This window comes from Phyllobates terribilis, unplaced genomic scaffold (genome assembly GCF_046119375.1).
Source record: "Phyllobates terribilis strain yellow unplaced genomic scaffold, ASM4611937v1 Scaffold_1__5_contigs__length_1240528914, whole genome shotgun sequence".
In the NCBI taxonomy this organism is placed as follows: Eukaryota; Metazoa; Chordata; class Amphibia; order Anura; family Dendrobatidae; genus Phyllobates; species Phyllobates terribilis.
This window is the reverse complement of record NW_027362761.1, coordinates 1,209,198,000-1,209,258,947: the sequence shown is the minus strand read 5'-3', so window position 1 is coordinate 1,209,258,947 and position 60,948 is coordinate 1,209,198,000. Positions and strand designations below refer to the sequence as shown.

Here is a 60,948-nt window from a genome sequence, read left to right as displayed (position 1 = left end):
GCCTAATAAGACAAGCCCTCAGCTGACCCAGAAATGGAGCACCCATTAGATGCGCAAATTCTGGTGCTTAGCCTCGCTCTTCCCAATTGCCCTGGTGCGTTGGCAATGGGATTGTGGGGTTGATGTCAGCTGTGTAATGTCCACTGATATCAAGCCCAGAGGGGTCCGCCGTAATCCAAATGGAGGTCCCAGTCTTCTTTATCCAGCGTATGGAGCTCTGGTCAGGGAATACAGCTCCATAGACTGGAGCAGCAGCTGCTGCCGGGCCTCACGCTGTACTCTGCAAGACCCCGTTGTACTCCGTGAGACCCCGTCGCTGTGACCTGAGGTGACCTCACTAAGGTAAGATGCTTTAGTTCGACGTTACTAACTTCTGTGAAGCACCTGGGGGTTCAAGGTGCTCACCACCCATCTAGATAAATTCCCTGAGGGGTCTAGTTCCTAAACTGTTGTCACTTGTGGGGGGTTTCCACTGTTTAGGCACATCAGGGGCTCTCCAAACGCCACATGACACCCGCAGACCATTCCACCGTCTGGGCTCCAAAACATCACTCCTTCCACTCCGAACCCTGCCGTGCGCCCAAACAATAGTTTCCCACCACATATGGGGTATCTGCGCGCTCAGGAGAAATTGCACAACGAAATTGCACAACAAATTTTGGGGTCCATTTTCTCCTGTTATCCTTGTGAAAATAAAAAAATTGGGACTAAAAGATAATATTTGTGGGAAAAATTTAACTTTTTATTTTCACACTTCTTTTTATAGTAAATAATTTTTATTGAAGAAATGTCTTTTTTTTTTTTACAACAAAAATATACATTTTAATACAAATAGTCCCTTTTCCATTGAACCACTGAGTCAGCATGCAGTGCTAACCACTGAGCCAGCATGCTGCCCATGTTACAGGTTCCATAGGAATCTGACAGTCATACAGTACAGACCAAAAGTTTGGACACACCTTCTCATTTAAAGATTTTTCTGTATTTTCATGACTTTGAAAATTGTACATTCACACTGAAGGCATCAAAACTATGAATTACCACATGTGGAATTATATACTTAACAAAAAAGTGTGAAACAACTGAAAATATGTCTTATATTCTAGGTTCTTCACAGTAGCCACCTTTTGCTTTGATGACTGCTTTGCACACTCTTGGCATTCTCTTGATGAGCTTCAAGAGAATAAAGCTAATCTATTAAATAATTTTTTTTCGACAACTTTCACAAAGGAAATCGAACTAACAGGAGAAATGAGAAGTGACAAGCTTAATCCTCCACTAAGTATGACAAATCTAACCCAAGCTGGGGTACAGAAACGCCTCAGTAACATTAAAATAAACAAATCACCAGGACCTGATGGCATACACCCACGGGTACTAAGGGAACTAAGTAATGTGATAGACAGACCGTTCTATCTTATATTTAAGGACTCTGTTGAGACTGGGTCTGTACCACTTGATTGGCGACAGGCGAATGTAGTGCCAATATTCAAAAAGGGAGCGAAAAGTGACGCCGGAAACTATCGGCCGGTGAGTCTGACGTCCGTTGTGGGCAAAATTTTTGAAAGCTTCATTAAAGAGGCAATTACAGAGCATCTTGATGCTAATAATCTTTTAATCCCGAACCAACATGGATTCATGAGGAATCGCTCCTGTCAAACAAACCTGATTGACTTCTACGAGGAGGTGAGCTCTCGAGTAGATCAGGGGGAACCAGTGGATGTCGTGTATCTCGACTTCTCAAAAGCGTTCGATAGCGTGCCACATAATAGGTTGGTATACAAAATGAGAATGATGGGGCTGGGGGAAAATGTCTGCAAGTGGGTAGCTAACTGGCTAAAGGATAGAAGGCAGAGGGTGGTTATAAATGGAATATACTCAGATTGGGTAAGCGTCACTAGTGGGGTACCACAGGGGTCTGTACTAGGCCCAATGTTATTTAATATCTTTATTAACGACATAGTCAACGGGATAAATAGTAAAATATCAATATTTGCAGATGACACAAAGTTATGTAAAGCAATTAATACAAAAGAGGACAGTGCAGACCTACAGAGGGATTTGGATAAGCTGGGTAGGTGGAGCATTAAATGGCAAATGAGGTTTAACGAGGAGAAATGTAAGGTCATACATATGGGAAGGAAAAATGGAAGTCACCAGTACTCACTGAATGGGAAATCATTGGGGAATTCAGAGATGGAGAAGGACTTGGGCATCTTGACTGATAGCAAACTAAATTGGAGTGCCCAAAGTCAGGCGGCTGCTGTAAGGGCAAACAGGGTAATGGGATGTATCAGAAGAGGTATAGCTGCAAAGGAGGAGAACATTGTTCTTCCACTGTACAAAGCACTGGTCAGACCACACTTGGAATACTGTGCTCAGTTATGGGCCCCAATATATAGAAAGGATATAAATGAGCTTGAAAAGGTACAAAGGAGGGCAACAAAATTAATAAGGGGAATGGAGGGACTGCAATACCCAGAGAGGTTGGCAAAACTAGGACTATTCAGCCTGGAAAAGAGAAGGTTGAGGGGGGACATAATAAATGTGTACAAATATGTTAGGGGACAGTATAGAGATCTTGCCCGGGATTTGTTCAAAAGGAGGGATATTACGGTAACAAGAGGGCACTCACTAAGACTGGAAGAGAAAAGGTTTCAGCACCAGCATAGGAAGGGGTTCTTTACGGTAAGAGCAGTGAGAATATGGAATTCACTGAGTGAGGAGACGGTAATGTCGGATTCACTACACCAGTTGAAGCGGGGACTGGATGCTTTTCTAGATACCAGGCAGATTTCAGCGTATACTTAAAAATAAAATAAAATAGTAGGTTGATACAGGGATTTATTCTGACTGCTGGTTTCAGAGTCGGGAGGGAATTTTTCCTCAGGTGAAGATTGGCTAAATCATTTGGGGTTTTTGCCTCCTCTAGATCAACTTTAGCAATTACAGAACTAACAGGTCGAACTTGATGGACGCAAGTCTTTATTCGGCTTTACAAACTATGTAACTATGTAACTATGTAAGAGGTAGTCACCGGAAATGGTTTTCACTTCACAGGTGTGCCCTGTCAGGTTTAATAAGTGGGATTTCTTGCCTTATAAATGGGGTTGGGACCATCAGTTGTGTTGTGCAGAAGTCTGGTGGATACACAGCTGATAGTCCTACTGAATAGACTGTTAGAATTTGTATTATGGCAAGAAAAAAGCAGCTAAGTAAAGAAAAACAAGTGGCCATCATTACTTTAAGAAATGAAGGTCAGTCAGTTCTAAAAATTGGGCAAACTTTGAAAGTGTCCCCAAGTACACTTGCATAAACCATCAAGCGCTACAAAGAAACTGGCTCACATGAGGACCGCCCCAGGAAAGGAAGACCAAGAGTCACCTCTGCTTCTGAGGATAAGTTTATCCGAGTCACCAGCCTCAGAAATCGCAGGTTAACAGCAGCTCAGATTAGAGACCAGGTCAATGCCACACAGAGTTCTAGCAGCAGACACATCTCTTCAACAACTGTTAAGAGGAGACTTTGTGCAGCAGGCCTTCATGGTAAAATAGCTGCTAGGAAACCACTGCTAAGGACAGGCAACAAGCAGAAGAGACTTGTTTGGGCTAAAGAACACAAGGAATGGACATTAGACCAGTGGAAATCTGTGCTTTGGTCTGATGAGTCCAAATTTGAAATCTTTGGTTCCAACCACCGTGTCTTTGTGCGACGCAGAAAAGGTGAACGGATGGACTCTACATGCCTGGTTTCCACCGTGAAGCATGAAGGAGGAGGTGTGATGGTGTGGGGGGGCTTTGCTGGTGACACTGTTGGGGATTTTTTCAAAATTGAAGGCATACTGAACCAGCATGGCTACCACAGCATCTTGCAGCGGCATGCTATTCCATCCGGTTTGCGATTAGTTGGACCATCATTAATTTTTCAACAGGACAATGACCCCAAACACACCTCCAGGCTGTGTAAGGTCTATATGACCAAGAAGGAGAGTGATGAGGTGCTACGCCAGATGACCTGGCCTCCACAGTCACCAGACCTGAACCCAATCGAGATGGTTTGGGGTGAGCTGGACCGCAGAGTGAAGGCAAAAGGGCCAACAAGTGCTAAGCATCTCTGGGAACTCCTTCAAGATTGTTGGAAGACCATTTCCGGTGACTTCCTCTTGAAGCTCATCAAGAGAATGCCAAGAGTGTGCAAAGCAGTCATCAAAGCAAAAGGTGGCTACTGTGAATAACCTAGAATATAAGACATATTTTCAGTTGTTTCACACTTTTTTGTTAAGTATATAATTCCACATGTGGTAATTCATAGTTTTGATGCCTTCAGTGTGAATGGACAATTTTCATAGTCATGAAAATACAGAAAAATCTTTAAAGTGTCCAAACTTTTGGTCTGTACTGTATACCCTGTTTATAAGGTCTATCACATCTCTCCAGTATCTTCTAAGTTGGGGACAGTTCCACATTAAATGCATCAAATCGGCATTTGGTGTATTGTATTTCCAACGTTGTGAATCTGGTTTTATTCTCATTTTTATACAACCTGAGGGGGGGTTCTATACACCCTATGAAATAAAAATATATCAGAAAGTCTGTCCGACCCCCTGACCGATACGCTAGGCATATCCTGTTCTAGATCTTCCCATGTTTCTTCAGATAGGGGCCAACATCAGTTTGCCAGTTCTCTTTTAGGGGACGGGGTTGTTCTCTCAGTCTTGATTCTAATAGACATTTATAGTATAGTGATATGGCCCCTCTTGTATCTCCCCAGACACCACTCTATCCAGACCTGGGGCGGAAGCTATTGGGGTCAGTACACTAGACTTTGCCTGGGCTATACAGGGTGTCTGAGGTGTAAGTACTGAAAAAATGTATTATTCAGTAGTTCAAATTCCTGCTTCAGCATCTCAAATGATTTATTATGATTGGGTTATTGTACAGACACCTTTTTTCTCCCAAAAATCAAATTCCATAAATTTTTCAATCTCAGGGTAATTAGAGTTTTTCCAAGTTAATGAATACTTAGCGACCCCTACAATTCTGGGCAGCTCCTTAGCTTGCCTCCATATTTTATCCACGCTAGTCATTGTCTCAGGGGATGAATTTATAGTTGTCATATTTTCACAGCTCTACGTTATAAACTTCTGTGAAGCACCTGGGGGTTCAGGGTGCTCACCACACATTGCGATAAGTTCCCTGAGGGGTCTAGTTTCCAAAATGAGGTCACTTGTGGGGGGTTTCCACTGTTTAGGCACATCAGGGGCTCTGCAAACATGACATGGTGTCCGCTCTCAATTTCAACAATTTTTGTGTTCAAAAAGTCACACAGTGCTCCTTTCCTTCTGAACTCTGCCGTGCGCCCAAACAGTAGTTTTCCCCCACATATGGGGTATCGGCGTACTCAGGAGAAATGACACTACAGTTTTTGGGGTCCATTTTTTCCTCTTACTGTTGTGAAAATAAAAAATTTGGGGCTAAAAGATCATTTTTGTGGAAAAAGTTAGATTTTTTTTATTTTCACGGCTACATGTTATAAACTTCTGTGAAACACCTGGGGGTTCAGGGTGCTCACCACACATCTAGATAAGTTCCCTAAGGGGTCTAGTTTCCAAAATGGTGTAACTTGTGGGGGGTTTCCACTGTTTAGGCACATCAGGGGCTCTGCAAACGCTGCATGGCGTCCGCTCTCGATTTCAACCATTATTGCATTCAAAAAGTCAAATGGCGCTTCTTCCCTTCCGAGCCCTGCCGTGCGCCCAAACAGTGGTTTGCCCCCACATATGGGATATCGGCGTGCTCAGGAGAACTTGCACAACAAATTTTGGGGGCCATTTTTTTCTGATACCCTTATGAAAATAAAAAATTTGGGGTAAAGGGAAATTTTTGTGAAAAAAAGTTAATTTTTTTTTTTTCCATATTCTAAAACTTCCTGTGAAGAACCTGAAGGGTTAATAAAGTTCTTGAATGTGGTTTTGAGCACCTTGAGGGGTGCAGTTTTTAGAATGGTGTCACTTTTGGGTATTTTTTGTCATAAAGGCCCCTCAAAGTGACTTCAAATGTGATGTGGTCCCTAAAAAAAAATGGTTTTGTAAATTTTGTTGGAAAAATGAGAAATCGCCGGTCAACTTTTAACCCTTATAGCTCCATAACAAAAAAAAATTTTGGTTCCAAAATTGTGCTGATGTGAAGTAGACATGTGGGAAATGTTATTTATTAACTCTTTTGTGTGACATATCTCTCTGATTTAAGGGCATGAAAATTCAAAGTTTGAAAATTGTGAAATTTTCAAAATTTTCACCAAATTTCCGTTTTTTTCACAAAGTAACACAAGGCTTATCAAAGAAATGTTACCACTATCATGAAATACAACATGTCACGAAAAAACAGTCTCAGAATCAGCGGGATCCAGAGTTATCACCTCATAAAGTCACACTGGTCAGCATTGTAAAACTTGGCCTGGTCAGGAAGGTGAAAACATCCGTCAGGGGTGAAGGGGTTAATATAGATAATTGTGAAGGTGTCTAGTCACAACAACCATCGGATAGATAGAGGTCTTAAAGAAAATAATCTGTACTGTCCCTTTAAAGGCCCCCCCCATACAGAGACGTGTTCCATGCAAGAACCAATCACTGCTCGTTGATTGGCTGCTGACGCTGCAGCTCCCGTCATGCAGTGCGGGCCGGCAGCGCGCTCAGCTGTCAGTCCGCGGTGCGATGTCTCTGGGGCGGGTCGTGTGTGTGGTGTCCGGAGCCTCCCGCGGGTTCGGGCTCTCCGTGTCCCGGCAGCTGGCTGCTCGGGCGGCCCCGGGCTCAGCGCTGCTCCTGGTGTCCCGCTCCGAGGAGACGCTGCGGAAGGAGGCGGACAGGCTGCGGGAGCTCTGCCCGGGGCTCGGGGTGCACTGGACGGCCGCGGATCTGAGCACAGACGACGGCGTGAAGAGAGCGGTGACCGCGGCCGCGGAGATGAGGAACGGAGAACCGGAGACCCTGATCATCATCAACAACGCCGGTACAGTCGGGGAGCCGGGACAGAGGGAGAGGGGACAGAGGGGGGAGCCGGTACAGAGGGAGAGGGGACAGAGGGGGGAGCCGGTACAGAGGGAGAGGGGACAGAGGGGGGAGCCGAGACAGAGGGAGAGGGGACAGAGGGGGGAGCCGGTACAGAGGGAGAGGGGACAGAGGGGGGAGCCGAGACAGAGGGAGAGGGGACAGAGGGGGGAGCCGGGACAGAGGGAGAGGGGACAGAGGGGGGAGCCGAGACAGAGGGAGAGGGGACAGAGGGGGGAGCCGGGACAGAGGGAGAGGGGACAGAGGGGGGAGCCGGTACAGAGGGAGAGGGGACAGAGGGGGGAGCCGAGACAGAGGGAGAGGGGACAGAGGGGGGAGCCGGTACAGAGGGAGAGGGGACAGAGGGGGGAGCCGGTACAGAGGGAGAGGGGACAGAGGGGGGAGCCGAGACAGAGGGAGAGGGGACAGAGGGGGGAGCCGGTACAGAGGGAGAGGGGGGGGAGGGGGAGCCGGGGCAGAGGGGGAGCCGGGGCAGAGGGAGAGGGGGGAGCCGGGACAGAGGGGGGAGCCGGGACAGAGGGAGAGGGGACAGAGGGGGGAGCCGGGGCAGAGGGAGAGGGGGGAGCCGGGACAGAGGGAGAGGGGACAGAGGGGGGAGCCGGGACAGAGGGAGAGGGGGGGAGGGGGAGCCGGGGCAGAGGGAGAGGGGGGAGCCGGGACAGAGGGGGGAGCCGGGACAGAGGGGGGAGCCGGGACAGAGGGAGAGGGGACAGAGGGGGGAGCCGGGGCAGAGGGAGAGGGGGGAGCCGGGACAGAGGGAGAGGGGACAGAGGGGGGAGCCGGGACAGAGGGAGAGGGGACAGAGGGGGGAGCCGGGACAGAGGGAGAGGGGACAGGGGGGAGCCGGGACAGAGGGAGAGGGGACAGAGGGGGGAGCCGGGACAGAGGGAGAGGGGACAGAGGGGGGAGCCGGGAGAGGGGACAGAGGGAGAGGGGACAGAGGGGGGAGCCGGGACAGAGGGAGAGGGGGGGAGGGGGGAGCCGGGACAGAGGGAGAGGGGACAGAGGGGGGAGCCGGGACAGAGGGAGAGGGGGGAGCCGGGACAGAGGGAGAGGGGACAGAGGGGGGAGAGGGGACAGAGGGGGGAGCCGGGACAGAGGGAGAGGGGACAGAGGGGGGAGCCGGGACAGAGGGAGAGGGGAGATGGGGGAGCCGGGACAGAGGGAGAGGGGACAGAGGGGGGAGCCGGTATAGAGGGAGAGGGGACAGAGGGGGGAGCGGGGACAGAGGGGGGAGCCGGTACAGAGGGAGAGGGGACAGAGGGGGGAGCCGGGACAGAGGGAGAGGGGACAGAGGGGGGAGCCGGGACAGAGGGAGAGGGGACAGAGGGGGGACCGGTACAGAGGGAGAGGGGGGAGCCGGGACAGAGGGAGAGGGGACAGAGGGGGGAGCCTTTATAGAGGGAGAGGGGACAGAGGGGGGAGCCGGTACAGAGGGAGAGGGGGGAGCCGGGACAGAGGGAGAGGGGACAGAGGGGGGAGCCGGTACAGAGGGAGAGGGGGGAGCCGGGACAGAGGGAGAGGGGACAGAGGGGGGAGCCGGTACAGAGGGAGAGGGGGGAGCCGGGACAGAGGGAGAGGGGACAGAGGGGGGAGCCTTTATAGAGGGAGAGGGGGGGAGGGGGAGCCGGGACAGAGGGAGAGGGGACAGAGGGAGAGGGGACAGAGGGAGAGGGGACAGAGGGAGAGGGGACAGAGGGGGGGGAGCCGGGACAGAGGGAGAGGGGACAGAGGGGGGAGCCGGGACAGAGGGAGAGGGGACAGAGGGGGGAGCCGGGACAGAGGGAGAGGGGGGAGCCGGGACAGAGGGAGAGGGGACAGAGGGGGGAGCCGGGACAGAGGGAGAGGGGACAGAGGGGGGAGCCGGGACAGAGGGAGAGGGGACAGAGGGGGGAGCCGGGACAGAGGGGGGAGCCGGGACAGAGGGAGAGGGGGGAGCCGGGACAGAGGGAGAGGGGGGAGCCGGGACAGAGGGAGAGGGGACAGAGGGGGGAGCCGGGACAGAGGGAGAGGGGACAGAGGGGGGAGCCTTTATAGAGGGAGAGGGGACAGAGGGGGGAGCCGGTACAGAGGGAGAGGGGGGAGCCGGTACAGAGGGAGAGGGGGGAGCCGGTACAGAGGGAGAGGGGACAGAGGGGGGAGCCGGGACAGAGGGAGAGGGGGGAGCCGGGACAGAGGGAGAGGGGACAGAGGGGGGAGCCTTTATAGAGGGAGGGGGGAGCCGGGACAGAGGGGGGAGCCTTTATAGAGGGGACAGAGGGGGGAGCCGGTACAGAGGGAGAGGGGACAGAGGGGGGAGCCGGTACAGAGGGAGAGGGGGAGCCGGTACAGAGGAAGAGGGGACAGAGGGGGGAGCCTTTATACAGGGAGCCGGGACAGAGGGGGGAGCCGGGACAGAGGGAGAGGGGACAGAGGGGGGAGCCTTTATAGAGGGAGCCGGTACAGAGGGGGGAGCCGGTACAGAGGGAGAGGGGACAGAGGGGGGAGCTGGTACAGAGGGAGAGGGGACAGAGGGGGGAGCCTTTATAGAGGGAGAGGGGACAGAGGGGGGAGCCGGTACAGAGGGAGAGGGGACAGGGGGGAGCCGGTACAGAGGGAGAGGGGACAGAGGGGGGAGCCGGTACAGAGGGAGAGGGGACAGAGGGGGGAGCCGGTACAGAGGGAGAGGGGACAGAGGGGGGAGCCGGTACAGAGGGAGAGGGGACAGAGGGGGGAGCCGGTACAGAGGGAGAGGGGACAGAGGGGGGAGCCGGTACAGAGGGAGAGGGGGCAGAGGGGGAGCCGGTACAGAGGAAGAGGGGGCAGAGGGGGAGCCGGTACAGAGGAAGAGGGGGAGCTGGTACAGGATGGCAAGGGGAGGGGGAGTCGGTACAGAGGAAGAGGGGGAGGGGGGCGGAGGGGCAGCCGGTACAGAGGGGGAGAGGGAGCCAGTACAGGACGGCGAGGGGAGGGGGCGGAGGGGCAGCCGGTACAGAGGAAGAGGGGGGAGGGGGCAGAGGGGGAGCCGGTACAGAGGAAGAGGGGGCAGAGGGGGAGCCGGTACAGAGGAAGAGGGGGGAGGGGGGGAGCTAGTACAGAGGGAGAGGGGAAGCTGGTACAGGATGGCAAGGGGAGGGGGGCGGAGGGGGAGTCGGTGAAGAGGGGGAGGGGGAGTCGGTACAGAGGGGGAGGGGGGCGGAGGGGCAGCCGGTACAGAGGGGGAGGGGGGCGGAGGGGCAGCCGGTACAGAGGGGGAGGGGGGCGGAGGGACAGCCGGTACAGAGGAAGAGGGGGGCGGAGGGGCAGCTGGTACAGAGGAAGAGGGGGAGGGGGGCGGAGGGGCAGACGGTACAGAGGAAGAGGGGGAGCCGGTACAGGACGGGGAGGGGATGGAGGGGGGGGTCGGTGAAGAGGGAGAGGGGGCAGAGGGGGAGCTGGTACAGGACGGGAAGGGGGTGCCGGTACGGGGAGATGATGCCGGTACGGGGAGGCTGAGGGAGTACGGGCGGAGGCGGTGCTGGTACGGGGAGGGGAGGGGGGACGGAGGGGGTGCTGGTACGGGGAGGCGGAGGGGGAGCCGGTACAGGACGAGAAGGGGGTACGGGGAGGGGGGAGGCTGAGGGGGTACGGGGAGGGGGTGCCGGTACGCGGAGGCGGTGCTGGTACGGGGAGGGGAGGCGGAGGGGTTGACGGGACGTGGAGGGGTTGCCAGCACAGGATGGGGAGTGGAGAGAGAGGGGGCAGGGGGGGGGGGCCCGGTACAGGACGGGGAGCAGATTTCAAGAGGTGCAAGATTGGTAGCAGATGTCGTTACCAGACAGACAGCAGTGGTGGAGGAGGTGCAAACTGTGGAGCAGAGGGGGTGCCGGTACGGGGAGGGGAGGGGGAGCAGGTGCAGGACGGGGAGCGGAGGGGGAGATGGTGCTGGTACGGGGAGACTGAGGGGGGAGGGGGAGTCTGAGGGGGTACGGGGAGGGGATGCCGGTACGGCGAGGCAGAGGGGTTGACGGGATGGGGAGTGGAGGCAGAGGGGGGAGCCGGTACAGGACGGGGAGCAGATTTCAAGAGGTGCAAGATTGGTAGCAGAGGTCGTTACCAGACAGACAGCAGTGGTGGAGGAGATGCAAACTGTGGAGCAGAGATTCAAGACCGGTGGAAGTGATACAAAACGGGTCGGGAGAGGTGGCTGAGGTGGACAGAATAGTAGCACAGATGGGGGAGGTGGCGTGGGGTGACGCGCTCCTTGGCCCGGCGGGGGGAGAGGCGGCATATCGTCCTCAACAGGGTACTGTTCCTGGTTTGAGGTGGCGTGTGCTCCTCTCTGGTGCACTTTGCCTGGCTCGGGGCGCTAGTCATGGGCAACCTGTGCGTCTGCCTGACCAGAACTGTGATAGATGTATGGTGGGCAGAGAAGTTCAGGTGCTTTCAGCGATGGTCCATGCACATCCCCCACCTCATTTCTTGCTTGCTTTGGTGTCTTCTCTCCAGGGTCCCTGGGAGACATCAGTAAGTCGTTTGTGGACATCATGGATGTAGAGGAGGTGAACAGATACTTGTCCTTCAATGTGTCCTCCGCGCTGTGCCTCACCTCCTCCCTGCTGAAAACCTTCCCAAAACGCGCAGGACTACAGCGAGTGGTGGTCAACGTGACCTCCCTGGCTGCCATACAGCCGCTCAAGTCTTGGACCTTGTACTGTACGGGCAAAGCGGCTCGAGACATGATGTTTAGAGTCCTGGCCGAGGAAGAGGCGGACATCCGCGTACTCAACTACTCACCAGGTACTGCACTCCGTGGAGTCACGTGACTGCTCCACTGTCGCATCTTGGATGCATGGGCCGTGACCTCACACATCGACACCCTTTTATAACCCTTAATGCATGCTGACTTATCCTAAACTCCCTAAATGCCAAAATCGATAGTGACTAAAGCATCTAGTTGGTTAGACAGAGACGAACCCTCTGCACTCCACGGGTGATATTGCATTGTCATGGCAGCCGGGGGCCTAACTATGGCCTGCATGTCTGCAATCTTGGTCTTCCTATCAGGCCCAGCCAGAGGTTGTCACCCCTTCCTCAGAAAAATAAAAAATGTCAACACCCTTGTAACTCCCACTGGAGCCATTAAAGAGGACCTGTAACTTGCTAAAAAAAAAGTAGTTAAATATCTTGTAAGAATCCCTGAGCTCCTCTGATTCTGCTGCTCCTTTCCGTTTTCCTCTGCTTTGCTCCATTGCAAGAGATATTCACATTTCTTTCTTCTGGAGCGCAGCATGTGAAATCTAAGATTTGCAGTTCAACTGGGTGTTTCTTCAGAGTCTCCTCTGGGGGCGTGCACCTTTACTCCTCACTCCCAGATGCAGCCAATCCCAGCTTGGCAGAGTCTGAAAGTGCTAGCGCTGTGATTGGCTGTATCTGGGAGGAAGGCGTGAAGGTGCACGCCCCTGGAAAGACTGAAGAAACACCTAGTTGACTGTAAATCTGAGATTTATCGGTCAACCATGACAGCACCACGAGAGGGGATCAAGGACAGGAGAGCTACAGGCTCAAAAGGGGGCGTCACCTCTCTCTTTCCTCAGTTTGGTTTCCTGTCCTTGATGGAGGGAACCTGTGACAGGCTTACCTGTTGAAGATGCCTAGATATTGAAAGAGCTGTTGAGCGGCGCCCCTGTCTGGGGTCGGCAGCTCCAGCGTCGTCTGTGCACCGGGATAGTGCGGCATGAACCACTATGGCCAGCAGGTGGCATGCCCACAGGGCAGTCGCACCTGATGTTAAGGGAATGCGATCAAAAAAAAAAGTGCAGCAAGTGCTGCTATTTAAGCACCTAAGCTCCGTTGCTCCAGGCTTCCCAGCTACTTTTTTCTCTATCATGGAGCCTGAAAGTGAGCAGTAGCAGCAGCAGCTAGTTTAACAGCCGCCATCTTCACCATCTCAGCGGCTGCTTGGGGAGACCCAGGAGACACGGCGCCCTCGAGCTACCGGTAATACCCGAACCTCAGGAAAGAGGTCTGGCCAGCGTGGCTCCAGCAGGATGAAAGAGTCTGCGGCCTCCAGAGATTCCCCGGGTGAGAGAGGTCCTTCCTCCAAACCGGTATCAGCCCTTTCAGCCATCTTCAAGAAAGTTCACTTAGTAATGGAGTGTCCCTTCTTCTTCTCTGTTTTTAATAGGGGAAGAAGTGTACCTCCAAATCCAAGCACAATGACTGTGCGTTGTGTAAGGCCATTTTAGCGGACTCGTATCCTAAAAAGCTATGCCAATCCTGTATTAACCAAACTTTGGCTGACGAGACCCCTAGTTTCGCCTTAGGGTTAAAATCCCTAGTAAAATCGGAGATCAGCAAAGTCCTCTCTAAAAAGCATAAGAGCAAGGAGGATACAGATTGTGAGGTCTCCCCAGCCCCTGATGACTCCCTATCTTCGGCCCATGAGGTGGACTTTGAGGATTTATCGTCCTCGTCCTAGTCATCTTCTGACAGTGGTACAGGACAACATTATTTCCCACTAAATTAAATTGACGGTCTGGTTAAAGCGGTCCGCTCAACTATGGGCATTACAGATGCCAGACCAGAAAAGTCAGTCCAGGATATGATGTTCCGGGGACTAGGTCAAAGAAAAAGGTGTTTTCAAATTAATGATAAACTTCAGGATCTAATTCATAGGGAATGGAAAAGGCCGGAAAGAAAGGGTTCTCGCCCTACTTTCTTTAAGAGGAAATACCACTTTGAGGACTCTGCCTCTTCCTCCTGGGAGAAAGCTCCAAGGCTAGATGTGGCTATAACCAAGGCATCTAGGAAGTCATCTCTCCCCTTTGATGATATGGGGGCCCTTAAGGACCCGTTGGACAGAGAAGCTGTTACCTTTCTCAAAGGAACCTGGGAAACAACTGCTGGGGCTTTAAAGCCGGCAGTTGCTGCAACTTGTATGGCCAGGTCCTTGATGATATGGCTGTAACAGCTTGAATCCCACCTAAAAAATGATACATCCAGGAAGGAGATATTATCCAACATCCTGCTCATGCAGGGGGCAGCAGCTTTCCTAGCAGATGCCTCCGCAGACTCGGTTAGGTTGGCAGCAAGATCAGCCGCCATGTCCAACGCAGCCCGTAGAGCCCTGTGGTTTAAGTGTTGGCCCGAAGATATTCAAGCCAGAACGAGATTGTGTACCATACCATGTGAAGGGGAACATCTCTTTGAACCAGTTCTGGATGAAATCTTGGATAAAGCAAGCGACAAGAAAAAAGGGTTCCCTAGCTTATCCATCCCTGCTTATAAACGTTCTTTTCGCAGAATAAGACTTGTGCGTAAAAGACCACAGAGAGATCAGGATAAATGGGAAGACCGCAGGCCGAAAGGTAGAGGGCTTCTGTTCGGTTCTTCTTCCTCTACTCGGGGACCCCGGAAACCAAGTCAATGACTCTTAGCCCAGGTAGGGGGGATGCTGTTAGTCTTCTTACCTGCCTGGACAAATATTTCAGCCAGTAACTGGATCCTTCATCTGATAGGTTCGAGTTCCAGGCGATTCCTCGTGGGAGATTCATCTTGACCCTGGTCCGTTCCTCAATGTCAGAGCAGCTGGCCCTACAAAAGGAGGTGCTGGACTTACTTCATAAGGCAGTCCTGGTGGCTGTCCCAGCGTCCGAAAGGGGGTTGGGATCCTACTTGCCTCTTTTTCTGGTCTCTAAGCCGGACGGATCGTTCAGGTGTATCATTAACTTAAAAGCCCTTAATAAGTTCTTGATAATTCCCACCTTTAAGATGGAATCTGTCAACTCAACAATAAAATTGCTGTTTTCAGGCTGTTACATGGTAGTACTAGATTTAAAAGATGCCTATTGCCATGTTCCTATCCATGAGGATTACCCGAAATACCTAAGGGTAGCTTTGATCATGGATGGGGAAGTCAAGCATTTCCAGCATAGGGCCCTGCCGTTCGGTCTGGCCATAGCCCCCTGGGTATTTACTAAAATTATAGCGGAGGTCATGGCTCGTGTCAGAGAATGTGATATTTTGATTATCCCTCATCTGGATGATTTCTTGATAATTAGAAATTCTGCCGTCCAATGTAATAAACACCTGTAAGAGGTGATCACCATCTTGAATTTAGAAAAATCTAGGTTTGTACCCTCAAACGTTCAGCAGTTTTTAGGTATTATGTTGGATTCAGATTCTCAAGTATGTTACCTCCCAGAAGCCAAAAAATAAAAGATTGGGAATAAGGCGAAAAATGCAGTAGCAAATCCGATCATGTCCCTTAGAGCAGCAATGTCCCTGTTGGGTACCCTGATATGTTTCCTTGGGGTTCTGTGGCCACAATACCACTCCAGAGTGCTACAGTGGGATGTGCTATATAATGAAGTTTTGCTTAAGGGACACCTGGAAGGAAAGATGTCCTTGTCACCCCGGTCAATTGAGTCCTTACCGTGGCGGGAGGATGAGGCGAGCCTATCTCAAAGGGTTCTCTGTGTACTTAGAACTACTAGAACAATTACCACCGATGCGAGTCCCAGTGGGTGGGGAGCCCATCTGGGGGATATGGTAGCTCAGGGGGCCTGGTTGAATAGTAAAAAGGGTCTCTCCTCCAACGCTTAAGAGCTGCTGGCAGTAGACAAGGCGTTTTAATTATTTCTTAGTTTTCCTCCAAGGTCAGAATGTAAAGATCCTTTCAGATAATAGAATTGCGGTAGCATACGTGAACCAGCAGGGGTGGGTACACGGTCAAGATCACTGATGAGAGTGACGGATCATCTCTTTCAGATCACGGAATGTCATCTACTTTCCTTAACGTATATATAAGGGGAAAAGAAAATACAAAAGCAGACTTCTTAAGCCGCTATCCTCTGAGGCAGGGAGAATGGGAACTAAAACAAGACTTTTTCTCCCAAATAGTCTGAAGATGGCGGGGGGGGGGGGTGGGCTCCGATGGTAGACCTGTTTGCCACAAGACTAAATCGAAAGACAAGGCTCTTCTGTTCCCTAAATCCCAGAGAAGATCCCCTGGCAGTGGACGCTGTCCTAATACCTTTGGGATTTCAGCCTGGCCTATGCCTTTACCCCATTGGCTCTTCTTCCCGTGGTCATAAGGAAGATCAGGGAGAACAAGGCAAGTGTTCTGATGGTCGCAGGAGACCCTGGTTCTCATGCCTGGGGAGCATGTCCATCTCGGATCCTTGGGTCCTGCCCGAGGTTCCGAATCTTCTCTTCCAGGGTCCAATAGTCCATCCTCAAGCATCGGGCCTCCACGGTATGGAACTTGAAAGGTCACTGCTAAGACAGAAAGGGTTCTCTCAAGATCTAGTAGCTACCCTAATGCGTAGCAGAAAACCTGTTACAACTCGAATCTTTCCTAGAACTTAGATAAAGTTTTTGTCTTTTTTTGGTTCTAGAATTGGTGAGGGGGCACCAATAGCAAAAATTTTAGAGTTTTTACAAAAGGGTCTTGAACTTGGGTTAACCACCAGTACCCTAAAAGTTCAAGTTTCTGCCTTAGGCGTCCTATATAGCTGTGATCTGGCAGGCAACTATTGGGTTTCTCGTTTTATTAGGGCTGCGTTTAGATCCTTACTAGTGTTGAGCTTTCCGATACTGAAATATCAGGTATCGACCGATATTTGCGGTATCGGAGTTCCGATACTGAGTTCCGATACTTTTAGAATATCGAATACCGGAATCAGAAGTTCCCAAAATGCCTGCGCTCTGCAGTGTCTCTGAAGGATGACAAGCTGGATGGCAGCGCTCAGCTTACTGTACTTGTCATTTAGTGTAAAGGATTTATTAAAAAAAAATAATAGTGTTTTCATGCACCGTCTCTTTAAAAAAGCCGGCCGGCAATTCAGCAGCGGTACCCGACAATTTACAACAGAAAGAATAGAGCTTCACTCATAGTTTAGATAGATAGAAACATGTGAGTCACATATAAAAGAAGTACAGTGACAGTGTTGGTTACTGTACTTGTCATTTAGTGTTAAAATAAAGGATTTATTTAAAACAAAATTGGCGTGGGGTTCCCCATAATTTTAGTCTCTAGCGGAGGTTAAGCAGACGGCTGGGGCAGATGTTTGAAGCCTGGGAAGGGGGTAATACCCACGGAGCTTCCTGGGCTACTAATATCAGCCCCCAGCTGAATACCTAGCCTTTACTAGCTATTAAAATGGGGGATCCCCCAAAAAAATGACGTGGGGTCCCCCCTATTTTAATAGCTAGCAAAGGCTATTCAGACTGCTGGGGGCTGATATTAATAGCCCAGGAAGGGTGCCATGAATATTGGCCCCATCCCAGGCTAGAAACACCAGCCGTCAGCCGCCCCAGAAATGGCGCATCCATAGGATGCGCCAATTCTGGCACTTAGCCTCGCTCTTCCCACTGCCCTGTAGCGGTGGCAGTGGGGTAATAGGGCTGGGGTTGATGTCAGCTTATAATGCCAGCTGACATCAAACCCAGGTTAGTAATGGAGAGGCGTCTATAAGACACCCCCATTACTAACCCCATAGTCAAAGTTAAAAAAAACACAAACTCCCAGAATAAAGTCCTTTAATTGAAATAAAGACCCAATTCTTTATTGTTCTAAATTAAACCATACTTACCATCACGCCCATTCCAGCTGAAGCCAACGATCTCCTGCAATAAAAGTAAAATAATAAAGCAACCTCATCCTTACCTTTCCATGGTTCCCACGACAGCTTCAGCTCTGCTACATCGAGATGACAGGTTGGATCGCAGCTGAAAGCTGCCATCCAGCCTGTCATCCCGCAGACGCTGAGAAGCGCAGGCATGCTTGCGCTCCTCAGTGTCAGGCTGTGACGGCATCCAGATGAGCCGAGGTCATGTCCAATGAACTCAGCTCACCTCATGCACGTCACTGACAGCGTGGGAAAATTCTCCTGCACTCAGCGCTTCAGCGTGAGAATTTTCCCACGCTGTCAGTGGCATGCATGAGGTGAGCTCATGTCCAATGAACTCAACTCACCTCATGCACGTCACTGACAGCGTGGGAAAATTCTCCTGCGCTCAGCTCTTCAGCAGGAGAATTCTCTCACGCTCACCGCATGCGCAGGAGAATTTTCCCACGCTGTCAGTGACGTGCATGAGGTGAGCTGAGTTCATTGTCGGCTCATCTGGATGCCGTCACAGCGAGACACTGAGGAGCGCAAGCATGCCTGCGCTTCTCAGTGTCTGCCGCATGGCAAGCTGGATGGCGGCGTTCTGCTGCGGTCCAGCCTGTCATCTCGATGTAGCAGAGCTGGAGCTGTCCTGGGAACCATCGAAAGGTAAGGATGATGTTGCTTTATTATTTTTCTTTTATTGCAGGAGATCGTTGACTTCAGCTGGAATGGGCGTGACGGTAAGTATGGTTTAATTTAGAACAATAAAGAATTGTGTGTTTAGTTCAATTAAAGGACTTTATTCTGGGTGTTTGTGGGTTTTTTTTAACTTTGACTATGGGGTTAGTAATGGGGGTGTCTTATAGACGCCTCTCCCTTACTAACCTGGGCTTGATGTCAGCTGGCATTATAAGCTGACATCAACCCCAGCCCTATTACCCCACTGCCACCGCTACAGGGCAGTGGGAAGAGCGAGGCTAAGTGCCAGAATTGGCGCATCCTATGGATGCGCCATTTCTGGGGCGGCTGACGGCTGGTGTTTCTAGCCTGGGAGGGGGCCAATATTCATGGCTCCCTTCCTGGGCTATTAATATCAGCCCCCAGCTGTCTGCCTAGCCTTTGCTAGCTATTAAAATAGGGGGGACCCCACGTCATTTTTTGGGGGGGGGTCCCCCATTTTAATAGCTAGTAAAGGCTAGGTATTCAACTGGGGGCTGATATTAGTAACCTGGGAAGCTCCGTGGGTATTACCCCCTTCCCAGGCTTCAAACATCTGCCCCAGCGGTCTGCTTAACCTCCGCTAGAGCCTAAAATTACGGGGAACCCCACGCCAATTTTTATTAAAATAAATCCTTTATTTTAACACTAAATGACAAGTACAGTAATCAACACTATCACTGTACTTCAGAAACATGTCAGTCACATATATATATCTATCTAATCTATGTGTGATGCTCTATTCTTTCTGTTGTAATTTGTGGGGTACCGGTGTATGCCGCTGCTGAATTGCCGGCTTTTCATGTTTCACTGTGAGCACTGTTCCCACCTCCCCCAATACATTCTACATTATTCTTAGTTGTTTTCCTTCATGTAGAATTAACCTACAAGGAAAGAAAGGGTTTATTTTCATTCCGATATTTGTGTCCCATTGACTTGCATTGGTTTCCGGTATCGGAATCGGCGATATCCGATACTTTTTGAGTATCGGCCCGATCCAATCCGATCCGATATTTCCTGATATCGGAAGGTATCACTCAACACTAATCCTTACCCATCATCAAAAGCAATTTTGTTCCACAGGATTTAAATTTGGTTCTAAAGGCCTTGACTAGCTCGCCTTTTGAGCCAATAGTCGGCAACCCTTAAATCCCTCTCCCTTAAAACAGCGCTACTAATAGCTTTAATCTCGGCTAGGAGGATTAGTGACATTTAGGCTCTTTCTTCGGCTTTACCCTTTACTCAAATCCAGGATGATAGAGTAATTCTTAAACCTGATCCCGCCTATCTCCCTAGGGTAGCTTATCGTTTCCACAGACTTCAAGAAGTAGTCCTACCCTCCTCCTGTCCTAATACAAGTAACCAGAAAGAAGCAGAGTTTCATACGTTAGACTTAAGGAGATGTGTGGTTAGGTACCTCTCGGTCACCAAAGACTTTAGGAGAGAGAGTTCTTTGTTTATATCCTACCAAGGGGTTAGGAAAGGGTTTAAGGTCACAAAGTCCACCATAGCTAGATGGATTAGGGAGGCTATTTCTCTAGCTTATGCGTCCAGCGGGGAGGAAGTGCCACAAGGGTTGAAGGCTCACTCCACCCTGGCTGTGGCAACCTCCTGGTCGGAGAAGACAGGTGTCTCGATAGAAGACCTATGTAAGGCTGCTACCTGGTCTTCTCCCTCTACATTCTATAGGCACTGTATACTGGATTTGGGTGTTTCAACTGACCTCACCTTTGGGAGAGTGTGCTCCTGGCTGTGGTCCCTCCCTAGACTTCTTCATCTCTGCAATTCTCTCGTGGTGCTGTCATGGTCAACCGATAGTCATAAGTTACTTACCGGTAACGGGATTTTTCAGAGACCATGACAGCACCCTTATAGTCCCTCCCTTAGTTAAAAATGTCACACTTAAAAGGTGGTGTATATAGTAGTTTTTTGTGGTTGTTTTCTAACCTGGCCGTCCTCTCAATGCTCTGTAATCCACACTCAGGCGAGAGAGGTGCCACCCCTTTAAACCTGTAGGTTTCCTGTCCTTGATGGGCGGATCCCCTCTCTCGTGGTGCTGTCCTGGTCTCCGAAAAATCCCGTTACCGGTAAGTAACTTATGACTTTCAGATGCCGCGCTCCAGAAGTAACTCATGTGAATATCTCGGCAAAGGAGCGACGCAGCGGCAAACGGGGAAAAAAAGTGGCAGAATCAGGGGAGGGCAGGGAATTTTTTTGAGCAAGTGACAGGTCATCTTTAAAGAATTTTTAACTTGTCACACGAGGATCTGTTTTTGAATACATCAACAGAGGAACTAAACTGCCATGGGTTTTGTAGTTGTTAAAATGAGAAAAATCTGATCTTTCCAAGCTGTGAAAGCTTTTATTGTACAACTTCCTCCATCATTCTACAAGAGGATCACGGATAGCTTCCGTTCTCGGTGAGTTTCTGGCCTTCTCATGATTCTTGACCCAAAGCCTCAAAATTATGGCTTAGCTGGAACGGATGTAAAATCCACAACAACAATGATGAGTGTTGTGCGCCGTGTGATGCATCGTCACCCCCACTACTTATATCTGCTGATATATGGATGTCTGGCTGTAACAGCAAAGAAAAAAACGCTGATACGGCTCCGAGTGATGCTGGAGGGGAAGTTTTAGTTTTTTACAGCCTTTATTCTTCTGGCAAAGTTTTATTTTACCTGGACTATCCCTTTAAATGGGTCGGTCAGTGCTTGCTGCTGGCAGTGCGCTCCAGTCACTGCTGATGCCGGCTGTGCAGCACGGCCAGGGTTTGCGGCTTGTGGAGCAGACGCCACTCCTGGGCTTACCCTATACAGGCAGATGTGTTCCTTGGGGTTAATAAGGAGTCTGCAGGCACGAGCGCTGTGTTACACTATTCAATGCAGCATTCCCATCTTATGCCACCAGGCGGAGGCCAAAAGGAGGCTCTTCTGGCCTCTGTTGCAGCTTGTGGTGAGTGTAGTTGATGCAGCGTGTGTGAATGTGGGCTCAGTACGGTGTGGCGGTGGGCCTGCTGAGGGGCACACAGGCCTGGCTTCTAGTGGCCGTGCTTGTTGACTGCTCGTCCTGGAGAACATCGATCTGTCGCGTAGTTCTGACCCTGACTGTTCTGGGACGAACGGTCCGAATCTGCACGGATTTACCTTTTCATTTGCACGGAAGTGTATAATACGGCACACAGAATATTAGGGTGCAGCGGTGAGGTGCATGGCTTCCTCCCCTTACCTGTAGGCAGCCACGGAAGTTTCTTGACTAACCTGGAGTGATGTGCATAGAGGAGGTCCACAGGGCTCCTGTCCGGTGGCCATGGACTTCTGACCTGACCGGGCCCCTGGCTCTTCTCAATTGATTCTCTTATCTGTAGGACTTAAAAGCCCAAAACCTTCACTCACAATAGGTCCTGGGCCACAGCGCCTGCTGCAAAATCCAGAGCGCAGCCCTGATATGAGGATGGAGAGCTGCAAGTGCTTAAAGCCAGCTGCGGTCATCTCTCCAAATGACGGACAAGGGGAAACAAAATTTTCTAAACATCTGGAGTGTGAACCAGAAATCCCGGCACCTCCTTCCTCGGCTGCTGTTATTGAGATCATTAATGGTCGTCTGAGGAAGGTTCTCTGCTGAATGTACAAATCATCAAGATCCGCTGCTGGCAGCTCCTGTGTTATTACTGACAAATGACGTCCCAGATGGGAGACGCTGCCGCCACGGGAGAAGGTTTAGGCCACAGCAACATGGGAGGGGTGAGAGGGGGCCTTGTCCTGAAACCTCTGGCAGCAAAAGGCTTCATGTCCACCACAACCACTTTGGCATCTACTCTCTACCGGAGGGTGGGTTACTTTAACCCCTTCCTACCTTATGATAGTGCTTCACGACAGGCGCGTTGTTGGCTGGGTCAGTGCCCACACCATCACGTGGTTGGTGGCATCGGAGATGACCATGGTCCTGGCTGTTATCTCACGTGGCACAGTATCCTATAAATGTAACATAGAGCGCAGTGCAGCCGGATGCACCGCTTTATAGGAGCAAAGATTAGTACAAAAGGGTTCTGAAGCCGGGCAGCACAACATAAAGTTATGGGTTTGTTATAGAATGTGTCAATGCAAAACTGTTTTTTTATTTGGATAATTTAATTGTGGAAAAGTAGAAATTAATTGAAAGAAAACCCGTAAATGTGAGGACCCCTAGAACTGTGGCATCTATGCTTTGCAGTGGACGGCAGAGAAAAGCCGAGCCTGCGGTGTTTCTCCAGTCAAAACCCAACACCCAAAAACTAATAGAAAAAGTCAATGAGTGCTGGGCTGCGTTCCTCAGGGGTCTTTGCTGACTGCAGGTCTTGTGTTGCAGGGGTCCTGGACACGCAGATGCAGGAGGAGGCGCGGACGCTGACGGCCGATGAGGAGCGGCGGCAGACGTTCATTAACATGAAGCGTGATGGGAAGTTAGTAGACGCTGAGGTGTCTGCACAGAAGATGCTGGACGTCATCCAGAGCGACACCTACAGATCCGGGGCACACTTGGATTTCTATGACTTGTGATCACTCCCGACCTCTATGATGGCAGCGTTGTGCCCTCAGTGCTCCTCCAATCCACACAACAATCGTAGGGACGTCCGGGAAGGGTGCAGAACATAACGGATAACGGGGTCCGCTCACATCTGATGTCAGCCGAGTCCTCACCTGTGTGTGTGGGATCCCCTCAGCACTGCCCGGTGACCCCACCACCACTGCCCATGTGTCAGCGGGGTCCTGTGATCCTGCCGTCATTTAATAATTAATGTAATTTTTTCCTATTACATAATATAAATGTCTTCGCTGGCTTCATTCCCGTTACCTGATTTATTGGGGCACAGTTCCAATAATTCATCCTCCAGAGGATTAGACGTGCTGGTTTACTGTAAACTCTGTACCTGTCAGGATCTGTAAATTGTAGTGTCACATCCTCTGGCGTCAGGGGCGTACATGGAAATCATGGGGCCTCGTAGCAGAAGTTCTAATTGGGTACCCATCCTCCCCCTCACTCCTCCAACAAAAATAAAAATATTTCTCAGAGTCATAGAAGAGCATATGTCACAACTTTGCAGTCCTTGCAAATTAATTTTTGTTTCACTGAAGCCCTAGATTCCCCTATCATCGTACCCATAAATTATGATGTCAACAAAAGTGCCCCCTAAACACATTGTGATACCCCCAGAGTGAATTCCCACACTGTACCCTCCACACCCGCAGTATAATGACCCTACTGGACGCCACCTCAACTTCCGAGTATGGTGACCCCTAACACAGTATGATCCCCCAACTGTGACTTCCATGCAGTATAATGGGCCTACACCACACATTATGATGGACCCAACACAAACCTTCTCGCTCAATAATTGCTTACATACAGTATAATGGCCTCCCTCATAGCCCTCCATAAAGTGTAAAGGTTCTGACATAGCCCTCCAAATATAATGACCCCCATATAGTCCTCCATATAGTATAATGCACTCCACATAGTCCTCCCTATAGTATAATTGGCCCCATAATCCTCCCTATAGTATAATGTCCTCCATATAGTATAACTGGCCCCATAGTCCTCCCTATAGTATAATGCACTCCCCATAGTCCTCCCTATAGTATAATGCACTCCACATAGTCCTCCCTATAGTATAATGCACTCCACATAGTCCTGCATGCAGTATAATTCGCTCTCCATAGTCCTCCATACAGTATAATTTGCTCCCCATAGGCCTCCATACAGTATAGTGCACCCCCCATAGGCCTCCATACAGTATTATGGCCATCACAATGTTCTCACTGATTTAAAATAAATAACAATACTCGCCTCTCCTTGTTTACCCCCTGCACCGGTCTCTGCAGCGCAGCAGGTGTCATGTAGTCAGACATTCTTCAAGAATGATGGAGGGGGGAGGCGTAAGCTGATGGAGGAGGGGGGCGTCAACTGCTCCCTCTCATTGCTTTCTACTGTATTAGCAGCCAGAATGCTGATACAGTTGAACGTGTGCTGACGGGCGGGGGCTGGCATCGGGCTCCTCCCCGGCTCATGGGCCGCATACCAGCCCGCTGCTGCTCCATGTCGCCTCTTATCTGCATCATCTGTCCCTGGTGATGATACTTCTCCATCATTGCTGCGGATAGAGTTTCCAGGCTGTGCCGGCCCTGGGGCTGTTACCTGCAGCCTCCTCATATTCATGGCTTATGTTCCTTAGAGGGGTTATCACACAAACTGAAAACCAGTATATACTAAAATTGGAGCAAAAAACATAGAGCTCACTGATACCAGCACAGTCCTGAAATAGGAGCCCCCAGGGTAACATGTCCGTCCATGACATTTCTTCCCCCATCACCTGTGAGTGATTATTACTGAGAAGTGGAAGGAACCGCAGCAACACAGCCACGAAGTGGAGACCCCGTAACATTGCAGAGAGGGGGCCGAGTGCTGAGGAGCAGGGGGCAGAGAGTCACCACCGCTCTGCTGACCCCATAACTGCAGAGTCCAGACCTCCTCTGCTATCAGCACAAACACTGCGCCCCCACCGGGAGCTTTATGGCAGAGCAGCTGCATGCAGCCGTACATCACCAAGCACAATGCTGAGCATCGGATGGAGTGGTGTAAAGCTGGACTCTGGAGGAGACGTGTTCTGTGCAGTGACGGACCTCCTCGATGTGGTAACCAGGATAATATGGCACAAGGGTCTTTACTGTGGCAATAATGGTTTTATAAATGCTTCAGCGGTCAGGAAAGGGTCAATAAACTATGGATAGAAATGTGTCCAGCATGAGAAGTATATCCTGGGACAGATACGGGGGCATGCAAAAGTATTCATCCCCATCACCCCTTCCTTGGCATTTTTTGTGTTTTGCTACCTCACACCCTGGAATTTCACTGTTTTTGTGCGGGTTCCTATCAGTTCATGTAAAGAACATGCCGACAAATGTGAACATTTGATTTTCTTTTTATTGTGAAGCCAAGAGCAAATAGGACAAACAAAATAGCTGAAAACTTCAGTGTGCATAACTATTCTCCCCTAAAGTCAGTACTTTGTAGAGCCTCCTTTTGAGGCAATTACAGCTGCAAGCTGCTTTGGATAAGTCTCTATGAGCTTTCCACATCTGGGATTTCTGCCCATTCCTCAAGGCAAAACTGCTCCAGCTCCTTCATGTTTGCTGTTCACCAGAGAAAATCATCTATCTTCATGTCTGACCACAGATTAAAGAATTCACCAAAGAAAAAAGTACTTTATACAAGATATTAAAATATTACCTTTAATTAATATATTTATAAAAAAAAACACATACAAGACAAACATCAACAATAAAAGGTATATAGGGTGTGGTAAAGCGACTTGCTCGGCCCTCCGGAGGTAGACACAGGACACGCGGGTAAACTTCCTGCCAGCGTCCCATAAAAAAATAAACAGTCCCTCTCGGGGATAACTGGAAAACGAAAGAAAAAGTACAACAGAGTATTAGCAAGGCTTAGCCCGCTCCAGGTAGCAAAGTGAAGTCTCAGCAACACCAGGTGTTGCTCTCTGGCTTCAACACAACACAGCCTGAAGACTTCACTCTCCAGACCACACACAGAACAAACTCCTGACTGAGTATTTAACCCTGCTCAGCCACACCCTGAGGGGGAGATGGGGGAATGGCCTCCCACCCTCTTTGCCATTGCCATAAAACCGCACCCTTTGAGACTTAACCCCCAGCACATAACATGCTGGCTGAAATTTAGTAGGTTTCAGTTCACACAGGAGAGCAACCTGAGTGACACATACCTTCCCTCTTATATCATACCAGTGACTCTGTCACAAGGAGATTAACCCTATTTAATCTCTCAGCCTGTCCTCAGCCTTTCCAGTGGAGGTCGGCACCTTATTCCTGCGCAGTGGCGCCCTCACTCATCAGCGGCTGACCCTGCTTTCCCTATTAGGCCCTGTTTAAGGGAAATGAGGATGTGAAAGTCAATTATTCCAAAAGATAGTGATGCCGCTGCAAAAAAAGGAGCACTATGAACCAGGTTGTAATGTTCATTGAAAAGTCAAATGCTCCATACCCTATGTATAAGAAACTCAATGCTCCGTACCCCATATACAGCGGGTGCAGAAAGTATTCAGACCGCTTTTAAATTTTTCACTGGATCTAAATGAGCAGCTGGCAACACTGAGATCGATTGATAATATGGAAAGGAGTCTGCTGCTCACTGGGGTAGATGTGGGGGAGAGTGGTAGTCGGGAGCTGCAGGGCAGTGAAGCATTTAGCTGGATGACAGAAGGGGTGGTAGAGGGAAGAGTGCCAGGGAGGCTAGTCCTGATCTGGCACACCCCAATAAGTTTGCAAAGTTGGCAGATGAGGGGGGTGTCGGTACAGGGGTAGCACTGCTGCAGCAAGGCATGTCCTCTGAAAGCCGGAGGAGTGTCAGCTCCAGTAAGGGGGGAAATAGGAGAGCAGGGCAGGCAAAGCAGGGGCTGGTAGTGGGGGACTCAATTATTAGAGGAACAGATAGGGCAATCTGTCACAAAGACAGGGATCGTCAAACGGTGTCTGCCTACCTGGCACTCGAGTCCGGCACATCGCTGATCGGGTTGACAGATTACTGGGAGGGGCTGGTGAGGACCCAGCGGTCATGGTGCACATTGGCACAAATGACAAAGTTAGAGGTAGGTGGAAGGTCCTTAAAGATAATTTCAGGAACTTAGGCTGCAAGCTTAAAGCAAGGACCTCCAAGGTGGTATTCTCTGAAATACTACCTGTGCCACGTCAACGAGGCAACGGGAGATTAGGGAGATAAATAAGTGGCTCAGGAATTGGTGTAGGAAGGAGGGGTTTGGGTTCCTGGAGAACTGAGCCGACTTCTCAGTTGGCTACTGATTTTACGCTAGGGTCGGGCTGCACCTCAATGAGGAGGGTGCAGCTGTGCTGGGGGAGAAAATGGCTAGAAGGTTGGAGGAGTATTTAAACTAGGGATTGGGGGGGAGGGTATTCATTTTATAGGTGGGGAAGATAGTGCAGATAGTGACCTGGGCACAAATAAAGAAATTGCGTCACAAGTTTTGTGACGCAACAGCGACCTCAGTAGCGATCTCGCTACGTTTGACACTTAGCAGCGACCAGGCCCCTGCTGTGAGATCGCTGGTCGTGTCGGAATGGTCTGGACATTTTGATCGTTGAGGCCCCGCTGGGTAGCATGCATCGGTGTGTTTGACACCTTACCAACGACCTTGTTGACGACTCAGACACAGAAACACATAGGCGTGCATCGTTATACAGATCGTTACGGGTCGCTGCATCGCTGCTGCGTCGTTGGGAAGATCTGACTGTTTGACATCTCACCAGCGACCACATAGCGGTGCAGCAACGATCCCTGACAGGTTGTATCATTGTCGGGATCGCTGTAGCGTCGCTTAGTGTGACGGGGCCTTAATAAGGAATAGAGGTAGAGAGAGATACATAAAATGCATGTACACTAATGCCAGAAGCCTCACCAACAAAATGGAGGAATTAGAATTAATTTTGTTGGAAAATAATTATGACATGGTAGGGATATCTGAGACGTGGCTGGGCGAGAGCCATGACTGGGCAGTTAATTTACAGGGCTATAGTCTGTTCAGAAATGACCGTACAAGCAAGCGGGGGGGGGGGGGTGTTTATATGTAAAATCATCCCTAAAAAACATCTTGCGGGGGGATATATGTGAATCTAATGGAAACGTAGAGTCCCTGTGGGTGGAGATAAGGGGAGGGGGAAAAATAATAAATTACTGATAGGGGTTTGTTATAAGTCTCCAAAAATAATGGAAGTAGCGGAGAATATCCTCGTAAAGCAAATAGATGAAGCAGCGACTCAAGGAGAAGTCATTATTATGGGAGACTTCAACTACCCTGAAATACATTGGAGAACAGAAACCTGCAGTTCAAGCAAAGGAAATAGGTTTCTGACAACTATGAGAGACAATTACCTTTCACAACTGGTTCAGGACCCAACAAGAAGGGGGGCACTGCTAGACCTAATATTAACCAACAGGCCAGACCGCATATCAAATATACGAGTTGGTGGTCACTTGGGTAATAGTGATCACAAAATAATAAGTTTTAATTTATCCTTTTAATAAGATGTGTAGTAGAGGGGTTACAAGGACTCTAAACTTCAGGAAGGCAAATTTCCAACGGTTGAGAGATGATCTTAGTGCAATAAACTGGGACGATATCCTGAGACATAAAGCTACACAAAGCAAATGGGAGACATTTATTAGCATCCTGAATAGGACCTGTGCACAATATATACCCTATGGGAATAAACATGCTAGAAATAGGAGGAAACCAGTATGGCTAAATAGAGCTGTAAGGGGCGCAATAAGTGACAAAAAGAAAGCATTTAGGGAACTAAAGCAAGTAGGTAGTGATGAGGCATTAAATAAATACAGAAAATTAAATAAATTATGTAAAAACCAAATCAAGGCAGCAAAGATTGAGGCAGAGAGACTCATTGCCAGAGAAAGTAAAAATAATCCCAAAATATTCTTTAACTACATAAATAGTAAAAACCTAAAAAATGATAGTGTTGGCCCCCTTAAGAATAGTCTGGGTGAAATGGTGGATGAGGATGAGGAAAAAGCCAATATGCTAAATGTCTTTTTTTCAACCGTATTTACTCAAGAAAATCACATGACAGAAAACATGATTAGTGATAACAAAAATTCTCCAGTAAATGTCACTTGCTTAACCCAGCAGGAAGTACGGCGGCGTCTAAAAATCACTAAAGTTGACAAATCCCCGGGCCCGGATGGGATACATCTGCGAGTACTGCAGGAATTAAGTAACGTCATAGATAGACCATTATTTTTAATCTTTAAAGATTCCATAATAACAGGGTCTGTACCACAGGACTGGCGTATAGCAAATGTGGTGCCAATATTCAAAAAGGGGACAAAAACTGAACTTGGAAATTATAGGCCGGTAAGCTTAACTTCTACTGTGGGTAAAATCCTGGCGGGTTTCCTAAGAGATGCTATACTAGAGTATCTGAAGAAGAATAACCTCATGACCCAATATCAGCATGGGTTTACGAGGGACCGTTCCTGTCAAACTAATCTGATCAGCTTTTATGAGGAGGCAAGTTCTGGACTGGACCAAGGAAATGCAGTGGATGTTGTGTATATGGACTTTTCAAAAGCTTTTGATACGGTTCCACACAAAAGGTTGATACATAAAATGAGAACAATGGGGATAGGGGAAAATATATGTAAGTGGGTTAAGAATTGGCTCAGTGATAGGAAACAAAGGGTGGTTATTAATGGAAAACACTCAGACTGGGTCTCAGCTAACAGTGGGGTACCACAGGGGTCAGTATTGGGCCCCCTTCTTTTTAACATATTTAATAATGACCTTGTAGGGGGCATACCGAGTAATATTTCAATATTTGCAGATGACACTAAACTCTGCAGGGTAATCAATACAGAGGAGGACAATTTTATATTACAGGAGGATCTATGTAAACTAGAAGCTTGGGCTGATAAATGGCAAATGAGCTTTAATGGGGATAAATGTAAGGTAATGCACTTGGGCAGAGGAAATAAAATGTATAATTACAGTGGTGGCCAAAAGTATTGGCACCCCTGCAATTCTGTCAGATAATACTCCGTTTCTTCCTGAAAATGATTGCAATCACAAATTCTTTGGTCTTATTCTCTTCATTTAATTTGCTTGCAAGGAAAAAACACAAAAGAGAATGAAGCAAAAATCAAATCATTGATCATTTCACACAAAACTCCAAAAATGGGCCAGAGAAAACTATTGGCACCCTCAGCCTAATACTTGGTTGCACAACCTTTAGCCAAAATAACTGCGAACAACCGCTTCCGGTAACCATCAATGAGTTTCTTACAATGCTCTGCTGGACTTGTAGACCATTCTTCTTTGGCAAACTGCTCCAGGTCCCTGATATTTGAAGGGTGCCTTCTCCAAACTGCCATTTTGAGATCTCTCCACAGGTGTTCTATGGGATTCAGGTCTGGACTCATTGCTGGCCACCTTAGAAGTCTCCAGTGCTTTCTCTCAAACCATTTTATAGTGATTTTGGAAGTGTGTTTTGGGTCAAACTCCAGCCTGGCTTTTTTATGTCTCGGGGTAAGAAGTGGGGTCTTCCTGGGTATCCTACCATACAGTCCCCTTTCATTCAGACGCTGACGGATAGTACGGGTTGACACTGTTGTACCCTCGGACTGCAGGGCAGCTTGAACTTGTTTGGATGTTAGTCGAGGTTCTTTATCCACCATCCGCACAATCTTGCGTTGAAATCTCTCGTCAATTTTTCTTTTCCGTCCACATCTAGGGAGGTTAGCCACAGTGCCATGAGCTTTAAACTTCTTGATGACACTGCGCACGGAAGACACAGGAACATTCAGGTCTTTGGAGATGGACTTGTAGCCTTGAGATTGCTCATGCTTCCTCACAGTTTGGTTTCTCAAGTCCTCAGACAGTTCTTTGGTCTTCTTTCTTTTCTCCATGCTCAATGTGGTCACACAAGGACACAGGACAGAGGTTGAGTCAACTTTAATCCATGTTAACTGGCTGCAAGTGTGATTTAGTTATTGCCAACACCTGTTAGGTGCCACAGGTAAGTTACAGGTGCTGTTAATTACACGAATTAGAGAAGCATCACATGATTTTTCAAAGGGTGCCAATACTTTTGTCCACCCCCTTTTTTAGGTTTGGTGTGGAATTATATGCAATTTGGCTTTAGGACACTTCTTTTTGTGTTTTTTCATTGAAGACAAATTAAATGAAGAGAATAATACCAAAGAATTTGTGATTGCAATCATTTTCAGGAAGAAACTGAGTATTATCTGACAGAATTGCAGGGGTGCCAATAATTTTGGCCACCACTGTATAGGCTTAATTGTAAAACACTGGGCAAAACTGTCACTGAAAAAGACCTGGGTGTATTGGTGGACGACAAGCTCACGTTTAGTGGCCAGTGTCAGGCAGCTGCTGCAAAGGCAAATAAAATAATGGGATGCATTAAAAGAGGCATAGATGCTCATGAGGAGAAGATAATTTTACCTCTGTACAAGTCATTAGTGCAACCACACTTAGAATACTGTGTACAGTTCTGGTCTCCGGTGTATAAGAAAGACATAGCTGAACTAGAGCGGGTGCAGAGAAGAGCGACAAAGGTTATTAGAGGACTGGGGGGTCTGCAATACCAAGACAGGTTACTAGAGGACTGGGGGGTCCGCAATACCAAGACAGGTTATTAGAGGACTGGGGGGTCTGCAATACCAAGACAGGTTATTACAGTTGGGGTTATTTACTGTGGAAAAAAGAAGGCTAATTACTATGTACAAGTATATGAGGGGACAGTACAAAGACCTTTCTACTGATCTTTTTACTCTGAGGCCTGAGACGGGGACAAGGGGGCATCTTCTACGTCTGGAAGAAAGAAGGTTTAATCATAATCACAGGCGCAGATTCTTTACTGTAAGAGCAGTGAGACTATGGAGCTCTCTGCCGCATGATGTTGTAATGAGTGATTCACTACTAACATTTAAGAAGGGCCTGGATGCCTTTCTTGAAAAGTATAATATTACAGGTTATATATACTAGATTCCTTGATAGGGCGTTGATCCAGGGAACTAGTCTGATTGTCGTATGGAGTAGGGAAGGATTTTTTTTCCCCCAATGTGGAGCTTAGTGTTTGCCACATGGTTTTTTTTTTTGCCTTCCTCTGGATCAACATGTTAGACTATGGGTTGAACTAGATGGACTTAGTCTTCCTTCAACCTTAAAAACTATGTTACTATGTATTACAGTATACTCTGCTCCCCATCTTGACTGAAAAAAACAAATGTAGGAATTTTTGCAAATTTATTAAAAAAGAAAAACTGAAATATCACATGGTCATAAGTATTCAGACCCTTTGCTCAGACACTCATATTTAAGTCACATGCCGTCCATTTCCTTGTGATCCTCCTTGAGATGGTTTTACTCCTTCATTGGAGTCCAGCTGTGTTTAATTAAACTGATAGGACTTGATTTGGAAAGGCACACACCTGTCTATATAAGACCTCACAGCTCACAGTGCATGTCAGACCAAATGAGAATCATGAGCTCAAAGGAACTGCCTAAGGAGCTCAGAGACAGACCATCAGAAGTCTTCCTAGACCTGGCCGTCCAGCCAAACTGAGCCTTGGTGAGAGAGGTAAAGAAGAACCCCAAGATCACTGTGGCTGATCTCCAGAGATGCAGTAGGGAGATGGGAGAAAGCTCCACAAAGTCAACTATCACTGCAGCCCTCCACCAGTCGGGCCTTTATGGCAGAGTGGCCCGACGGAGGCCTCTCCGCAGTGCAAGACATATGAAAGCCTTCATAGAGTTTGCTCAAAAACACATGAAGGACTCCCAGACTATGAGAAATAAGATTCTCTGGTCTGATGAGACTAAGATATAACTTTTTGGTGATAATTCTAAGCGGTATGTGTGGAGAAAACCAGGTACTGCTCATCACCTGCCCAATACAATCCCAACAGTGAAACATGGTGGTGGCAGCATCATGCTATGGGGGTGTTTTTCAGCTGCAGGGACAGGACAACTGGTTGCAATGGAAGGAAACATGAATGCAGCCAAGTACAGAGATATCCTGGATGAAAACTTCTTCCAGAGAGCTCTGGACCTCAGACTTGGCGGAAGGTTCACCTTCCAACAAGACAATGACCCTAAGCACACAGCTAAAATAACAAAGGAGTGGCTTCAGAACAACTCTGTGACCATTCTTGACTGGCCCAGCCAGAGCCCTGACCTAAACCAAATTGAGCATCTCTGGAGAGACCTGAAAATGGCTGTCCACCAACGTTCACCATCCCACCTGACGGAACTGGAGAGGATCTGCAAGGAAGAATGGCCGAGGATCCCCAAATCCAGGTGTGAAAAACTTGTTGCATCATTCCCAAGAAGACTCATTCCCAAGAATGAGAATCTGCTATTAGGACAAATAGACAAAGTAGCAAAACATAATGAAGTGATTGTTATGGGGGATTTCAACTACCCGGATATTGACTGGGAAACAGAAACCTGTAGATCTCAGAAAGGAAAAAGGTTCTTGACAAATATTAAGGATAATTATCTCTCCCAACTAGTGCAGGAACCAACGAGAGGGAAGGCCGTGTTGGACTTAATATTGACTAATAGGCCTGATAGAATAACTGAGGTACAGATAGGGGGGCACCTAGGTAATAGCGACCATAATATTATCGACTTCAAAATGCCCTTCAGTAGGGTTATCAATAAGGGAACAACAAAAACATTAAACTTTAGGAGGGCGAAGTTTGATCAGCTGAAATTAAGCCTTCAACTTATTGACTGGGACAAAGTTCTTAATCAAAGGAATACGAATAGTAAATGGGAAACCTTCAAAAGAATTCTGAATACTCAGTGCGAGAGGTATATACCGTATGGGAATAAAAGGGCCAGAAATAAGAGGAAACCAATATGGTTGAACAAGAACGTAAAAGGGGCGTTAAATAGCAAAAAAGAGGCATTCAAGAGATTAAAACAGGAAAACAGTAAGGAGGCACTAATGTGTTACAAGGAAAAAACGAGAACCTGCAAAAAACAAGGAAGGAGGAAACAGAGAGACGTATTGCTAGGGAAAGTAGATCAAATCCCAAACTGTTCTTTACGTATATAAATAGTAAAATGATTAAACCAGATAATATTGGACCGATAAAAAGTGAGGAAGGCAAAATCATAGAGAAAGATGAGGATAAAGCTAATCTATTAAATAATTTTTTTTCGACAACTTTCACAAAGGAAATCGAACTAACAGGAGAAATGAGAAGTGACAAGCTTAATCCTCCACTAAGTATGACAAATCTAACCCAAGCTGGGGTACAGAAACGCCTCAGTAACATTAAAATAAACAAATCACCAGGACCTGATGGCATACACCCACGGGTACTAAGGGAACTAAGTAATGTGATAGACAGACCGTTATTGTTAGAACCTTGCTCTTAGGTTTTTTCCTTTGCTGGTCACATGACCTTGTTGGCCTATTTAATCCTGCTCCGCCCTTCTGGCTTTGCTGGACTTCATTGTATAACTACTTTCTAGCTAGCCTGTGCTCTGTATCTAACTCTGTTAGTTTGCTTGGTCTTCGGACCTCTGTGTTCTATATATTTTGTTTGTTCGTCTGTCTGCTACTATTTCTGTTAGGAGGTGTCCCATTTTCCTCCCAGTCCTTAGTACTTGTAGGGATTCCTTCCCCACATCTATAGGTCTCCGTACAGACTAGCTTAGGACTTTAGCAGGTCTGATCGCAGGATCAGGTTCCCTGTTACATCGTAGGGATTCAGCTGAGTTCTATCGTAGGGACAGATCTCCTCTCTTTCCTTAGCTCTGGTAGCAGAACATAACAGTAAGTCCAGCCAGCAAATTCTCTAAGGAAAGATTTTTCTGTTCCATCATGGTGTCGGTTCAGGATTTGGCTCATCGCCTGCAGGGACTCTCTCTGGAGGTGGCCGAGCTCCGTCAGCACGTGAGTAACTGTCCTGGAGCACATTTCTTGGAGCCTAAGGTACGTTTGCCGGATTTATTTTTTGGTGAACACCGAGAATTTTTTTCATTTAAAAATGCTTGCTTATTGTATTTTCGTTTGAGACCCAAGTCCTCTGGGGATGAATCCCAGCGCATAGGGTTCATAATGTCACTTTTGCGCAAAGAGCCTCAGGAGTGGGCCTTTTCTTTGCAACCTAGTGATACATGCTTCAGATCAGTGGATAGTTTTTTTTCTGCTTTGGGACTATTATATGATGATCCTGACCGTGTCGCATCAGCTGAGACTGAGTTGAGACATTTGAAACAGGGATCAGGTAATGTGGAAAAATATTGTACTCATTTCCGTCGTTGGTCTACTCAAACAGGGTGGAACGATTCTGCTCTGAAAAGTCTATTTCTTGCTGGGCTCAATGAAAGGGTTAAAGACCTGCTAATTGCTTATCCTACACCTGAAGATTTGCAACAGGCTATGCAATTAGCTATACGGGTGGATAGGAGACTGCGTGCAAGGGTTAATGAGAGCAAATCCTCTGCTATGTCAGTTTCTGGTTATGAGAATGTGTGTACTAACAGTGGTGAACCGATGGAGATTGGATCGGTGGCACCTCGCTCTCAAGAAAAAAGACCGTAGATTTTTTGAAGGCTTGTGTTTCTATTGCGGAAAATCTGGTCATTTGATTAAAGGCTGTGAGCTTCGTATGAAGAAAGAAAAAAAAATGGTCAGTCATGCCCGTATTGCCTGTTTAAATTCCAAGGGTGTATTTTTAGCTGCTTCCACGATTGCTCAGGAAAAATTAATGGAATTTCGGGTGTTTGTTGATTGTGGGTCTACTCTGAATGTAATTGATGGGGGATTCTTGGAAAGACTCAATTTAAAACCCGAACCTTTATCATCCCCCATTGCTGTGGTTTCTGTGGATGGTTCCCCTTTGAAGAATATTACTCTCAAGGTCTGTGAATTTCCTCTCACTATTAATTGTGTTCACCATGAGAAATTGGATTTGGTAGTTTTGAATAACTTGCCTTCTCCAGTAATATTGGGATTGCCCTGGTTAAAATTTCACAATCCTGTACTGGATTGGTCTACCAGTGAAATTAAATCCTGGAGCCATAAATGTTATGACAAGTGTTGTAACGGGCGTATTGCAGCTTTGGATAGGGGAGAATTGCCTGTTCCTATTCAGGATTTTTGGAGAGTTTTTTCTGAGAAGGAATCGCAGGTTTTGCCTCCCCATAGAGACTATGATTGTTCTATTGAATTTGTCCCTGGAGCGACTCTTCCTAAAAGTCGTTTATTTAACCTTACTATTCCTGAGAGGAAGGCTTTGGAGGAATACATACAGACAAGCTTGGCCGCCGGTCACATTAGGCCCTCTAAGTCTCCTGTGGTGGTTGGATTTTTTTTTGTAAAAAAAAAAGGACGGCGGTTTACGTCCTTGTCTGGATTTTCGTGAGATTAACAAAATTACTGTACGCAATCCTTACCCACTGCCATTGATTCCTGATCTGTTTAACCAGTTAATGGGGGCCAAGTGGTTCTCTAAAATTGACCTTAAGGGGGCATACAATCTGTTGCGCATGAAGGAGGGTGATGAATGGAAGACTGCTTTTAACACTCCTGTGGGTCATTTTGAGAATCTGGTTATGCCTTTTGGTCTTACTAATGCTCCAGCATTTTTTCAGAATCTTATTAATGACATCCTTAGACCTTTGATCGGCAAAAATGTGGTTGTGTATTTGGATGACATTTTGATTTATTCGCCGGATCTGGAGTCTCATTGGCGGAGCGTACGTGAGGTATTACAGTTGTTAATGGACAATTCGCTTTTTGCTAAGCTGTAGAAATGTGAGTTCGCTGTACAGAGAATTAGTTTTTTGGGCTACATTATCTCCAGTGAAGGTTTTGAGATGGATCCGGTTAAAGTTCAGGCTGTGCAGGAATGGCCTAGGCCTATTGGTTTGAAATCGATACAGAGGTTTTTGGGTTTCGCCAATTATTACAGAAAATTCATAAAAAATTTTTCTAGTATTGTCAAACCTCTGACCGATCTCACCAGGAAAGGTGCTGATGCGGTTCAGTGGTCTTCTGAGGCCATTGAAGCTTTTGTGTATCTCAAGGAGAGGTTCACCTCTGCTCCCATCCTTATGCAGCCTGATGTGACTAAGCCGTTTTTGGTTGAGGTTGATGCTTCCTCTGTGGGGGTTGGCGCAGTATTGTCTCAGGATAACGGGGATGGATTACATCCCTGTGCCTTTTTTTCAAAAAAATTTTCGGAGACTGAACTGAATTACGATATTGGTAATCGGGAATTATTGGCTATTAAACTCGCATTTGAACACTGGCGCCACTTCTTGGAAGGTGCGGAATTTCCCGTTCAGGTTCTTACGGATCATAAAAATCTGATATATCTTGATGCTGCCAAGCGCCTGAATGCCCGTCAGGCTAGGTGGGCACTGTTTTTCTCGCGGTTTAATTTCTCCGTTACTTACATCCCTGGTACTAAGAATGTTAAGGCGGATGCCTTGTCTCGCAGTTTTTCTCCCATAGTCGGTGCTGAGAAAGAGGAGAACATTTTACAAGAAGGTGTTGTGATAGCTGCTTTGGACTCCGTTTTGGAAGATGAGATTCTTAAAGCACAGGAGAATGCCCCATCTAACACTCCTCATGGGAGGTTGTTTGTGCCTGGGACCTTTAGGAGAGATTTGTTTGTTGAGTGTCACGAATCTCGGTTGGCAGGTCATCCCGGAATCTCTGAGACCAAGAGACTGGTGGGTCGCAGTTTTTGGTGGCCTGGATGGCAGAAGGAAGTCATTAAGTGGGTGCGTCAATGTACTATATGTGCTAGATCTAAGTCCTCACATACTCCTGCTGCGGGGTTGCTTTGTCCTTTGGAGGTTCCCAGTGCTCCTTGGACACATTTGGCTATGGACTTTATAACTGACCTTCCCCCATCTGAGGGTTTTACTGTCATCTGGGTGGTCGTGGACCGTTTTAGCAAGATGTGTCACTTGGTTCCCTTCGTCAAACTGCCCTGCGCTAAAACTCTCGCTAAGGCCTTTGTCAAGGAAATTGTCAGACTTCATGGCGTTCCTACTGACATTGTTTCTGATAGGGGTCCTCAGTTCGTGGCTCGTTTTTGGCGTGCCTTTTGTGACAGGTTGGGAGTTCATTTGTCGTTCTCGTCCGGATATCATCCTGAATCTAATGGCCAGACAGAAAGGAAAAACCAGGATGTTGAGCAGTTCTTGCGTTGTTTTGTGGCAGACAATCAAGAGGGGTGGTCTGAGTTTCTGCCACTTGCTGAATTTGCTCTGAACAATCATACATCCTCTTCTGCTGGTTGTTCGCCTTTTTTTTGTTGTTCTGGGAGACATCCTTCGTTTGGGTCGTTCTCCAAGTTGGGATCTGCCGTGCCTAAGGAGGAGAATTTTTCCGGTGATTTGGAGAGAGTTTGGACGGATGTGCGTGGTAATCTTCAGGAGGCCAACAGAAAATCTAAAGACTACTTTGATAGGAAACGACAGGAGGTTTTGTTCGCTGTTGGTGACATGGTTTGGTTGTCCTCTAGGAATCTGCGGTTGAGGATTCCTTCTAAGAAATTGGGTCCCAAGTTTGTAGGGCCCTTTAAGGTGCTTCAGGTTGTCAACCAATCTGCTGTTAGGTTGGAGGTTCCTACCTCCTGGAGAATTAATCCGGTATTTCATGTCTCTCTGTTAAAAAAAGCTGTTGTGTCGGATGGTGACGCCTCTGCCACTGTTCCCCCGGTGGTGGAGGACGGGGAATATGAAATTTCTCGCATCCTTAACTCTAGACGGTATAGAGGTAGTTTGCAGTATCTTGTGGCCTGGAAAGGTTTCGGACCCGAGGATAACTCTTGGGTGAGGTCAGATGATGTTTCCGCGTCCAGACTTATCAGAGCGTTTCACAGGAGATTTCCTGATAAGCCTGGTCCTAGGGGATCCGGAGGATCCTCTTAGAAGGGGGGGTACTATTAGAACCTTGCTCTTAGGTTTTTTCCTTTGCTGGTCACATGACCTTGTTGGCCTATTTAATCCTGCTCCGCCCTTCTGGCTTTGCTGGACTTCATTGTATAACTACTTTCTAGCTAGCCTGTGCTCTGTATCTAACTCTGTTAGTTTGCTTGGTCTACGGACCTCAGTGTTCTATATATTTTGTTTGTTTGTCTGTCTGCTACTATTTCTGTTAGGAGGTGTCCCATTTTCCTCCCAGTCCTTAGTACTTGTAGGGATTCCTTCCCCACATCTATAGGTCTCCGTACAGACTAGCTTAGGACTTTAGCAGGTCTGATCGCAGGATCAGGTCCCCTGTTACATCGTAGGGATAAAGCTGAGTTCTATCGTAGGGACAGATCTCCTCTCTTTCCTTAGCTCTGGTAGCAGAACATAACAGTTATATCTTATATTTAAGGACTCTGTTGAGACTGGGTCTGTACCACTTGATTGGCGACAGGCGAATGTAGTGCCAATATTCAAAAAGGGAGCGAAAAGTGACGCCGGAAACTATCGGCCGGTGAGTCTGACGTCCGTTGTGGGCAAAATTTTTGAAAGCTTCATTAAAGAGGCAATTACGGAGCATCTTGATGCTAATAATCTATTAACCCCGAACCAACATGGATTCATGAGGAATCGCTCCTGTCAAACAAACCTGATTGACTTCTACGAGGAGGTTAGCTCTCGAGTAGATCAGGGGGAACCAGTGGATGTCGTGTATCTCGACTTCTCAAAAGCGTTCGATAGCGTGCCACATAATAGGTTGGTATACAAAATGAGAATGATGGGGCTGGGGGAAAATGTCTGCAAGTGGGTAGCTAACTGGCTAAAGGATAGAAGGCAGAGGGTGGTTATAAATGGAATATACTCAGATTGGGTAAGCGTCACTAGTGGGGTACCACAGGGGTCTGTACTAGGCCCAATGTTATTTAATATCTTTATTAACGACATAGTCAACGGGATAAATAGTAAAATATCAATATTTGCAGATGACACAAAGTTATGTAAAACAATTAATACAAAAGAGGACAGTGCAGACCTACAGAGGGACTTGGATAAGCTGGGTAGGTGGAGCATTAAATGGCAAATGAGGTTTAACGAGGAGAAATGTAAGGTCATACATATGGGAAGGAAAAATGGAAGTCACCAGTACTCACTGAATGGGAAATCATTGGGGAATTCAGAGATGGAGAAGGACTTGGGCATCTTGATTGATAGCAAACTAAATTGGAGTGCCCAAAGTCAGGCGGCTGCTGTAAGGGCAAACAGGGTAATGGGATGTATCAGAAGAGGTATAGCTGCAAAGGATGAGAACATTGTTCTTCCACTGTACAAAGCACTGGTCAGACCACACTTGGAATACTGTGCTCAGTTATGGGCCCCAATATATAGAAAGGATATAAATGAGCTTGAAAAGGTACAAAGGAGGGCAACAAAATTAATAAGGGGAATGGAGGGACTGCAATACCCAGAGAGGTTGGCAAAACTAGGACTATTCAGCCTGGAAAAGAGAAGGTTGAGGGGGGACATAATAAATGTGTACAAATATGTTAGGGGACAGTATAGAGATCTTGCCCGGGATTTGTTCAAAAGGAGGGATATTACGGTAACAAGAGGGCACTCACTAAGACTGGAAGAGAAAAGGTTTCAGCACCAGCATAGGAAGGGGTTCTTTACGGTAAGAGCAGTGAGAATATGGAATTCACTGAGTGAGGAGACGGTAATGTCGGATTCACTACACCAGTTCAAGCAGGGACTGGATGCATTTCTAGATACCAGGCAGATTTCTGCATATACTTAAAAATAAAATAAAATAGTAGGTTGATACAGGGATTTATTCTGACTGCTGGTTTCAGAGTCGGGAGGGAATTTTTCCTCAGGTGAAGATTGGCTAAAATCATTTGGGGTTTTTGCCTCCTCTAGATCAACTTTAGCAATTACAGAACTAACAGGTCGAACTTGATGGACGCAAGTCTTTATTCGTCTTTACAAACTATGTTACTATGTTACTCATGGCTGTACTAGCTCAAAAGGGGGCTTCTACTCAATACTGAGCAAAGGGTCTGAATACTTATGACCATGTGATATTTCAGTTTTTCTTTTTTAATAAATTTGCAAAAATTTCTACATTTCTGTTTTTTTTTCAGTCAAGATGGGGTGCAGAGTGTACTTTAATGAGAAAAAAAATGAACTTTTTAGAATTTACCCAATGGCTGCAATGAAACAAAGAGTGAAAAGATTAAAGGGGTCTAAATACTTTCCGTACCCACTGTATAAGAAACTCAATGCTCCATACAATATATATAAGAAACTCAATTCTCAATACCATATATGTAAGAGACTCAACGCGTTTCCCTCTTCTACAAGGTTCACCAGGAGTAATAATATTGGTAGTACATTTTGAGCAAAAAGAGAAGCAGAGATGGCATTTGATAAGGCCCCCATTGTGGAGAGTGTGTCCTCCCGGGATGCTCTGCTTCATAGTAGAGAAGTTTTATATTTTCTCCATCTACGAGTTCTGTGTCACAGATAAGTCTACTCTTCCTGGACGGACTGTCCCTAACTCAGACCAGGAAGCACACCCAGGCTTCCGTACCTCGTGCACCACGTGACGCCGCGTCACGCGCCCAGCATCTCGCGCGCTTCTCTGCAGGAGGCGCGCGTCCTGATCTCCTCTCCACCTCCTCACACCGGAACTACGCGGGTTGCGGCAGTCACCGGCCGGGACACCGCACCCGCTCCGGTTACCGGACGTCACGACCAAACCCCAGGACCACCAGGACCGTGAGTACCAGTGGGCTTAGACCCCTAGCATATACAATCTATTCCTATGTAAAACTACTCTCTGACTACCTACCACTGCTCCCCATAGTGCAGCCAGAGCCTCCTGCTGCATCTGACCGCACGAGACCAGGTGGCTTTCCTAACCCTATGAGACCCAGTGTCCCTGCACTGAACTCTGACACTCCTCTGGACCACCAATACGCCTTGCAGCTCATATAAGGTACTTCCTGCACTATATTAACCACTCCACATAAGCCTACATCACCCTGTGGCAACCTCCTGACTGCCTACCATTGTTCCCCTATAGGGCAGCCAGAGCCTCCTGCTACATGTGACCCTGGGAAACCCAGTGCATCTTCTGCCGTACCTGACTGTATGACACCGAGCGCTTCTCCATAATATTCTACTACCACCTCTCTGGACCACCACTAAGCCCCTTGGCTTACAAAAGGCACAACCACTCGGTGTAAGTACCCCTTGCACTACAGAAACCCCTCTGTGTTTGCTTTGCATCACTCTGGGACCACCCTCATTGCTCACTTTTGCTCAGCCCCTCAGGACGCTAACCTCCATCGCAGCCGCCACGGACAGCTCAGCCAGAGCCACCTGCTGCACCCACCACGCTCAAACCCAGGTGACTTCCAGTAAGGACACTCACCCACTGGACCCATCACAGGTCAGTGAACTTACACACTAAAGCACGTCCAAAAGGACGGGTACCCCACCTAGGTCAGACCCCACTTAAACAGGGTCCCCAGGCAGGATCCTACTTACCCCGCTTCTTCCTCCTCAGGACATTGGCCATGTTCGAATCTGACCCAGCGATTGAATATGACTAATACACTGTGAAGTCTACAGGCCCTACAGATCCCACAGACAGGATCAACGAAAAAAGTGGGCCAATCACATCCAGCAGAAGGTACGTGATCACATTCCTGATCACCCAACTGCATACACAACTCTATACAAAAATTTTCTTTCCCTCCTCCTCCTCGCTAGCTAAATCCAAAAGGAGCAAAAAACCCCTCCACGCTGAGGAACAATCACCACGTCTGACCAGGTCTCCGCACCAATACCTCCATCAAGGAAAACCGGAACCATATGCCAGTACTGACCCAGTCCAATTGAACTACCTGCTGGCCTATTGACTGATACTCATGTATTGAATTTTATGCACTCTATTTACTTTATTTTATCTATTGAATATTTACCGTACACACCCGGACCTAGTGTACTTTTTACGGACTATCTTTTATCCTACTCTATTCCAATTTTACACATTTTTATAACAAATTGTAACCCAATAAAGGAATTTTAACTAATTAGCCTGTCTCCCCAATCTATTCCACTATCGCTGGCGCAATTTTAAACTTTATATATATAAAGTCTACTCTTCCTGCCTGTTTAATACGTGACTAATCTAATTGCGTACTTTGTTGACTAATGTTACAGTACTTTTTCTTTGCCCTTTATTCAGCCTTTTTTGGCTGCTCTTATCGGCCTCACTTCACGAGTTTGATGTTTTATGATTAGTGAGGAGGCTTGCTCTACTGAATGGTTTCTTACAGCTGTATCTTTCCATGCTTCATTTACTAGATAGGCTATATATTTGTAGTTCCATTATTCTTTATCTCTTCTATCATTAGAGTGAAATAGGGATAGAAGGGTCAGCTGCCGGTGAGTTGGGGCGCCATCTTCGAAGATCTAGGGAACCAACCTCCACTAGGGGTTAGAATTTGCTCCCTAACTAAGACGTCTCCGGTATACATGCCCCCATATAACCAGTATCTTCTGATGTCTGGTATTTTATACCATCAAGTGATAGCCGACATCCACAATAGATAGTCCACCTTTATACTAGATACATAGTTTTTCTTTAGTCCATGTCATGGTTAAAGTTAAAATGCTTTCGGAGATAAGAGAACATAGCTTGCCCTCTATGCAGCTGACCCCCTCCTCCCTCCTTTGGAATATGGTAACCAAGGGAACACTCCAATGGTTAATAGATGTGAGCCCCTGCTTCAGGAATGTGGATTAGAATTCTGACCGAGATAAGAGTTTTAGAAGCGTAAAGATGTTTGAGTCCTTTGTCTGCTTACTAGAAAATTAAGAAGGGAAGTTTGCATGAACTGCGTCGATCCAGTAGATAGGAAAATCATATTTTCAGAAACATGATGAAGTGGCAAATGCAACGCATGGTTTCAAGTTGCTGAGTAATGACCAGAATCCCCTCAATTGAATACGGACCTGATAGATGAGGCTACACCTGGCATATTTGGTCTCTATGTAAAGATAAAATCATGATAAAAAAATATGTCAATATCGAGCTTATACGACTCGAGCAAAGATATAGTCCATTTAGGGAATCTCATAATTTTCTAAAACTGAAGCCACATCCTCTAAGGAGTCATGAAAGGGAGGTGTATGGGTGTAATGTAGGAGCTAATAAAGGCAAATTCAACTTTTGGGCGTTGTCAGTACGTGGAGGCACAGTTCACTGTATGTGCTGTCCGTCTCTCCCCGGAGCACCTCCCTCCCTGAATCTGAAGCCATTGCTGTCATTACAGATTTAGTAAGTTTCCTTGGTTTATCCTTTTATTTTATTTAACTATATTCTGTATTGTTTTGTCCCCTTTGTAAAATCTTTTGTATATTTTTAAAAAACACTGCCTATCGTTCTGGATTAAATATAAAATGTAATATTTATTTTCCTTTTGTTCTGTAAACTGCACCCCGAAGCCATACGCTACCATAACCAGGCATTCAGTCAGCCTGTATAAAACCCCACTGGTGGTGGAACCTAATAATCTTTCTTGGATTATTGTGCAGTTAGCAATGACCATATTGGGGGAATATACATGTATTCAATGTGTTGTAATCTGGAGATGTATATACCATACGCTCACTGTTAGTTTCCCGATAACTGGCCTGTTAATGCAAACAGCCTGCGGCCTCCTACTTTAAAGAAGTTGTCCACTACTTTTACATTGATGTCCTATCTGTAGGATATCTGTACTGGCGGCGGCTGCCGGCCGGAAGTGCCCACCTGCGGGGCTCCACCGTCAAGTGGTAGTGGCCACCGCCGCAACCGCCTCCCATTCAATTGATGGGCATCAATGTAAAAGTAGTGGACAACCCCTTTAATCATTGGCCAATCGTTTAATATCCAGACGATAGGGGGCAGCAGAGAGCTGTTCGACACAAATATCACAGCAGGTGGTTCTGCGTGACCTTCCTGGGCTTCGATAATTTTGACAGTCCACATGAGTACGCTTTTTCTCACGATCAATTGAGGACATAGTGCTCCTTTTTTTTTTTACTTTTTTTGTAGCGGCATCAGTATCTTTTGAAATAATTTACTTTCACGCCCTCATTTCCCTAAACAGGACCTAATAGGGAAAGCAGAGTCAGCCGCGGACGAGTGGGGGTGCCACTGCACAGGAATAGGGTACCAACCTCCACTGGAAAGTCTGGGGACAGGCTGAGAGATTAAATAGGGTTAACACATGCCCCTATGTACCTTTTATTGTAGATGTTTGTCTTGTATGTGTTTTTATTTAGTAAATATATTAATTAAAGGTTATTGTGAAGGATCAGCACCTCGCCACCCCGCCTGACGTCACTATTACATCAGACGGATCACGTAATGCGGTCTCCCCACTTTCACCAACGTGACGTTCCGCACCCCCTGGGGACACGTAACGTCACATTGGTACAGTTTTTCACAGACATCCCCTGTCCAGGGAGGCACGGGGAGTGAGAGGATGTGGCCCACACTAGCCCCAGTGAAACAGCACCTGTTCAGCCCGGTAAGACTGCTACCAGTTCTTGTTCGATATACGCCTGGTACATTAACAGGGTTATATCGGGCCAGAAATCAGCCCCGGTAGCATGGAAAGATAAACCGAGAAATGGATGTGTGGATTCGTGGATCAAGATAAAAGAGCAGCCCAAGATTAAATTATATATTTAATCTCCATAAGGGCACACTAAACAATACACTATATACCAAATGGTTATACATATATAATGATCAGATATGCAAATTCAAATAGTGGTAGGACAAAATATATAAGCAGATGAATCATATCAATTACCGGTGTGACGTCCAACCATTTGTGCGCTGGGCCTCAGGGGGCATCCGTTTCCAGCTGGGTCCTAGGTCTTTCACAGTGCGTTACTCGTCATGATCCCCCATTTGAAGTGGACCGCATGCATAAGAGAAAGAGAGACTACATGGCCTTACACTAGCTTTTTTTTACCTTTTTAGTCACTCCCCTCTGTTATGCTCACGCCCGGACTAACTGGCGTGAGCATGGTTAGTGGTCCCACTGGACCATGAACCGAGGAGTGCCTGGAGGGGCATGACTAAGTATCAACTCGGTCCGACCAAGGTCACACGGCGGCTCAGTCGACTCCGTGAATCAGGGAGGAACCGAGCAGAGGGACCAGGTGCTACTCCAGGTCAAACCCGGTCACAGCTGTTGACCCACACCGGCGAATGCAGGAATAGGCAGGCACAGCTGGTATGCAGACAGGTGGGTACTGGCAGGCACGGCTGGTATGCAAGCAGGCGGGTACTAGCAGGCACGACTGGTATGCAGGCAGGTGGGTACTGGCAGGCACGGCTGGTATGCAGACAGGTGGGTACTAGCAGGCACGGCTGGTATGCAGACAGACGGGTGCTGACAGGCACGGCTGGAATGCAGACAGACAGATACTGGCAGGTATGAATGCAGGCTGGATAGGGACCAGTACAGACTGGGATACAGGAACAGAGCCGCGGGTGCGGTGGACTAGCAAAGCAGAACCGCAGGTGCGGAGGACAAGCAGGGTAGAGCAGAGAGAAACTGCAGATGCGGTGAACAAGCAGAGCTCAGCAAAACCGCAGGTGCGGTGAACAGGCAGAGCAGAGAAAAACTGCAGGTGCGGTGAACAAGCAGAGCAGAGTGAAACCGCAGGTGTGGTGAACAAGCAGAGCAGAGCGAAACCACAGGTGCGGTGAACAAGCAGAGCAGAGCGAAACCGCCGGTGCGGTGGACAAGCAGAGCGGAGCGAAACCGCCGGTGCAGTGGACAAGCAGAGCGGAGCAAAATTGCAGGTGCGGTGAACAAGCAGAGCAGAGCAAAACCGCAGTTTCGGTGAACAAGCAGAGCAGAGTGAAACCGCAGGTGCGGTGAACAAGCAGAGCAGAGCGAAACCACAGGTGCGGTGAACAAGCAGAGCAGAGCGAAACCGCAGGTGCGGTGAACAAGCAGAGCAAAACCGCAGATGCAGTGGACAAGCAGAGCAGACCAGAGCAGAAGGTGCAGGCAAACAGGACAGGGCTCTGTTCACATGGAACAGACTGGAAAACACAGGAAGATAGATATAACACAGGAGGTAGATACGGAGGCAGGGAAACGGGACAAGCAGAACCAGATACACACAAGGTACTTACAATGAAGTAGCGAGTGTACACAAAACTCACAAACAGAAGTACAAAGACAACGAGTTGGAGTTAGGTGCAGGTTCAGACACTGCAGGAAAAGGGAAGGTTTGGACATAGAGACAAACAGTTAACGGGCTAGGACACAGTTCAGACAGGAACTGAACCAGGAACAAGATACAGGAACGAGCCTGGGAACTCAGCCCCCAGGATGGCGGAAACAGACTAGAAGTCACAGATACAGGCAACAGGCCTGGGTATACAGCCCCCAGGGTGACGGAACAGACTAGAAGTCACAGATACAGGTAACAGGCCTGGGTATACAGCCCCCAGGGTGGCAGAAACAGACAAGATACAGGACAGGACCTGGCAACTCAGTTGCAAGGAACACACTGAAGGAAAGTGTTGCTCAGGCACCCCCTACTGGGTGGAGGGGGTTTAAGTATCCAGTGACTCACAGCAATAGGCTGGGGAGGCATTAGGAGTGTGCACACAGTAACTATAAGAATCAGGCAGTCACCGCGCCGCCGCCCTAAGCAATCGGACAAGAGACACAGCAGGTACTGTAGCAAAGTGTACAGCCTGGACTGATAGGTAAGATGGCGGTCTTGCATGGTGAGAGGTGGTAAGCCATGCAAGCACGCCGCCAGGGATGTTACAGTACCCCCCCTTTATGCCCCCTCTTCTTCAAGCCAGCAAGAATTTTCTCCAGAGAATTTGGAGGCCGATCCTTCTCTTCAAGAAGATTACCTATTCTGTCCACTAGGGGGAACGGAACTGGTCTCACCATCTTGGTGAATAGGATGCTTCCTCCCATCGAGCCATCCTCAGCAACAGATGAAGTGAGTGAAGTACCAGGAACAGTACACAGGAAAGTCTCTCTCCATTTGTTAATATCAGGTAGCACCCCAAAGGATTCACGGGACAACTGGAGATCCTCCACCGGGTTGGAGGGGTGCAGAGACTCGGGGGTAACCACCGCCTTGAAGTACACTTTGCCAAGCTTACTGGATGAAGTGGGCGAAGTACCAGGTACAGGGTGCAGAAAAGTCTCTCCATTTGTTATCAGGTAGCACCCCGGAGGATTCAGGAGACAACTGGAATTCCTCCGCCTGGTTGGAGGGGTGCAGAGACTTGGAGGTAGCCACTGCCTTGATGGACTTATTGCCAGATTTATTAGAGATGGGAGATCCTTGCTTAGGGACCAACTTCAGTCTGGTTTCTGAGATGACACATCTGCGAGGCGGGGCGGTACCTGAAGCCAGATCATTGGTACAATCGTCGAGACTGTGTGGGGACAATGCCTCCGCTTCCCTTCCTTCGGAGACTTCAGCACACAGCGAGTCAGCGACTAGCAGATCTGGTGAAGAAGACACTGCTGACTGTCCTGAAGATATGGGGACTGGACCTGGACACCCCTTTTACCTCAGTAGTCCCCCAGGAAACACCATGCAGGATCTCCAGACCTGAGCGGGCACTAGATCTCTCGGCTCTGGACGACCTGTGGGTAAACCAGACAGCACATGGAATGCGAACTTCTTCATGTGTAATGCTCCAATCTGGAGCTTAATTTGTGCAGACATATTTTGACTGTTTCTAAATAGGGCTCGTTCTTCCGCTGACAATGCCCAAACCGGATTCTGGAGTAGTCGGACGGGAATCAGACATCGACTCTTCAAGGCTTTATGCCCGAAACTTCCGGTTAATCCGAGGCCTTCACTTGCCACGGAGACAGTCACGGTCATCTGTGGAGAGGAAACACTAACGCCAAGGGAAGCCTCTCCTACAGGCCTAATATCTTGGTATTCTCCAACCTTCGCTGGACAAAGACTGTGAGGGTGTCCCAAACAACCGCAGCGGAACCGCAATCCGATTTTGTGACTCAGTTCCGGGCTCTGCTTTGCCGGACGAACATGGTCATCCTTCATGGATTCTGTGCGGGTAGCTGCCTCTACAGGCCGGGGAACAGGAGGTCTTTGGGAGGACTGAACCTGGCGTGACGGTTTACCTCTACGCCTTGCACATCTGGACTGCCTCTTGAGGTTGGGAAGAGAAGGATCCTGTGGAACATTGTCATCTTGTGTGGATTCTGTGTGGGCAGCAGCCTCTTCTGGCTGGGGAACTGGTGGACTACCTACACGCGTCACCCATCGGGACTGCTCCAGGATATTGGGAAGGGAAGCTTTAGCAGAAGCTTCAGGGTTAGGGTCATCGAAGACCATTAGAAAGGCCACCAGGAAGGCCTGCGGGTCAGAGACGATAGGATCCCATGCTTCCCATAGGGGGGTGATCCAATTCAAGGCATCACCCGTTAAGTAGGATATCATGAATGCTACTTTAACCCGATCAGTGGGAAAATAGTGAGCATAGAATTTGTAATACAGCATGCATTGCTCCACAAATGCACGGCTTTGTTTTGGATTCCCATAGTACCGTGGTGGATCCGCAGGAATAGTGCTGATAGTTCCATTTGGGCTGGTGCGTAAATCGCCTGGACTTCAGCTTGAGAAAAATTTTTTCCTTGGTGCATGTATTCGCCAGACAAGGATTCAAATGTCTCCGAGAGCGAAGGGCCGTGGGGCTCAACGGGGACCATGGCCTGAGCAAACTGTTACGCTCACGCCCGGACTAACTGGCGTGAGTGTGGTTAGTGGTCCCACTGGATCATGAACCGAGAAGTGCCTGGAGGGGCGTGACTAAGTATCAACTCGGTCCAACCAAGATCGCACGGCGGCTCAGTCGACTCCGTGAACCAGGGAGGAACCGAGCAGAGGGACCAGGTGCTTTTCCAGGTCAGACCCTGGTCACAGCTGTTGACCCACATCGGGGAATGCAGGAACGGGCAGGCACAGCTGGTATGCAGACAGGTAGATACCGGCAGGCACGGCTGATATGCAGGTAGGCGGTTACTAGCAGGCACGGCTGGTATGCAGGCAGGTGGGTACTGGCAGGCACGGCTGGTATGCGGACAGGCGGGTACTAGCAGGCATGGCTGATATGCAAACAGGCGGGTGCTGACAGGCTCGGTTGGAATGCAGACAGACAGATACTTGCAGGTATGAACGCAGGCTGGATAGGGACCAGTACAGACTGGGATACAGGAACAGAGCCGCGGGTGCGGTGGACAAGCAGAGCAGAACCTCAGGCATGGAGGACAAGCGGGGTAGAGCAGAGCGAAACCGCAGGTGCGGTGGACAAGCAGAGCAGAGCGAAACCGCAGATGCGGTGAACAAGCAGAGCGAAACCGCAGATGCGGTAAACGAGCAGAGCGAAACAGCCGGTGTGGTGAACAAGCAGAGCAGAGCGAAACCGCAGGTGCGATGGACAAGCAGAGCGGAGCAAAACCGCAGGTGCGGTGAACAGGCAGAGCAGAGCAAAACCGCAGGTGCGGTGAACAAGCAGAGCAGAGCGAAACCGCAGGTGCGGTGAACAAGCAGAGCAGAGTGAAACTGCCGGTGCGGTGGACAAGCAGAGTGGAGCAAAATCGCAGGTGCGGTGAACAAGCAGAGCAGAGCTAAACCGCAGGTGCGGTGAACAAGCAGAGCAGAGCGAAACCGCCAGTGCGGTGGACAATCAGAGCGGAGCAAAACCATAGGTGTGGTGAACAAGCAGAGCAAAACCGCAGGTGCGGTGAACAAGCAGAGCAGAGCGAAACTGCAGGTGCGGTGAACAAGCAGAGCAGAGCGAAACTGCCGATGCGGTGGACAAGCAGAGCGGAGCAAAATCGCAGGTGCGGTGAACTAGCAGTGCAGAGCAAAACCACAGGTGCGGTGAACAAGCAGAAGGTGCAGACAGACATGACAGGGCTCTGTTCACATAGAACAGACTGGAAAACACAGGAAGAGAGAACACAGGAGGTAGATACGGAGGCAGGGAAACGGGACAAGCAGAACCAGATACACACAAAGTACTTACAATGAAGTAGCGAGTGTACACAAAACTCACAAACAGAAGTACAGAGACAACGAGTTGGAGTTAGGTGCAGGTTCAGACAATGCAGGAAAAGGGAAGGTTCGGATATAGAGACAAAGAGGTAACGGGCTAGGACACAGTTCAGACAGGAACTGAACCAGGAACAAGATACAGGAACGAGCCTGGGAACTCAGCCCCCAGGGTGGCGGAAACAGACTAGAAGTCACAGATACAGGCAACAGGCCTGGGTATACAGCCCCCAGGGTGGCGGAACAGACTAGAAGTCACAGATACAGGTTACAGGCCTGGGTATACAGCCCCCAGGGTGGCAGAAACAGACAAGATACAGGACAGGACCTGGCAACTCAGTTGCAAGGAACACACTGAAGGAAAGTGTTGCTCAGGCACCCCCTACTGGGTGGAGGGGGTTTAAGTATCCAGTGACTCACAGCAATAGGCTGGGGAGGCATTAGGAGTGCGCACACAGTAACTATAAGAATCAGACAGTCACCGCGCCGCCGCCCTAAGCAATCAGACAAGAGACACAGCAGGTACTGGAGCAAAGTGTGCAGCCTGGATTGATAGGTAGGATGGCGGTCTTGCATGATGAGAGGTGGTAAGCCATGCAAGCACGCCGCCAGGGATGTTACACCCTCTTGCCCTCTGGGCTGAACCTAAGTCCCCTCCCAATGCATCTGGTAACTAAAGACTCCAAAACTTCAGATGGGTCATAAATAGTGATGAGCAAGCATACTCGCAAGTACTCGGTACTCGCCCGAGCATCTCAGTACTCGCTGAATACTTGCGAGATGCTCGGGCGGATGCTCGGGTCCCCTCCCTGCATGTTTGGCGATCTTTAGAGCCAGTCAACATGCAAGGATTGCCTGCCACTCATTGTAATACCGCAGCCATGTTGGTTGTGGCATTACAGTGATTGTCTGGCCGCACAGCATCATCAGGTCTATATCAGACCTAGCGCCGCTGTGCTCGTTAGTCTACTCCGCAATCAGGCAGTGTAGGGAGAGGTGCTGTTGAGCTAGGGAGAGATTTGCTTGTGTATTAGGTAGTGTAGGGAGAAAACAAGTACATTACACATATCCATCTCAACAAACTGTCCTTCTGAGGACTAATCCATCTGCAGAGATAGGCAGGCAGTGTATATAGGCAGGAAGGCAGTGTATATAGGCTGGCAGTGTATATAGCAGACTGCAGTGCATGTAGCACAAGAGGCTCCATTCCAGTTCTGCCTTCTGCTGCTGTTATATATTTCTAGACACAGGCCCAGTTCTCAGGGGCCAGGAATAATTTTTTTGGGATCTTAATCCTCATTATTTGCTTAAAAAGCGATCCAGAGAACACCGTTTTTCTGCGCCATTTGCTTGTTGACACTGCAGAATACAGACAAGTCCTTTCCATATTACAGCGCTAAAAATCCAACTAATTAAAACTGTGGTTTGTAAGCCACATAGATCACATATAATTGTGCTGAAAATACTGCCATTTTTGGCCTCCATTCAATTTTTATTTCAGTGTGTCAGAAAAGTTTTTGCCACTGGTTTGCTGTTCAAAATAGTTACCTGCAGGCCAGGTATTTAAAACTCTGTTTTCTCCATCACACGGATCACATATAACTTCGCTCCAAATTCAGCCATTTGTAGTGAGTGTGGAAGATACTGTCCTCCATTTAAAATGGGCAAGGCGCGCGGCAAGGGACGGGGAACTGGACGTGATGGTGCATGCAGAGGCCGAGGCCGTGAGCAAGCTGAAATTGTGCCACAACAAACACCCACATCTTCTCGCCTGACCTTTCTGTCCCAATTCCTAGGGGACCGCAGCACACCACTATTGAACCCAGAGCAGTGTCAAAAGGTTGTTGATGGATAGCGTATAATGCTTCCAGTCACTTAGCCACCACCACCACCCTGTCTTCCACACGGTCAAGTCTCAGTAGCCGTGAGTCTGGACCGCATATTCCTCACCCTGAACCTCCTTCCTCCTGCCATGCAGAGTTCCCGGAGACAACTGATCCCACACTTGGACACTCTGAAGAGCCGTTCACTTTTCCATTTATAGATTCGGGCCTCTTGCCCGGTCCAATTGAAGCGGGGCAAGAGGAGATCGCGTGTAGCGATGCCCAAATATTTGAGCAGCCACTGTCACACGAAGGCGACGGTGGGAAAGTGTCACAAGAGGTGGATGATGATGAGACACAATTGCCAGAAAGTCAGGAGGAGGACCAGGGTGCGGAAGTGGAAGACGAGGTGGTGGATGAGATAGTAACTGACCCAACCTGGCAGGGGGACATACAGAGCAAGGACAGCAACACACAGGGATAGGGAGGCAGAGCACCCCATCAGGCAGGAAGAAGCAGTGTGGTGGCCGCAGACTGAAGGCAGGCAACCGTTCCCCATAACACCAAGACAAAGGAAGTTGCCAGTACAACTGTTAGGTCTTCCCGAGTCTGGTTGTTTTTTAAAGACTCTGCGTATAACACCAAAAAGGCCATTTGCACCACCAGCCAGGCCAGCATCAGCAGGGGTGGCAAAACGACCAGCCTGACCGCCACCAGCATGATCAGGCATGTGAGGAGCTGCCCACTTACTAAAGACTATAATACTTTTCCAGCAACGGACCACCATTTTTGTCAATATTATTATTGTGTATTATTAGTGATTTACTTGTTATGTTTTATATAGTTCTGCTTACTTGTCAGTATGTAAGATTCACTTGTAAAATGTCCAGCATTCCACTAATCTCATCTTTATCTCAGGAGTCCATTGTTTCAACAGCCAATAATCTCATTAGGTGAGTGTAGATTGAGACACAGTGGAGCCATCACCACAGGGGGTCTTACAGGCAGTCTCAGATGAAGGCTTCTAGAAAATTCTTCATTGCTTTTTAGTGAACAGTGAATGTTTAAGGGGGAGGGTGTGATCACTTCTGACCTGGGAGGGGACTGATCCCAGTGGAAGAAAGGAGAGACATGTTTTAGAAAGGGTTGTGTGGAAGGATTGAAGGAAGAGGATGGAGACCGTGGACTTGGAAGGATGAATGGATGAACATGTTACCATTATGGATTATGTCGTTTGGATTTACACTTTCTTAAAAGGACTGCTGCTACTGAATACCTGTGCTTTCATCGTTTTATCTGCTGTCTAGAGGATCATGGACTGTGGCTACAGACTATACTGGCTGGAGATACGAAATCTGTGGGCCAACCAAAAGTTTGGAGACAGTGAGTATGGCCTTATACAAAGCCAGTGGAACTACTGAACCCAGATTGGGAATTTGAGGACTGAGAGAACTGTATTTTGGCCATTTACCTGGAATTGATTTATTACCATGGCTGTAGTGATGAGCGAGCACTAAAATGCTCGGGTACTCGTTGCTTGGGTCGAGCAAATTGGAATACTCGAGTGGTCGACCCGAGCAACGAGCCCAATGTAAGTCTATGGGAAACTCGAGCATTTTTCATGCAGCTCCCCCCGGCGGTCTACAGAGGGCCTAAAAATTGCCCAAATTGATGGGAACAGTGCTCAAATGACATGGGAGCAGCATGGGGAAGACCCCTGGAAGCATTTCTGACTCCCAGATCACTGCTATCAACAACGTTGTCAGAGTATTACGTCACTTTTACAGACTCACAATAAAACATACAAAAACAAAACCAAAATGGATTTTCCTGGGAAATATGTTAAGGAACATCCTTTCCAGGGTAATGACTTGTATATAAGGCAAAATAAATAACCAAAAACAAAAATACTCCTCCACACCTTGGGCTATGTTCACACATAGTGTTTTTGATGTGTTTTTGCACTTTTGCTTTGCTTTCAACCAAGACAAATGCATTCACTAGGAAATGTCATTTTAACATTTTACAACCTTATCTGGCCATGTGGTGTGTGACACAATATCAGACACATGCATACAGTGCTGAAAAGACATGGGAACAGCATGGGGAAGACCCCTGGAAGCATCTCTGACTCCCAGGTCACTGCCTAAAAGTGTGCCCATCATAAGTGATCCTTGGCGCACACCCGAGAAAGTCTATTGGCCAACACTTTTGCAAACAATTTGACATCAACTTGGAGGAGAGAAATAGGGCGATAGGACTCCGGGAGAGAGGGGTCTTTCCCCGATTTTAGGATTAATACAATTATGGCCTCTCTCATGCACATAGGCTGTAATCCTTGACTCTGCATCTTCAGTTACACTTAACAAACGGGGTATCAGAAGTGAAGCATACATCTGAAAAACCTCTCCTGGCAGTCCATCCACTCCAAGGGCCTTTCCATTTTGCATTTGACTTAATGCTTCCTCCAGTTCCTCCACTAATATATCACCATCTAAAACCTTTCAGTCAATCCAGAGAGGGGTATACAGGGTGGTCCAAAAGTAGGTGGCCAGAAAATAATAACATTTATTTTGATTTATATATAAAATTATATTTACTAACACAAGCATAACATTGACAATTACATTTTATTCTGAACAATAATACAAAAGCCCTTAAATTTTATCAGCGCAGGGGCTCAAACTGTTTTCCATTACAATTTGCACAGCTTTGAAGTCGCCTCTTACGCTTCGAGAAACTTTTTTGCACAAGTCTCTTTGGGTATTAGTTTCTTGAAATGCATCTCTTATGTAATTTTCCAAATCACTGACACTTTTTGGTTTTCGACTATAAACTTTGTCCTTGAGTACTCCCCAAAAGAAAAAATTCATTGGGGTCAAGTCGGGTGAACGTGCCGGCCAATCAAGTGGGCCTCTTCTGCCAATCCATTTATTAGGAAATGTTTCATCAAGATACTCGCGGACCACTCTTGAATAATGTGGAGGGGCCCCATCTTGTTGGAAATAAAGGTCATGTGAATTAGGCTGTTGCTGTAACTGGGGAACAACTTGATTCATTAGAATTTCGAGATACTTATCTCCTGTGACTGTCCCATCAAAAAATATTGGTCCTAAAACACCAAAACTTGAAATACCACCCCAAACATTGACACCAGGCTCATTTAGTTGTTGCTCTAATGTTAAATGCATGTTCTCATTATACCAGTAAATACAATTATGTCTGTTAATATGGCCGGAGAATTTGAAAGAAGCTTCATCACTCCACATAATGTTATCTAAAATTACTGGGTTTTCTTCAATTTCGTTAAGCATAATCTCACTAAATTGCAGCCGCCGGTCTGGATCATCCTCCAATAAACCATGAATTAGACGTGGACGATAAACGTTCCACCCAATAGATTTCAGGATTCGCATGATAGAAGCTCGTGAAATTCCCAATTCCAGAGAGGCTCTTCTGTGGACTTTTTTGGACTCTGAACAAATATTTCAGCAACAAGTTGTTTATTATCTTCTGTACAGATGCTACATGTTCACAGATCGACCAGAAGCTGAAACCAACTTCACCTGCCAGAAGTGTAGACTCCTGGCTGTTTTAGAAGAAAAGGTGCGGGGACTGGAAGAAAGAATTGCGACATTAAAACTCATCAAGGAAAATGAAGACTTCCTGGACAGAACAGAAGCGTCACTACTGGTCACGGAAAGTGAAGGAAGCGTCAGAGAACCTTCAGAGGCAGACAAGTGGAGGCAAGTGACCAAAAGAAGCAAGAACACCATGGAGACACCACCAACCACACAACTGAGAAACAGATTCCAAGGACTTGTGGAGGACGAAGATGGCACACCTAAGGATGAGGAACTACCAGCAAGCAAAAAAGAAAAGAGCACCCAGAAACACCCAGAAGCGACAAGAAAAAGGACAGCCAAGAAGGGAAGAAGAGTGGTGGTGGTGGGAGACTCATTACTGAGAGGAACAGAAGCAGCTATCTGCAGACCGGACATAACCGCAAGAGAAGTATACTGCCTCCCAGGGGCGAAGATCAAGGATGTTACCGATAGGATACCGAAGCTCATCAGTTCCAAGGATGTCCACCCATTTCTTCTGATACATGTTGGCACCAATGACACGGCAAAGAAGGACCTACCGACAATCTGCAAGGACTTTGAAGCATTGGGGAAGAAAGTAAAAGAACTGGATGCGCAGGTAGTTTTTTTCTTCTATCCTTCCAGTAGACGGGCATGGCGACAGGAGATGGAACAGGATCCTTGATGTGAACAACTGGCTGAGACGATGGTGCAGACAACAAGGATTTGGATTCCTGGACCACGGTATGAATTACCTCTATGACGGACTCCTTGCCAGAGACGGACTACACCTCAATAAACCCGGGAAACACACATTCGCCAGGAGACTCGCAACACTCATCAGGAGGGCGTTAAACTAGAAGAAGAGGGGATGGGAAGAAAAACGCCGGACATGAACATGCAGCCAGAGAACATACTAATGAAAGATATGAAGTGCGACAAAGAAGGTCCAAGACAAGATACTTGGAAAGGAGGTAAGTAAATTTCTAATACAATCCACAGGGAGAAGATTGGAACAAAACAAAATCGTGTAAACTGCGTGCTAGCAAATGCCAGAAGCCTGACAAACAAGATGGATGAACTGGAAGCAGAAATATCTACAGGTAACTATGACATAGTGGGAATATCCGAGACATGGTTAGATGAAAGCTATGACTGGGCAGTTAACTTACAGGGTTACAGTCTGTTTAGAAGGGATCGAAGAAGTCGGAAAGGGGCTGGAGTCTGTCTATATGTAAAGAGGTGTCTAAAGCCTACAATACGGGAGGATGTATGGGAGGGAAATGAGGAGGTCGAGTCCTTATGGGTGGAGATACATGGGCAAAAAACAAGAATAAAATTATCATAGGAGTCTGTTATAAACCACCAAATATAGCAGAAGCCACGGAAAGTCTATTAATGAGACAAATAGACGAAGTAGCAAAAAATAACGAGGTGATTATTATGGGGGACTTCAACTACCCCGATATAGACTGGGAAACCGAAAGCTGTAGATCTCAGAAAGGAAACAGGTTTCTGTCAATTATCAAAGACAATTATTTGTCACAACTTGTGCAGGAACCAACTAGAGGGACGGCCCTTTTAGACTTAATATTAACTAACAGGCCAGACAGAATAACTGAGGTGCAGGTCGGGGGGCACCTGGGAAATAGTGACCACAACATTATACAATTCCACATGTGCTTCAGTAGGTGCCCAGCAAGGGAGTCACAAAAACACTGAACTTCAGCTAAGAGATGCCCTTCACCTTATAGACTGGGATAGGATCTGCAGTAATAGGAGCACGGATAGAAAATGGGAAATTTTCAAAACAGTCCTACATAGTCACTGTAGAAGGTACATACCTTATGGGAATAAAAGGGCGAGGAATAGGAGGAAGCCAATGTGGCTAAATAAGGAAGTCAAGAGGGCAATGAAAAACAAAAAAAGGGCTTTCAGTAAACTTAAACAAGAAGGCAGCGAGGAAGCGCTAATATCTTATAGGGAAAAAAACTAAATCTGTAAGAAACAAATAAGAATAGCAAAAGAGGAGACAGAGAGACTAATTGCCAAGGAAAGTAAAACGAATCCCAAACTGTTCTTTAACTATATAAACAGTAAAAGGATTAAAACTGATGGAGTTGGCCCATTGAAAAATAACCTGGGTAAAATCATAGAGGGCGATGAGGGTAAAGCAAACCTACTCAATAGCTTCTTCTCCACTGTTTTCACAAAAGAAAACAATTTATCGGAGGAAATGCAGAGTGATAAAGTAAACCCTCCGCTAAATATCACCCACCTAACCCAGGAGGAAGTTCAGAAACGCCTAAATAATATCAAAATAGACAAGTCACCAGGCCCAGATGGCATACACCCCCGGGTACTAAAAGAATTAAGTAATGTGATAGACAGACCGCTGTATCTTATATTCAAGCACTCTTTATGGACAGGGACTGTCCCACTAGACTGGCGCCAAGCAAATGTGGTACCAATATTCAAAAAGGGGTCTAAAAGTGACCCTGGGAACTATAGATCAGTCAGCTTAACGTCTGTTGTGGGTAAATTGTTTGAAGGATTTCTTAGAGATGCTGTTGTAGAATATCTTAATGATAATAACTGTCTAACTCCATATCAACATGGATTCATGAGGGATCGCTCCTGATGGCCTTCTACGAGGAGGTGAGCTCACAGCTGGACCGGGGAGAGGCAGTGGATGTTGTATACCTTGACTTCTCCAAAGCGTTTGATACCGTGCCACACAAAAGGTTGGTATATAAAATGAGAATGCTGGGTCTGGGGGATAATGTGTGCAAGTGGGTAAATAGCTGGCTGAGTGATAGAAAGCAGAGGGTGGTTATCAATGGAGTAAGCTCAGGGGGTGTCAGGGTTACTAGCGGGGGGCCTCAAGGGTCTGTCTTGGGCCCTATATTATTTAATATATTTATTAATGATCTAGTGGAAGGGTTGCATAGTAAAATAGCAATATTTGCAGATGATACTAAACTTTGTAAAGTAGTTAATACAGATGAGGATAGGGCACAGCTACAGGAGGATTTAGATAAATTGGAGAGTTGGGCCAAAAAATGGCAAATGGGGTTCAATGCCGATAAATGTAAGGTCATGCACATGGGAAAGAAAAACAGCAGTCACCCATACATATTAAATGGGAAACCGCTGGGGAAATCTGACATGGAGAAGGACCTGGGCGTCTTGGTTAATAGCAAATTAAATTGGAGTGCCCAGTGTCAGGCAGCAGCTGCGAAGGCAAATAGAGTCATGGCATGCATCAGAAGAGGAATAGGGGCATATGATGAGAACATTGTTCTTCCTCTGTATAAAGCGCTGGTAAGGCCGCACTTAGAATATTGTGCACAGTTCTGGGCTCCGGTGCTCAGGAAAGACATATTGGAGCTAGAGAGGGTAAAAAGGAGGGCGACTAAGGTAATAAAGGGAATGGAGGGACTAGAATACCCAGAGAGCTTGTCAAAATTAGGCCTATTTACATTGGAAAAGAGAAGGCTTAGGGGAGACCTCATAAACATGTATAAATACATCAGGGGGCAGTACAGAGATCTCTCCCATGACCTGTTTATACTAAGGATGGTGACAAAGACGAGGGGGCACACTATGCGTCTGGAGGAAAGGAGGTTCCTGCACCAGCATAGAAGGGAATTCTTTACGGTCAGAGCCGAGAGACTCTGGAACTCTCTGGGAGAGGAAGTGGTGATGTCCTACTCACTTAAAGAGTTCAAGAGAGGCCTGGACGCCTTTCTTGAGAACAATAAAATTACATCTTATGCTTAGTTAATTAATCCTGGGATTTAATCTGACTGCCAGATTGGTGTCGGGAAGTGAATTTTTCCTCAATGATGTAAATTGGCCTATACCGCATGGTTTTTTTTTGCCTTCCCCTGGATCAACGCTGCGTAATAGCTGTAGTGCACAAGAAATAGGCTGAACTGGATGGACGCTTGTCTTTTTTCGGCCTTATAAACTATGTAACTATGTAACTATGTAATGAATGCAGAGTTTGGGGGTCGCCTGATGAACTGTCTGCGGCACTTGGACCCAAAAAGAACAATTTTACCTTCATCAGTCCCCAAAATGTTTCTCCATTTCTCTGTAGGCCAGTTGAACTGTTCTTTGGCAAATTGTATCCGCTTCAATACATGTCTTTTTTTTTACTTTGCGGGGACTTCTTGGTAAGAGATTAGCTTCACACAGGCGTCTTCTAACTGTCACAGTCCTCAAAGGTAACTGGAGACTGTCGTTGATCATCCTGGAGCTGATCATTGGCTGAGCCTTTGCCATTCTGGCTATTCTTCCATCCATTCGAATGGTAGTCTTCCATTTTCTTCCATGTCTCTCTATTTTTGCTTTCCATTTTAAAGCATCGGGGATCATTTTAGCTGAACAGCCTATCATTGTCTGCACTTCTTTATAAGTTTTACCCTCTCCAATCAACTATTTAATCAAAGTATGCTGTTCTTCT

At 47.6% G+C, this 60,948-nt stretch overlaps 1 protein-coding gene across 1 annotated transcript; it reads left to right on the top strand.

The window, feature by feature from the left end:
• The first annotated feature begins 6,639 nt into the window (after positions 1 to 6,639).
• On the top strand, positions 6,640 to 23,180 carry SPR (sepiapterin reductase). The gene is made up of 3 exons (XM_073649486.1): positions 6,640 to 7,007; positions 11,534 to 11,824; positions 22,705 to 23,180. The coding sequence occupies exons 1-3, from the start codon at positions 6,713 to 6,715 to the stop codon at positions 22,893 to 22,895; spliced, it is 777 nt and encodes a 258-aa protein (XP_073505587.1). The 5' UTR covers positions 6,640 to 6,712; the 3' UTR covers positions 22,896 to 23,180.
• Positions 23,181 to 60,948: the final 37,768 nt, after the last annotated feature.

Bases quoted from the DNA above. Each gene is read 5' to 3' on its own strand.
- SPR (XM_073649486.1), top strand. From the start codon at position 6,713: ATGTCTCTGGGGCGGGTCGTGTGTGTGGTGTCCGGAGCCTCCCGCGGG. The intron at 7,008-11,533 runs GTACAGTCGGGG...TCTTCTCTCCAG, and splicing joins GATCATCATCAACAACGCCG to GGTCCCTGGGAGACATCAGT. The intron at 11,825-22,704 runs GTACTGCACTCC...CTTGTGTTGCAG, and splicing joins CGTACTCAACTACTCACCAG to GGGTCCTGGACACGCAGATG.